Source organism: Mytilus californianus, unplaced genomic scaffold (assembly GCF_021869535.1).
Source record: "Mytilus californianus isolate M0D057914Y unplaced genomic scaffold, xbMytCali1.0.p SCAF_20, whole genome shotgun sequence".
In the NCBI taxonomy this organism is placed as follows: domain Eukaryota; kingdom Metazoa; phylum Mollusca; class Bivalvia; order Mytilida; family Mytilidae; genus Mytilus; species Mytilus californianus.
The window spans coordinates 9,475,211-9,547,299 of NW_026262669.1; the positions used below are offsets into that span (position 1 = coordinate 9,475,211).

General features: G+C 31.0%; 1 long non-coding RNA gene across 1 annotated transcript; it reads right to left on the reverse strand.

Annotated features, from left to right (window-relative positions):
* Window positions 1–11,446: 11,446 nt before the first annotated feature.
* On the reverse strand, window positions 11,447–38,193 carry LOC127731774 (uncharacterized). The gene is made up of 4 exons (XR_007995750.1): window positions 38,041–38,193; window positions 14,386–14,409; window positions 12,974–13,060; window positions 11,447–11,546 (listed from the first exon to the last, which is right to left on the reverse strand). It is a non-coding gene; the product is annotated as an uncharacterized LOC127731774 (long non-coding RNA).
* Window positions 38,194–72,089: the final 33,896 nt, after the last annotated feature.

Genomic DNA, 72,089 nt, shown 5'->3' on the forward strand with positions numbered 1-72,089 from the left:
TCGAGGAGACAAATCCTAATACAAATATTTTGTAACAAGTATTTGTTCTTTATTTTTTTTTCTTCAAAATATATTTAACAGTGGATCTGTTTAAATAATAATATCTGACTTAGAAGATTTACAATGAGAATAGAACAAATTCATGACGATTTGTAGTTAGTGGTGCGTGAGTTTTTAATGATTTTTCAAAAGTTTATGAATACTGATAAATTCATAAACTATTGATGTATCATTAATGAAATTCTTTCAGTGGTTTGTGAAATCCAAAAGGTTTCACAATCACTTGTGCGTCAATTAAAAAGGCATCATCAGTATCGGAGTGTTAAGAAGATTACTTATCAGTGATGTGTATATCATAGGACTTTACCAATAGAGGGTCAGTCGATTGCAATGGGTATTTCACCCTGATGGTGTATCAATGTATCAATCAATGATGTTCCGGATCACGATGCCTCAGTATTTGTGTATGAATTAATCAAAATTAATAATCAGTGAAGTGGAACTTGATTATAATTCATCATCAGTTCAGTTTGAATTTATGAGGATTGATAATACAAAATCTATTAAGCTATCAGCATGCATCATTAATTTTGTGTGAATGTAACATGATACATCAGTGGTGTTATTGAGGTTCACCATCAGTATGACCATTGGTGTGTTAGGTTAATGAGGTTCACCATCAATGACCAATAGTTTGATGGTTTGTTGGGGTTCACCATCAGCATGACAAATGGTGTGTTAATTTATGAGGATTGATCATCAATGATGTTGAATTGCTGAGGATGCATCACCAATAAGTGTCAATATATGATGATACAAAACTTAATGAAATGATCAGTCACAATTGAATTTAATATTCTATGTAAACAACACAAACAACATGTTTTGTTTTCACATATCAAAACTTTATTCAGAACTGGCGTTTATTAAAAAAATATGTTTGAAAAATATATAAAATTAGCAATAGATTTGTTTTTCAATGAGACAAATCTAAATAACAGGATTAAAGTTACAAGCATTTTTTTTATCGTGTTAAACCTGTATTACAAACAACATGGTTTTGTGTTGATTCATTTTTAAGAAGAGAAGCAGATAAGTATCATTACCTTTTGTTTTGTCTCTTTATCACAGCCGACCGTGACTAGATATTGGACGATCTCCAGGTGTCCAGAGTAGGCAGCACGCAACAGTGGTGTAGATCCTTTCTATATCAACATATAACAGACATCAACACTTAAGTCATAAACTGAACAATTATGTTAATTACGTATCAATAATATATATATCACATGATTCCGGGGTCAGCACTGATAAAAAATAACAGTAACACTGGTGTATATATTCTACGATTAACAACGAATACATAGTATTTGTTGAAGGGTTTTCCTTGTTAAAACAACTTTAATTGAGAAATGCATAACACGTATTAACATCAAACGGATTCTTTCAGATGAGGCAACCTGAAGTAAAATATAACCTCCATTTTATATAATTGAAACCAGTATATCTTTTTCTTAAGTCACGTTTTATATTATATCTGTATCACAAATATTATCTGCCTTGTTCTCGTCAACCTTTTTTTGAAACACGAAACATCAAAACAGAATTCGTGATTTAATTCAATAAGACTGTGAATAAAGACCCACTTTGCATGATCAATATCGAACTAATTATATATAAGGAAATATCCTTCCCGGGCAGCAATCAATGATGGTGTCCTCTCAATCTGTAATATTAACATATAACAAACATCAAAACTTAAGTGTCTGCAACTGAGAACGTTGAGTAAAAAATATATAGATGCAATATATATCAAATAATATATCAATGAACTAGTACATATTTTTGTTTAGGGGCAAGCTGAAGCGCGCCTCCGAGTGCGGGATTTTCTCGCTGTGTTTGGTGGCTTTTCGTCTGTTTTCTACTCTTTGGTCGGGTTGTTGTCTCTTTGACACATTCCCTATTTCCATTCTAAATTTTATGTATCAGTGGTCAAACTTAAAAAAAAGTTTTGTGTGAATTTAAGAGATCTTCAAAGTACGGTTTAATTGAAATTAAAGCGGTACAGGTTAAATAATATGTAAATAATCATCAAAGTGTTTGCACATAGGGTATGAGTGCCAATGAGGCAACTCTTCATCCAAGTCACAATTTGTAAAAGTAAACCATTATAGGTCAAAGTACGGTATTCAACACGGAGCCTTGGCTCACACCGAACAGCAAGCTATAAAAGATCCCAACAAATGACTAGTGTAAAACTATGCAAACGGGAAAACCAACAGTCTAATCTATATATAAAAAACGAAAAACACTTATGAATCACATCAACAAACGACAACCACTGAACATCAGGTTCCTGACTTAAGACAGTTGCAAACAAATGCAGCGGGTTTAAACGTTTTAATAGGTACCAACTTTCACCCTTACCTGAAACAATAGTGTTACATCACAACACAGAAAAACACACTATAACATATCAATTGAAAAGGCTTAACTCAATCAAAAGACATATTAACACACACTAGTGAACATACACTGACCAAATACATTTGATCTATGACACAATGTAAATACAAAATCGATAAAATAAGGTGTGAGAACTTTAACAATTTCAGAAAGACAACCATAACCTTGAACAAAATGCCGCCAGATAGAATAATGTACACAGGTAAATGAATATACGTTGACAATACCAAACACTTATCAAAGCTGGTATATATTAAAAAGAGAGAGAATCCAGATATAACACTAAATAAGTAAACATTAAATAACACAAAGGAAATAAAATTGTGTATCAACAGTTCAAATTAACACGAAAGTGTGATATGAGAGTACTCACAGTTACTGAAAATAATAAATAATAATACCAACATCATTATATCTGCATTTATAATCAGTGTTGCGTGAATTTGTATGGATCATTGTCAGTAATTTGTGAATTGGTGATAATTCATCATCAGAGAAGTGTGCATTTATCATAAAAAAAGTGAAAGGTCATGTTGATTCATCATCATTGCAGTGTGAAAGAATAAATATGCATATCAGTGAAAGTTGAATATATGAGGATTCATCATCACTGATGTGTAAGTTCATCAAGATTTGCCATTTTCGAATTGTGAATTAACGATTTTGCATAATAAGCGATGTGTGCGTTTATCATCAAAATAGTAGAAATTTATGACAGTGTGTAGTTAGTGGTGCGTGAGTTTATCAGGATTCATAAGTAGTTTATGGGGGATTGATCAGGATTGATCAGTAGTTTATGGGGGATTGATCAGGATTCATCAGTAGTGTATGGGGGATTGATCAGGATTCATCAGTAGTGTATGGGGGATTGATCAGGATTCATCAGTAGTGTATGGGGGATTGATCAGGATTCATCAGTAGTGTATGGGGGATTGATCAGGATTCATCAGTAGTGTATGGGGGATTGATCAGGATTCATCAGTAGTGTATGGGGGATTGATCAGGATTCATCAGTAGTGTATGGGGGATTGATCAGGATTCATCAGTAGTGTATGGGGGATTGATCAGGATTCATCAGTAGTTTATGGGGGATTGATCAGGATTCATAATTAGTTTATGGGGGATTGATCAGGATTCATCAGTAGTTTATGGGGGATTGATCAGGATTCATAATTAGTAATAACATTCCTTGACATTAGTCGGGATTCACAGTCGGTTGTCTGTGAAATCAAAAAGGCCTAACAATCAGTGGTGCGTGAGTTTAAGAGAAATCATAAGTATTGATGAGTTAAGAGTATATTATCACAGTGGTGTGTATATCATAGGACTTTACCAATCTGATACATCAGTGACGTTAGTTTATTGAAGTCACCATCAACGACCAATAGTTTGTTGGTTTATTGAGGTTCACCATCACCATGACCAATGGTGTGTCATGTTATTGAGGTTTACCATCACCATGACCAAAGGTGTGTTAATTTATGATGATTTATCATCAATGATATTGAATTGCTGAGGATGTATCACCAGTAAGTGTCTATATATGAGGATTTATTGTAAGTGAAGTATGAATTAACGAGGATTGTTCATCAGTGAAGTGTGAATGTTGATTTCAAATTCAGTTGTGTGTGAATGTATTATACTTTACCAGAAGAGTATAGTGAATGTTAGTATGCTTTACCCAGAGTTGTGTGTGAATGTATGTGGAATTCATTAGCAGTGAGGTGTGATGTTATGAGGATGCATACAGTGGAATGTACATGTAAAGAGATTTATTATCAGTTGTGTGTATATTTATGAGGATTCATCTACAGTGAATTTTGATTGAACTTTTCATAATTCTAAAATGTCTTTAATATTATTAACATATTATTGACATACGATATCTTGTATTAATATTATCTTCATTAAGTTGTTAATAGAACATGTCATCATCAAATGTTTATTAGCAAGTAAAATCAGATGCTTACAAAATAATGTTGATGTTAGAAACTTTAAGAGGTATTTCCAGAGAAAACCAGGCAGAACTTGAAAATCTTGTTCAACCAACATTTTTTTGGAAAAATGTCTTGTTGCCTTGTTTGCTCTCTGTGGTGTAGGGAGATGTCATTGTTAGCAGTCACCTTGTGTTATTATGGTTATAAAATAGATTTTGATGTTTCAGTAAACTTGACTGCTTATATAGTGAATTACGGTATTATTTTCTCAACAAAAGCAGTCTACAATAAAAAAGAAATTTACATATTCTAAAAGATGACGATGAGTGCATCAGGAAATGATAGTAGCATATCTGGTATATGTTCATATATACATTCACTTATGCATTAAATTGTCTGGAAATGGTAATTTGTTTTGAACTTTTTGGTATTTAGACATACTAAAAATGATGCTCTTCAATTTGAAGACCGGTAAAGGTTGTAATGTTTTGATGTAAACATGGTAAAAATGAGCTGTTGTTGCTCATTTTGATACATATTTAAACATCCTGATATGATTAAACATTGTGTGATGTTGGTAAATGCTTTTTTTTCCACAAGTAGATTATAGAAAGAGATTGTAGCAGGCCTACAGATGATAATGAAATCGTAGAAACTTTGACAAAAGTATAGCATTTATAACTGAGTGATTAATAGTCATACCTTCATGATTTTTTATGATAAAGTGGGAAATCTAACAGTCTGCACAACCTTAAAACAATACTTGGGTTTATCATGGACTGTTGACACCAAAGAAAGATGTGAATACCATAATCCTGGACATTACGAAAACTAGAAAAGAGAATCACTTTGAATTAATTAGAACAGAAACATATGGTTCTAATTTATAATCGGCTGTAAATGAGAGATCCGTTCCTGCAAACAAGAAGTTCTAAAGTTTAAAATTATTTCTGAGATAAATTTATCCAAAAAGAAATCATACATTTGCATTTTGACCTCACTGACCACGTTACGGTTTCAAATATAATCATGAAATTTGGTTTGCAATGCAATTATGTTTAGGTAGCTAAAATTAATATACATTGCCGCCTTCAAAATGTGTTTTATGAACATCAAGACTGTTTTATGTATGTTTGTAACAGTAGTTTCTGTATTTCTATATCCATACCAGACAAAGGACCAACACTTATTGTAAAGGTTACAAACATTTCTTTTCAAACAAACTTTTCCATTAATTTTTATATAAAAATGAGTTGAACAGCATCTGGTTTTTATTTGATCACATGATGGATAAATGTCTGGTTCCAGAAAGGTACAAATTGTACATGTACAATATAACTCATCATGATCATATTACAATTTTGAAAAAAAATAAGGAAACATGTGCCATTTTCATGTCCCTGTGTATTGGCATTGAACACATTATACAGAATACACATGTAGTACTGGTGTAACTATTGGAAATCGAATCTAGCAATGTCTAGGCTTTGCATGAAGATACTGATGTGATAGTTAAACATGTTACACTGTATGACACAAACATTGTGAGAAAGCGAATTAATTAAAATTATGAGGGTCAATTTTATTTTTGTCCGCAATTGTGTAATTCTACATGTACATATTGCTTCTTAGAAAGCACATAAATTGTACATATATTGATATTTAGATAATCCATCCATTACTGAGGGAAAGTCTTATCATACACCTTTTTCCTTTTTATCAATTTTAAGTCTACTTTAAACATGTTAAAAGAACTAATTATGTGAAAAATATCATGTAGACACATTGAAACAGGAAAGATTAAAATGCTATGAAAATGAATGATGCTCAAGTTTCATTGAATGAGTTAAGCCCCTTCATGACCAATAGTGCTGACACGGGTCTTAATCATTATCAATCGATCAATCCCTTCAGGCTTGCGGAAATTGTCGCTACAATCCCCCTTTCTATGAATAAATTCCCTATTCTCCAAAATGTTAAATCAAAATGTTTTATATAAAAAGGAACGTATGTCAATATATGTATATATATATATATATATATATATATAAACAATTTACCAAAGTTTCATGAAAATTGCTCAAAGCATTTTTAGTTTATAGTCAGAAAACTGGAAAATCCCCCATTTTGTTATTAATGCAATGGCAAAACTTAGAAACAGAAAATCTTAAATTGATCAAAAGCAAAAAGAAGCCTACGTCAATAAATATGTACCATTCACTAAAGTTTCATGCACATTGAAGAAAGCGTCTTTATTGTTATTGTCCGAATTGTTGACGACAGACGGACAGACAGTCGGACAATGGTATACCAAAATACGTTCTGTAAATGGGAGTATACAAATCACAGATATCACACACACAAAAACACAAAACAGAATGAGAATGTGTATGCCAGACAAGCAAGAAGGGTTTCAATATCCTCCGATATGAGTCCTGCACAAATAAAATCGAACTTGGAATACATGTGTATTGTAATCATGTATTACATTAAATTTAAATTGATCTGATTCAAAATTCCTGAAATGGTCTTTCAGCAAAATTTCTTTTATTTCAGTTGACTGAAAAGGATGAAAAAAACGCATGAAACTGTAACCAATTTAAGACCCTCAAAGTGACCAATGGAACATTTTAATATTTGTCAAGTAATGTTGTGTATAACTGGACTTGTGTCATAAGTTTTATGTACATGTATCTATGATAATATTTCATTTTAATTGTGTACATGTTTGTCCCTTACAGTAATACGTTTATTGAGGGCAAAAAAAAAAACAGGAATGATCAAAATATCATTTGCCGGTAAGTATTTGTTTCATTAGAAACTTTATTGTTGATGCAAATTAAAATGCAAAAGTTTGAAGCAGGTTTTATATTTTATAAAATATAAAAGTTTGTAATTTCCAAAATCAAATTGTTAAAGGGTATGGGAAAATGGAACAATTTATATTTAAAATCTAATAAAAGAAAAGACAAATTGACAAAATTTTATAAATATGTCCATAAAAAAGCAAGCTATATATCAATGTGATGTGTCCTTGGTATTTTTAATAGTACTTTATTTTCTTTTTTCCAAATTCTATTGATCAAATAAATAAGTAGTTTTTATGTTCAGACTGAATCTAAATATTTGTTACATTTTATGTTGCCAAGTTATCCATCAGTTATGAAATAAGGAGGTGTGAAATGATTGCCAGTGAAACAGCCATCTGCCCGACAACAGTAACTTTTTAGAGTGAATCCGGGTCATTGTGACAAATGACAACAATCTGATGTAGTCACACTCTGATTTGTATATGACCAAAGTGTTGAAGAGACACAGAGCTTCTGGTTCCAAAGCTTTAGAAAAACTTGTTATAATGACAGAGATTAAAATGAAAAAAAAAATGTGACTGCAATGAGAATATTCTCCACAAACAAAGACGTTAACAACGTTGTGTCACCGTACGGCCTTCAAAAATGTTAAATACCCATATTGCATATAATGGTGTTGTCAAGGAGAGTAATGGCTAGATAATTTTTAGAATGTGTCGCAAGTAAATCATTGTTTGCCCTCTGCATAGGATTGAGATGCAATATCCCACCCATGCACTTGAATGATATAAAGGACCAGGAAATGATTTTTATTTAGACCACATGTGAAGTTCATCAAAATCTACTATAAAAAAATAACAAATGTGTAAAGAGTTAAACACAAAGTATGCATTATACATGTTTTTTTGGAAAATCTGTGATTCAACAATGTATCCTTATTAGGCCTTATTCATAACAATGCAGTAGAAAGTTATAATGTTCCACGATGTGTATCAATCTGTCTAATAATTAGGTAGACACTGGTTTATAAATGAACACATTGGTGTCAGTGCTCTTCACTAAAGTTGCCCTTGGTTAAAGGGTCTGAAATTTCCATCTCCCTCCAAGAATGGACCACAAGGGTTAATATCGTGGGTGTTGTTAGAATGGAAATATATACCAGTCGACTGGTATGCGTATAACATTGTGTTTATAGCGGACAATGTATAACGCATACCATTCGACTTGCATATAGTTCCATCCCAAAAACATCTATGACACGAACCCATGTGAATGCACAATATCTATGGTCATGACACATGTCAGTTCAAAATATACCATGTTAAATGGTGGGTATCTAAACAAATGTCCATATAATTAAGGAGATGAGGGGCAGGGGTTTGACACCAAGCGAACGAAATTAATTGCAGACTGAAACAGAATAGTCATTGCAAATAAGAATGTATACAGTTTAAAATTGAGGATGAGAATAGTTTTCAAGATCTTTTATGTTTAACAGTTAATGATATACCTGGAGCGAGGGATGTCACTGAGGGACAACACTACGATGAACTAGAAAGGTTTTATCAAGGCAAATCAGACTATGGATGGTTTAGGAAGGAGATTTGTACCATTTTTGAGATATTTACTGATTTATTTCATTAGGGGTCGGGACATGATCTGAAGGTACACATTTGTGTTTGCATTGGAATGATCTTGTCTTGTCATGGCTAGCAAGAACAGTATATTTGTCTGCAGCATTTCCTGAAATGGCAAAAATTAAACTTGTATATTTGTGGATTGTTCAACAATCACAATGATTAATGGATGCAATAATTTCTGAAATCAATGTTGACCTTGAATGATCAAGGTCAAAAGTTTTATTCTATGGAACCCAACACATTAGCTTGAGGTTCTACATCCATAAGCCAAATATTAAAAGTTGATGTCAAAAGATGAACAAGCTGCCTTCCAGATACAAACCTGTAAGACTAATGACCAACTGGCCCATTAAATGAGAATCTTTGTCCATTGTGTAACATGATTGAGTACTATCATGGTAAAGATATGCGCAACCAACAGAAACACACTGTTTTGTGAGCAAGATACACAGTCTTGGGTGCTACGGCAACCAAATAATTATATTGGAGAAGTGACAACATTTTTTTTATTAGGATATATACAATAAAAATTCAAAATAAATGGTGTCATGCAATTTAATTTACATACTATCATTGCAGTTTGCCTAAGCAAAGTTTTTCTCATATCGTACAATTTTCACGATTTTTTGCATTATTTAACCTTCTATTTTTGCACAAATGTTTGAACACTAACATAGATCTACACTGATATCTAGGTAGTGTACTTCACAAATTATTGCATGCATTTATTATTGAATGTTTTGAAGAATTGACATAAATGCGAGACTTATTATTGCAATTTCTGGAAAATATACATACAGATATATGTATCAGATATCCGAATGCGAGTTCTTAATATTGCAATACTCACCCAAGTCGCATTATTTGCCATAATAAAAACCTCGCAATAATTTCTGAATGTAAAGTAGTCATAAGTGATGTTTTCTTCCGGTGATAGACAATTTAAAACTGATACAAACTGGCTTTGTTGCCATATATTTCATTAGAAATTCGCCGTTTGAGCTTTTATATTGAGTTTCATAAATGTCAAATTCACAAACAAATTGTAAAAACAATATTATATATTCCAAGTCAGTTTTTTCTTCGGAAAAATTTGGTTGATTATATGAAGCATCCCCTCTTATGGCAGTCAGTTCCCCCAACCCCCCTTATAAAAAGTTCCGGATCCGCCACTGACGATGAGATACGTAAAAATAAGATCCAACTTAATATAATACCAATACATATCGCATGTGTATATTTTCCTTTAAACCTGTTTGATAAACAATTTAATGCTGTATTGATTCAGAATCAGAAAACCGTTACTTAATGAATATGATAAAGTGTGATTTTATCTTCAGTCGTGTTAGAATTCATCAGGTGTCATCATCAGCGATGTTTGAACTAAAAGGGGTTCACTTTCAGAGATGAGTAAATATGTGAGGCTTCAAAATGAATATTGTATGAACTTATGAGGAATCGTCATCCTTGGAGTGTAAATAAATGGGATTTTATGATGCAATGTTATCATCAGTGATTTGTGAATTTGTGAAAAATCATCATTAATGAATTTGAATTGATTAGGATTCAGAATCAGTGAATTGTAAATATATGATGATTCATCATTTATCAACAATGAATCTAAGAGAATTAGTCATAGGTGAATAACATTAAATAATAATATTAGTGAAGTGTGCGGGTTTAATGATTCATCGTAGGGATGTTGGTAATGTATATCAATTGTAAATGAACTATGAGGGTTTCACCATCAAAGGCGTGTGAACTTATGAAGATTCGTAATCTGAATGTGTGTGGATTCATGATCAGTGGAGGGTATATCAATGATGTTTTGTCATTTTTGAAGTGCAAATGTATTAGAAACCTTTAACAGCGAAGTGTAAAGTTATGACGATGCACCATCAGTGAAGTGTTAATTGATGATGAGTAGTGGATGATCAGTGGCATTTGTATGCATATATCATCGTCTTTAGTTGTGAGTGAAATAATAAACATTCATCATAGGTTGGGTGTGGTTTTCAACATAAGTGGAATATAAGATAATGATTCGATGTTGTGAAAACTGATCTAAGATACCATTCTTATAATTTACTACGCCACACACAAACGTTATCTATAGTATGTGACACTTTTATTTCAGAAAAGGTTTGTTATTCTGTTTTTTTATCAGAAAACACAACCAGTGACGGGTTGGGTTAGGTTTTCTATGAATTTAGTTTTCAAATAAGTGTCTATTTGTCTTTCTTTTTTGTTGTTATTTGGGTGATAGTTGTACAATTTATATCCAGTGGTGTGTAAACCAATGAGGATTAATCATCACTGAAATGAAAATTAATGAAGATATACCAGAATATATCATCAGTGGTGTGCGAATTTATTATTATCAGTACATGTCGAATTAGTGATAATTAATAATTTATGAGGCGTATAGTAATGAGGTTTCTTCATCTGTAAAGTGTAACGTTATGAGGATTCATCTTTCATGGTGATTTAAAGTCTAACAAGTATTTTCTGTTGCCCATTAAACAACAATACTATATGTTAATTCATTATGCAGATTATAAGCATCAGACTTAGGAGATACTATATATTATTACCTTATTTCTTGCTTCTCTAACACAGCCTGCGGAAACAAGGAATTGGACGGTATCTAGGTGTCTATAGTAGGCAGCATTTAATAATGGAGTATCTCCATCCTGAAATATCAACATAAAACCGACATCAAAACTTGGAACATTAACTGGACAACCGTGTGTAATAAGCATGAATACAATAATCATCAGATCAAACATTGGTCAAAGATGACCAGTCACACTTTTATCTGTATTCTACCGAAACCACAAAAAAAACAAAAGGAACATCACAACTCTCATCATAAAAAAAGAATTGAAAGAAATGTATAACATGTTCATATCAATGAATACATTACGATAAGAAAAGTAACATGAGAACCAACTTTATATTATTCTATCAAGTTTTTGATGTTTTGTTGAAACTTGTCTAATTCGTATCATGCTTACATACTTATTAAGTATAAAAATCAATGTTTAAAAAACTAATTTTAAAAGATGTGTTCAAACCACTGCATTTAAGTATGAATTGATAAGGATGCATTATCAGTGAAGTGTATGAATTTATAAGGATGCATTATCAGTGAAATGTGTGAATTTATAAGGATGCATTATCAGTGAAGTGTGTGAATTTATAAGTATGCATTATCAGTGAAGTGTGTCGATTTATAGGGATCCATTATCAGTGAAGTGTGTGAATTTATAAGGATGCATTATCAGTGAAGTGTTAATTTATAAGGATATATTATCAGTGAAGCGTGTGAATTTATAACTATGCATTATCAGTGAAGTGTGTGAATTCATTAGTATGCGTTATCAGGGAAGTGTGTGAATTTATAATTTTGCATTATCGGTGAAGTGTATGAATCTATAATGACGCATTTTCAGTGAAGTGCGTGAATTTATAAGGATGCATTATCAGTGAAGTGTAAAATTATGAAGATTTATAATCAGTGTGGTGTGATTTTTTTTTATTTGAAATATGTGGTGTTTGATTTCAAAGGGGTTCACTATCAGTAGTGTGTGATTTTTTGAGGATTTATCATCAGTGGCGTACGATAATGATAAGTTCTCATCAGTAAAGTGTGAGTTGTATCAGAATTCAACATCAGTAGTGTTTACATATATCAGGAGTCACCATCAGTGGTGTGTGAATTTAATAGGTGATGATTCTTCATGAGTGAAGTGTGCAGGATTGAGGTTTCATCATAAGAGCTGTGTGATTATATCAGGATGCATCACCAAGAAGTTGAAAATGATGTAGAAATATACTCAGTAGTTTGTAAATTTACACAGGGATTTATCAACAGCGATGTGTTAATTATTGAGGAAAAATCATCAGTGAATTGTGAAATAATGTGAACTCATAGTCATTCTCGACTGGTGAGTGTGAATGTCCTTTTCGCCTCTCTTTTAATGACAAGATTGAAATTTCTTGTATCTATTTATTTAAATTAAACCTATTTGTGGATGAGATGACCAGCATGTTATGAGTTCCCATCTCAAATGTATAATAATATCTTTGTTTATATATTATTTGTATCGTCACTTACTTCATCTCTATATTCCAAATCAGCTCCCTTTGCAATGGAAAGTTTCAAATCTGTTAAAATTCCTTCACGAGCAGCTTTAATTAGTTTCTATAAGAAAAGCTACTGTTGATTACTATATTATATGATCTACATTATGCATGATGCACAGTGCATGAATGATTTTATCTACTTTTGCCTACAAGACGAAAACATTATTTTACTATATGTTGTATAACAAAACAAAGTGATTGTAAAATATATTTAAATTAGGTATCAACAATATTATCAAAATATATTCATGTACTAGAGTCAGACGCATAACTTTAAAACATTGCCGATCTTATCTAATGCGTGTCGATATCTTACACTGCATATACGAAATATATAGAAGATATAAAACATTCTATAATGTATGGTAGTTATTTGAATCTTAGTTGATATTTAAAACGTATCTGCTTAGTTCTGAAAAAAAGACATCCATATTATGAAAGTTCATTTTTATGACATTGATTGCACATGGAAGAGTAACGATTTGATAATACCAATACACCTCTGCAGTTGTTTTGCTTAAACTTTCAAGATTAAAAATGTTAATAACTTATACTTTTAGTTTTGCCAAACAAAAGAATTGAAGGGGTTTTTTTTTCGTCATTTTTTGGACATTAAAAAGCAAGTGACGAATCTCATTCTTAGAAAGAATTAAAACAAAGAAGCATTCAACTCCTAAGGTAGATTCATGGTATACCGCCATCTTGGATTGTACAATCGCAGTACACAATCGGTCTAGTTCTTTGCCCGAATCTGCAAATTTGGAGACAGATTCGCAATGTATTGGTTAGACTGTTTATTTATATAGAGAAAACTTAGTGAGTTATTGCATTATCCAAAATGTTTAAGCAAATACAAAGTATTTGTGGGTTTTAGGATCAATTTTTCAACTTAGCCATTTAAGGGGAGATAACTCTTTTAGTAAAAAAAATATACTGGACTGATTGGGAAATGTTATTTGTTTATTTGTAGCAAGAAAACAAGTTTGGTGACACCATATTTTCTTTTAATTTTCTTAAAACATATTATAAAACCTATCTTCTCATATTTTATTTCAAAATTCTATCTCATAGATTCTTTTATGCACAAAAATGTTTTTTCATGAACAATCTAAGCAAATTTGGGCAATTTTGAAGGACTCGTAGCTTGACAAATAGCACGGTTACCCATACTTTTTATTATATTTTTGAAGAAGCATAGTAAATTCTTCATTTTGGCAAAGTATAAACAAAATTCTATTTGAGGAAATATATACCGATTATCTACCTTAAGTGAATCTGCCTAATTGTGATTATTTATATATTATTGATTTTATTAATGTATCTCTCTGTGTAGAAAAAAAACAAGGCCACAAGGCAACTGGACAATTTAAGGGAAAATCTTACCTTATTCCAACTTTCCATTATATCCTGCAATTAGAAAACAAATTACTTTATTTGTTTTTAATCAATTTTATATACATTATTTAACTTATAGTTGTGAACAATGTCCCTTAGAGCTTCACCAATGACATTAAGGTTCCATCCTGTGTTGTTAATTTCTAATGAAAACAGAGGATTTTATTAGCAATATTATCAAATATTAATGTTCTGTGTTGCATTTTACAAAGTATTTTTACGAGCACATATATACACATATTTGATGACACTTAAAAGGTGTTTTGGTTGTTATTTTGTGAATCCCTGTGTAAATCGAAAGTAAAGTTAATCGAACAAACATGGTTTACTACATGGCTTGAAATAAATGTCATAAAAAGGTTAGTAGTTTTTACATTCATAATGAATGTCTTTACAATGATATATCATTATTCATACAGTACAAACATGAAAGAAATGTGCCAATTTGTAAACATAATATGATCGACCATTTCTGGTAAGAACATAAAAGAAATCAAGGATAAACTTATTGATCCACTTTCACTGATTGGTTAGTTGATTGTTTGTTGCTTAAAGTCATATGAAACTTCAAATTAAAAAAAAATGTGTATGTTTTATATACATGAATGGATTAGTTTCACTCTAAAAGAAGTGAACGTGAACTTTAAAAAAAGGGAATCCTTTACATTATCAAAATCTTCATAAATGTACCGACATTAAATTATTGACTTTCAAGACACTATTGCGCCGATATTTTCCCATTTGTATTGACCTTTACTACTTGAACTCTCGAAATAACTTCGGCCACCGCAAAACGCAAGTGCCAGGGGAAAACCGTGATGAAAGAATTAAACAAACGTGCAGTTGAAGATAAATAGTAATAACAAATTCATAATGAACAAATTTAATACAACAAATCATTTAAGAGCCAATCCGCCAGAAAACCATGCAATATTCAGAAAATCGTCCAAATCGACAATCACAACTTGACAAATTTTTATACATCATCTTAATCCTTGACATAAAATAAAAGAAATTTACCACTTAATTTTTCCCAGAATCGTATCTATTTTTAGTAACAGCCTCATCTGCATAATTCTGTAAATTCATAATGAAACCAAGGAAAAATCCAACTTTTTTATGCCTTTTAAGAATGACCCAGAAGCATATTAAATGGGGTAGTTGAGTTTTGAGAGTAATGTCAGCTGAAACTCATCCATTTACTATGTTATGATCAATACAAATGAAAATTTAAACGATTTGGCACATTGCCAGGAGCAGGGACACAAAGGCGGGGTTTTTCTTACATGAATTTACGTGGTTTTCATTCGCTTCTATCTTGCAAGACCCATTCCGGATTTGTTTGCAACTTATATCGGTTTTAAATATAGGGTATGTTTTATATCAAAACAAAATATTAAGCTTGGCAAATGACTATTATATGTTAATTTATGCCTTGGAAGAATGGTGATTTTAGTCCCAAATTGACACATTTTGATTTTGATTTTAATTAAATTCTAAACACAGTTGGTACTAAAATGGCTCATAAAATCATTCGAACAAGTAAAATCAATTTGTCTGAAAAATGAAATAAAACGTATTTGTACTGCAAGTCCAAAAATCAATATATTGTCTGAAACCAGGGAGTCCATCTTTTATGCTCTTCCATTGACTTATCTCCCTTGGGTTAGATCTCAAACATGTTAGCTCCCAGTGGTTTGGCAGACAAATGTTTACAGTGAAGTTTGTGACTTTAATAATCTAGGATGAGCATGTGGGCTATCCCAGCCTTATACATCTACATATTACAAACTATTTAAGATATCTGAATGCACTAAAGACCAAAATAGCATTTCCCAAGAAAATAATTACTGCCAAGAAATTTGACAATCATGACAATAATTTAGTGAATAAACATGATAAATATTGATTGGAAAAATAAGTCCATGAACAGCAAAAAGTGTTTTTAGATTTCAACGAGCAAAACAAAAGTATTCTAAATCATTCTTCATAAAAAAAAAGTGAGCGAGTGGAACCACCTTGCTCGCACCAAAATTGAGATTGAGAGTGTCAAAACTGCTCTGGCGCACCATCAATAAATCAACGACACTCTCTCTCTACCGTGGTATTGAAAACAGCATTGGTAACCAAACATATTCATACAGATACAGACTACCATTCATCTACATTTAGGAAGTCCGAATAATACTGAAAACTATGGTGTAGAATTTCCAACAGGACTCCTTATTTTATATAAGACAAGGAGTGGTTTATTTTCCCATGGTTGTTGCATCATCTTGTCTTTGAATATGCTCGAAGTACAGGAACTTTTATGGAATTCATTGACATGATAGTCAAGCAAGATGTCAACATCTCGTCCAACCCTCTTCCAGCAAAGCCAAAGCTGACCAAGGAGCTTCACCCTTTCAAAACAGGCTGTATACAGGACGAGTTATTCCAGTAGGAACAGGTACAAATCTTACAATCAATTTTCATTTGTTCCATATAGTCAATCTGACATTAGGGGACCAACAATTGATACATTAGCTAGATTAAAAAAAGGGGGGGTGGGTGTTGAAGGGCCATGTGAATATTCTTTGACACCTGACCTGTTTCTAAGACATCTTATTTATTTCCTATGGCAAAGTGCAAGCAAATAATATATATCCATTTATACATTGTTCTGTCTTGGGACCATTTGATTAAAAAAGCAAGGGGGAGGGTTAGAATGGTCAAAATATTTATGTCCTTGTCAGCTTAGGACAGAATTTTAATTTTCAAGCTATTAACCAGGGTACAATATATCTTTATTTTCTGCTTTAAAAAATCAATTTATAGACCAGAATCATGATAATAATCAAAATTTATTTCAACATATTCAACGTTTAGCAGGTCAGGTTTTTATTCTCTTCCCCTAAGTTATATTTTCAGTTCTTACTGGAAGTTGTTCAGCTCTTTGTCTACTAAAGACACTTTTATCTCATGGAAAAGCCTCCTACAAATACATGTTTTACATACAACATAGTCATACTGTACATGTAACACTAGACAACTTTATCCAGAGAATAATATTTTTTTAATGAACTAATAGGCCATGGAGACTAAAAAAATCAAAAGCATTGCAAACTTTTGTAAAGTTCAATTTTAGGACCCTACATGTACATGTATGTAGATTACTTATAGAGCCCTTTTTAAAAGAAAAAACATACATTTAAACTACATGCACAGTGATGCTACACTACCCTACATTTCCTGTCTGATATATTTTATTTCGTGTAAAACAAAATTGAAGAATTATTTTATAGTTTAACACTTTGTATTTGTAGGGCTATATATATGCAAGCAATGCTCAATTAAGATGAATTTTTGTAAAAGTGACAATAGCCAGGTCAAACTAAATACGTGTATAGAAGAATATATTGGTAAGTTATTATTAACTTATATATTATTTTAACTGTTTGTATAACATGGTAATCATACAAAGTATATGTAATCACTTATATAATAACATAATTATACAATTACATGTTATACATTTGTACATCAGTTTTATTAAACAGGTGTTTGTTAACTTGGTTTTCCCATTGAAACATCACTTTGCTAATTTTAATTTGTAGTACTATATTGGGCGACTCCTATAGTTTCCATTCAATAACTAACAATGACTAATGAACTGTTCATACATTCCATTTCAATTATTTTATTTATTAATACGTATTACTTTTACTGTTAAGTCTGTTTTTTGTGATATCCATTTTACGTGACTCTGTATTTATGTATTCCGTCATACTTTGAACGACAAAATTATTTTATGTCTACCTGTGCGAATTTCAATCGCGCGATTTTACGCCAGTACTTAAAACCTTCCATCCTTTATGGGTGGATTTTACATAGATATATAAAATCGTATAATATAAGCAAAATGAGGATGTTAAATTTGATGTATGCCTTTTTGTGCTTCTTCGTTACATTTGTTTGTTTTTATAGTGATTAAGATGATAACACAATGTTGACTGCTGTACCCCTATTTTTGACAATTTTACCTATTGTGTCTGTTTGCTTTGTTCACGCATCGTTGTCAATATAATGGAATTTGATGCGACTGTCATACAAGTGAGAGGTTTATTATCTAGCTATAAAACCAGGTTCAATCCACCATTTTCTACATAAGAAAATGCCTGTACCAAGTCAGGAATATGACAGTTGTTATCCATTCGTTTGATGTGTTTGAACTTTTGATTTTGCCATTTGATTGGGGACTTTCCTTTTTGAATTTTCCTCGGAGTTCAGTATTTTTGTGATTTTACTTTTTATACGACCGCAAACAATTTTTTGGGATCGTATAATGGTATGATTATGATGTCGTTGTCTGTGTCGTCGTCCGAAGACACATTGGTTTCCGGACAATAACTTTAGTTTTAGTGAATGGATCTCTATGAAATTTTTTAAGAAGGTTTAATACCACAAAAGGAAGGTTGGGATTGATTTTGGGGATGCTGGTCCCATCCGTTTAGGAAAAAGGGGCCCAAAAAAAGCATTTTTCTAGTTTCAGGATAATAACTTGTGTATAAGTATTTCGATTGCTCTGAAATTATACCACAATGTTTAATACCACAAGTAGAAGGTTGGGATTCATCTTAGGGGTTATGGGGCTAACAGTTTAGGAATTAAGGGCCAAAAAGGGGCCAAAAACAAGCATTTTTCTAGTTTGCAGACAATAACTTGTGTGTAAGTGTATGGATCTCTCTGACATTGTAACACAAGGTTCCATATCACAAAGGAAAGTCTGGGATTGAGTTTGGGGTCAATTGCCCAAAACATGTAGGAATTAGGGGCCAAAAAGGGCCAAAAACAAGCATTTTTCTAGTTTCCAGGCAATAACTTGTGTTTAAGTGTATGGATCTCTCTGAAATTGTACTACAAGGTTCCATACTACAAAGGAAAGGCTGGGATTGAGTAATGGGGTTATTGCTACAAGGAGGGTTTCAAAAAGTTGGGGGTGGGGGGATTTTTTTTCCAATTTTTTAAGGTGGATTCATATTTTTTTTTCAAAATTTTTCATATTTTGAATTTTTGAAAATTTTCAAGAAGAAATCTTCCATTGCACAGTATTGCGCAATAGATTTGAAAGATCTTTGACCACATTTATTTTGTGTCAGAAACCTATGTTATGTCAAAAATTTGATCACAATCCAAATTCAGACAGTATCAAGCTTGAATATTGTTTCCAAATTTGCCCCAACTGTTCAGGGTTCGACCTCTGCGGTCATATCAGGCTGCGCTCAGCGAATCATTTTATTCAAATATAAAAGGGGGAGATTTTTATTGGTACTTTAGAAGATATTTCACCTGTTCGATTAATTGATTGGTTGTTGGTAATGCTAATGTCCAATGGCAAATAGCTCATGCATGTTTAGGACAAGAACAAATTAAAATAAATACATTATTTGGGTTCTTAAGGTAGATAGGGTGTCTTCCTCCATCTTGGATTTTGAAATACCAGAAAGCAATCGGTCTAGATCTTTAATAGAATGTGCAAATTTTGAGAGTAGTAGGTAATTCATGTATAAGAATTTTCATTTCAATATAGAAAATGACATGTTTTATCATATTTATGGTTGTATTTTACAAAAAACAGAAAACTTTTGTTTGATTCAATTTTTTCCAACTTTGCCACATAAGGGGAGGCAACTCAAATGTAAGGGCAGATAATTCAGATAAAGGTACTTTTATAATAGAATGTGTTAGGAATTTACCTATTTTATTATGTAGCAAGAAAACGGGTCCGGTGACCCCATTTTTTCTTTTTCTTATCAGAAAGCATATTTTCAAAGCTATCTTCTCATATTTTATCTCAAAATTCTATGGTGTAGTTTTCATTTTATGGCTGAAAATTTGGTTTTCCATGCATAATCTATACAAAATCGGTCAATTTTGAACAACCTGTAGCGTGAAAATAAGCCCCGTGACCCATTCTTTTTATTCTTTTTTTTTAAAAAGCATGATATAAACTACATTTTGGCAAATTATTAAAAAAATCTATGGATTATAATTTAGACACCCCATCTACCTTAATATGCTAAATCTAACAATGTATTTAAATAATTTAAGATGTTGCAATTGGGCCCCATTTTGAATTGGTTCACATTGATTTCAAAATGGTCCAAATTTTTTTTTCTTATTTCTACACAACTTGAATTCTTGAGGTTCTTTTGATATACAAAATGCAAATGTTTTATATTTAGATTTTTAGTTTTGGTCTGGTTTTCAAATTTGTCCACATTTTAAAGTCCAAAGGGTCCAAATTTTAACTTAGTTTAATTTTAACAAAACTTGAACTCTAATTACAATGAATTAGGGTTCTTTGAATGATAAATAGAAATAATCAGATATCCTGAATATAAATATGTTCTTAGATTTATGATTTTGGTCCCAGTTTTCAAGTTGGTTCAAACGGGGTCCATAATTTAACTGTGTTTGATTTCAACAATAATTTTAAAGATGCTGATTCAGCCTGTATTTAGTTTTTGGGCCCTATTATGAAATTGGTTTACATTGAGGTCCAAAGGGTCCAAAATTAAACTAAATTTTAAATCTTAATTTGATCTTGGGGTTCTCTGATATGCTGAATCTATTAAACTTTATCTTTATACCATATTTATTCCATGTTAGAAACCTATTCTTTGTCAAATATTTAATCCCATTACAAATTTAGAGCTGTTATAGCTTGAATGTTCTGTCCAAACTTGCATTTTTTCTTCATCTTCCACAAAATTTGTCCTTTTCTGAGATAACTGGTGTTATTTTTTTAAATGAAACTTTAGTGAAAAGAAAAGCGCAATATGTGGATGATTATCTGATGTCAAACATTTTCAAGATGGCCACCAAGGATGGCACAAATTTCAACACTGGTTAATTTAATGAAAATTGTTAAGTAGGGATAGTCGTGGTAGTTTGACTTGCTAAACAAAGTCAGGTTGTTTTTTCTTCCAAAATGGCAAACATTTTCAAGATGGCCTGATATGAAAATTGACATTAAGGAATTATAGCACTTTTGACATGCCAACAAAACAATGAATTTTTTTTTTTAAAGATGGACACAGCAAATAAAGGGTAAAATTTCCAATTTTGTTGAGTTTAATTTTAAAGAATATTGATATTTAGCTGTACTTTGACACAGAGAACAGATATAAAGATGGCCACCATTTCAAAGATTGTCACTAAAAGCGGTCAAATTATCACCATTGTCTGTTTTCAATGTAAAATTATATTGAGAGGTAATTTGACATGCCAAACCAAATGGAGGCAATTTTTATTGTTGTAAAGATGTTAAGGGCTATTTGGACATGCTTAAAAGGAGTGGATAATAACTATTCTGCAAAAATGATTTGGCTTTAGTTGGGAGAATTTTGTAACTGCATCCACTTACAGTAAAAGTTGTCAATTTTATTTCCTGTCAGTGGTATATATGAAATTAAAAAAAAATGAGGTATGATTGCCAATGAGAACAAATGACATAGAAGTAAAGCTATAGGTCTTCATACGCCATATGTTCTTCAACAATAAGCAAGACCTATACTGCATATATATTCAGCCATAAAAGGCCCCAAAATAAGAAAATGAAAAAATATGAAAACTAACAGCCTGATTTATGTATGTATGTTTTGTGGTTTTCAGATCTAGACTCGCAGCTAACCTTTCTGTCAGTGTCAACAACAACTGAACTTTCACAGCAGTCAACATCAGATTGGGAGACTGATAATGCTTCTAACAGAAACAATTTCAACAAACCAAACAAGCAACAGAAACTTTCCAACTTTAAAACATCAGTTAAATCTTCCATGGGATGATGTCTCAAAAAATAACAGTTCATCATTTATGGAGATTTTAATGTTATGGTTTTTCTTTTACAAGAAAGTTAATGTACACTTGTTTTATAGTAAAACCTATAGCCTTTTAAGTATAAAAAAAAAACATTCAGCTTTATTGAAATTTGAAGATTCATATGACTTATTTTAATTCTGTTATCTCCAAGGATGTGATGTAGAGCATTATAGGTACAGTAATCTTAACAGCTATCCAATTTCATTCAAAATTCTTTATAAATTTTGCACTGGTAAATATAGACTAAGTAATTTGTTTTTCGTCTAGTTATGGGATTTTTTTTAGAAGCATTTATGATTTTCATGTTTGTATTGACCACATTGCAGCAACATAGATATAGGTACCTGGCAAATCTTGCCTTGTTAGTATACTAGGCTCAAAGGGTCATAAAAAAATATACAAAATTTAAAAACTTTTCAATATATATATATATATATATATTGATAAAAACTATCAACATGACAAGATCTAAATACCAAAATTTTTTCTGAAAAATTGGACATAACATCTATGAGCTATTGTCCCTGAAATGTGTAAATTTACAAATTTTCAGTTTTCTGCTACTATCCAACAACTATATCAATTTATTATAAGAATAAATTGCAAAAGTGGTCAGAAGAAACTTTTTTTTTACAGTCTGAACTTATTCTGAATTGTTTAACTTCTAATTTAAATTGATTGCGTTTGAAATATGTGTTTTTTATCGTTTTAGGTGCACAATTTGTCAATACGATCTATTTCGGCTCCTGGGAGCCTCTAGATTAATAATGAATAATTTGTATTTATGTATGATTGTTTTCTTAATGTATTAAATGAAACATTAATTATTCTTTTCCATTTGTTATTATACTTATTTATAAGTCCAGATCCTATCATATGTCAGTAGTTGCAAATTAGACGGCAAAATTGAGAAAATTTGAATATGCAGGTTACCCCATTTTGTTGTGGCATATACCAGACACCAACATTATTTGCCGAGCTTGATATTTTTTTTGATTGGGTATATATAGTTATACTTTGCAAGTAGATATGTTGTTTTACAATAATAAACGGGTCTTGGAGTATTTTGGCTCTGAAAGATGACCAAAATCAGCCATTTTGGACATGTAGCTAAATAAGACATATTGAAACAGTTAGATTATAAATACACTTAATAGACAGCATTGTTAATTCTATGCATTCTAACTCTTAAAGTGATGTATTACTAGGATCAACTATCAAAAAATTATAAATGTTACCATATTTTTTTATTTAAACCAGCGAAATATGCAAAAAAAAGCTTATTTTTGCTGTTTTCGAGCAATTTCATCTGTTAAAACATGGCGCTCAAAAAATATCCAGATCGGTTCAATATTTTCCACAAACAATTTGTGTGGTTATTTACATTACTAAGGTGCACCAATATGCCAAATATGAACTCATTTGGAAAAAGTGACATTCGGACGGTTTTGCATGGTTTTCTGGCAGATTGGCTCTTGACAACTGTTCAGGAATAGTTTTATTAACAAATGGGAACGCATGGAAAATATAAAAAAAAACTAATGTTATGGCTCTTTCAATTCACTGATCTGTCATGTTGTTCACGTGCTCTGGTTTTACTGTTTATCAATATCACGATCCGATAAACTTTGGCAATAAAATCGAAAGTTATTTATATTGCGATCAACAACCACTGATTAAAATAGTATTTGTCGATAATACATTATAGATGTGTAATAGATAAAAAAAAACAAGCATGTAAGTTTAGATAAGTTTAGTCTATATGCAAGCATTTGTTCAATACATTCTATAAAATTAAAATTTCAAGAAACTCGTTTCATATGACTTTTAGAATATATTTCAAGTATAATTCCTATTCAGAAGAGAAGTATAAACCAAGCCCAAATAAAATATAATGACAATTTGTCAAACATGGACTATTTGGGTGATATTCAATTCAATTTGTATGACTGTTATAGTTATCACATTTGAACTAATATCATATTATTAGATTTTTTACAACGATATAAATGATGATTACTTAGTAAAATTTTATACAGTAGTTTTCATCTAAACATGTTCATTCTATTATCTTCTGATTTTATTGATTGACTGATGTTTAATGCCACATTCAACACTAGCGTGCTATTTCGTGGCGATAAGTTTTAATTGATGGAGGGAACCGGAGTGCCCGCAGGGAACCGGAGTGGCCGGAGGGAACCACCGATCATCTGTAGGCAAATTGTTAATCCTAGTCAATTAAGATATGAGTCGATTGCACCTGTCATGTGCGTGAATCGAACTCACTAGCTTAGTGTTGACTTGCTAGTGATACAGTTGATCGACTGCTTCGACAACTCCACCACCGAGTCCCCCTTTTGTTATCGTTTGAAAAATGGAATGTAAAAGAAAGGTTCTTCTTTATAAAATAGGTACAATTTTCCAAAAAAATAAATGATTAAACAGAAACCTACTGGATGCTCTTTATTAGACCAAGTTATAGTATCATATTATTTTTTTTAATGTAAGTGTGTCCGGATTGTAAAACTATCCATGGCAACTCATCTTTATATCTTTTCGAATATATACAAATGGTGGCAAAGAAATCCTAATTGGCGAGAAATAGAGAAAGATTATAATGACGGCATTGTCTATTTGTTTATTTTGAAAGGGTTTAACTTAAGTCATACTTGGTTGAACGAAGTCAACAAGTTAAGGTCAATGACGTCATGTCTGATACTAAATGCATAAAAAAACTGGTGTACCACAAGGCTTTATCCTTGGCCCTCTGTTATTTATTTTATATATCAATGATTTAACATTGAACATAACAAAATCAGTAATAGATTTGTATGCAGATGATTCTACTTTACATAGTAAAGGTATCATGCACTTGAGTTAAATGCTAAACTTCAAAATGATATTTATAAAATTGAAAACTGGTGTTCGCAAAGTTGTATGAAACTAAATGCCAAAAAAAATGTAAATCAATGATTATTGGTTCAAAACAGAGGCTTTATTCAACTGGGAACAGTTTATATATCAATATTTCAAAATAACAAATAGAGAATGTAGATTGTGAAAAACTTTTTGGTTTATATATCGACAAAAACCTAAATTGGAATGAGCAAATAGATAAAATGTCATTTACAATATCAAATATAATCAACTAATTACAAAAGATGAGAACGTATTTACTGATGCATATACGTATTATTTATATTAGTGCTTATATTCTGCCATTGTTTGATTATTGTTACAATATATGAGGTAGTTGTTATGAACATGGAACAAATAGACTTAATAAGTTATTAAAGAAATCTGCTAGGGTTATAGTAGAAGCTGACATAATGACATCCTCCAGTTTATTGTTTAATAATTTAAACAGATTAAATGTGAAAAAAAGGAATTCAATATCGAAATGTAAAACTTGTATTTAAATCATTAAAGGATATGGTTCCTAACTAATTACAAGAAAACTTTCATTTTACTGATGAACAAAATTATAATTTGTGTTCAGCTGATGAAAAACTAAAAAATCTTCCAAAGCCAAAAACTGTTTTTTTTTAAGAAAACATTTACATATTCTGGTTCTCAAATATAGAACAGTTTACCAAATGAAATACAGATGAGTAAAAAAAAAATAATAAATTGCACAAATTAATATGCTTTTTCATTTATATCTATATACAATTGCATATTGTGTATAACTTATCATTAAAATATTGTATATACTTTATAAATATGTTATTACTATTTTGTGGACTCTCAGGCAGATTAGTTTTAACTAATAGGATTATCCTCTTGAAAGAAAGATTATTTATTTATTTATTTTATTTATTTATTTTATTTATTCGTGTTGAAGTGACATGAAGCTTAAATACAAACAGTCGAAATGTTAAAAATCAGAAGTTGCTATCTGTAAAAGTAACAGCTTAATAATTAGATTATTCGACAAAAAAATTATATACATCGTTTATTTGTTTCAAAATCCGATTTGATCATATCATATAGTAAACCGCCATTTTTGTAGGAGAGTTATTTCCAGCAAACTTTTATAATTAAAAAGGGAAATCCCTTCTAACAACCATCGATGGCTACGTACATATATTAAATGTTAACAACGAGTTAGAATAGTACTATGAGTTTTAATCTTAATTAATGATTTTTTTTAGTATACATTTGTATTCACCTGGAACCGATATTCGTTTTAAATGTTTCACTAGGATTTCATCAAATTTTGAGTAATAGAAAACATCTGCAAAGTTGGTCGACTGGCATGATGGGCTGGAAATTTAAGCAATGTTTGTATGCTGATGTGTTACCAAAATAGTGCTCTTTCATAATGCATAGAGAATATGGCACAGAAATCCGACGTGATACGAAGCATTACAGGCTACAACGCATCGTGAAATTAAAGACATACACAGAATTTGTCTGCACTGCTTGTGTTCACCTTGAAATAAGGCGAATATTCAATTTGTTTAATACTTTGTTATATAGATAGACTGGGACACCTGACATAAAACTGTCCTTTTGTTGTCGTTTGGTTATTTAGTCGTTAAGATGTTGTCTCATTGACATATATGCAACACCTGCTTCAATTCATATACGTGTATGTATTGTAAAAGTTAAGGAAAATAACTACGCGCAAAAAAAACAAAAAAAACCAAACATGCGCTTTAATTGTTGCAATTCATTTCAAAGTCACATTTGGGCCTTTGTTATTTTTTATTGAATATTAATTATTCGTGCTTGATTATTTGATGCATTCGGCTATTTGTTAAAGTTCCCTTTCAGTTATATATAGTTTGCTTCTAATCGTTTGGTGGCAGCGTTTCCGATGAAGGTAAGTACAGAAAAGAACTTCGGACGCACCACACTTGACAGACATCTTAAAGAGAGGACATATGGGGTATACAAGAAAAAGAAATTAAAAAAAAAAGAGCAAACCACTAAGCAATACAAAACACTTAAACAAAAGACAGTTGTCTACTTTATATGAATGTGCATTCTAATTATAAGATATCTGATGTTTTCTCAATGTCATCTTCTTGCTGAGTTTTTCTTAGAAAAATGTCAAGGTTTCTGTTTTCCTTGGAGTTCGGTATTTTTGTTATTTTGCTTTTTATAGTATATGATAAATTTGAGGAAGTTTTTGTTCTAAGTTTTTAAAACAATATATAAATAGTATATGATAAATTTGAGGAAGTTTTTGTTCTAAGTTTTTAAAACAATATATAAATAGTATATGATAAATTTGAGGAAGTTTTTGTTCTAGAAATTTAAAACAATGTACAAATATAAATTTTCAAGTGGTCAACTATACGAACTGTGTAAACTACAATTACTTCCGTGTAGATATTTGTTTAGGTTTTGACCATATCTTATTTGTTAATATCTTCTCAGATAGCAATGTTCTTATCTACATGTCTTATCTTTCTCAGAAAATGTCATTGAATTTACCTATAGTGGTCCAAACATAAAAGATGATTGATAATAGTGTCCCCCTTTTGTTCAACATGTTGGAAAAGGATTGTGTTTTAGTAAAAACCATACTTTTATGTAAAACATGGATCAACAAGAGCAATGTATGTATCTCCCAGTTAGACAACTTGCTAAACTGGTGATCATAGCATTATAAGTGAGATTTTGGAATTCCTTTATGGGTGGTGTCAATAAAAATGAAGATTCTTGATAATCCAGGAATATATTTTATTTTAGAAGGTATGCAACACAGTAAAGAGTGCCAAGAGAAGAACCATACTGACAACATTTTATGTGATTTCAGGTTCCGTGTTGATATCTCTCGCCGTTTGGAAGATTTTCTCCAAAAACATGCCCAAATTGTTAGGAGTGTGACGCTTTAAGTGTGACGTTTAAAATTAAAAAAATGTTCAATGTTGTGTAAAATCAATGATAATGAATGAATTCAAAAATAGATGATTTTTATTTAATTTAAACATCCATTAAAAAAATGTAGCTTTGATATCCTATTTTTTTCACTTTATACGATGTACAATTATTTAACACATATGCTAGTTTTGAAGCTATGTACCAACAAATATAAACGCTAAACAATTTCAAATGATTAATTTCATGTTTATTGTGTTTTTTAAAAGGATCAATGTATGCAAACATGTTTAAATTTTTTGGAGTTATATATTGGCTGTCTCAATAGGGCTACATTAACTACCTTAAACATAACTTACATAACATGTATGAACTTAAGTTAAAAATGTCAGGAGTGTGACATTTGAGTTTGAATTGGTATCAGTCTATAATTTATCATAAGATGGAAGATTTCCGTGTCTTTTCAATAAGTTATGATGCCAAAAAGAAGAATACAGACATAAATGAGTGGAATGTGCAACAAAATTTGTTAGAAATTTTAAATAATTGATGACAGGAGTGTGACATTGTTTTAAAGACAAACTTTTAACATTATATAATTTCAAAGTACATGGTTCATTAGTTATCTTATGTATAAAATATCAATGCATATGCATTTTACTTTATTTGCATACACAATAGTATAACTGTTAATTGTTTTAATTAGATTTTTGAGGTATTTTACTGAAATAAATTAAAAAAACTGTTCTATAAAGTTGCATGTCTAGACAATCAACATCAGAGTGTTCAACTGTAAACTGTTACAGTTAGTTAGACATAGTAATGATCCATTTACCATGTCTTTTTTTCTAGTTAAATTCTGCATATTTAAAGTTTTTCACTAAAATATCAATGCATGTGCAATTTTCACACTCCTGACATGTATTGGTAAAGAATGCATAGGAATGGTAATAAATTGCTTATCTTGTAGGTCAACATTCATGTTGATGCTGAATAAACTTTCTGATAATACCAGGCTAAAGAAAACCATCCTGATATTTATGTTCTTATTTCTCTTAGGTGACCTGTACTTATTTTCAATCATATGACTATGTTTTCATTATTGACAATTGTAGGCTATTGTCATATTATATGATAGTTTGTGTGGTAATAATCTTTAAATATGAAGTTTTACTTGCTAATGGTATAATAACTATAAAGAATAATTGAAATCCAAGTTAAATTTGTTAACAAAAGTGAAACGTTGGATTTTTGTATGTTTCCTTTCACAACAGCGTCAGGAGTGTGAAAATCACATTATTTTAATATGTCTACCCATACTTTGACAACAGCATGTTTAGGATTCATATAAAAATGCAGTAAGAGCTGATAGTTCTGCCTAGTTAAACAATGTTATATATTGTCATTGTAAACATATGCTATGGTTATATGTGTTTTTGTTTTGCTTAACACATGTATTAAATATTAGTGTACAATTAGACAAATTGGTTTTAACATAACAAAACTATCTGCCCAGAAGATACTTTCTGATTTCAACAGAGATGTCACACTCCAGACATTTTATGCCACACTCACTTCCGTAATTCTGGTAGACAGAGTACTTTTTTTACTTAAACATCCAGTATTTCGTCAGACCAAACACGAAAGTTAAGAAAAAGGCCTTTTATTCTGTTCTTATTGTAATTAAAAGTATTCATGTCAGGAGTGTGACATTTCACCGAAATTTGGCTGGTTATAATTGCAGGGGCTTTCTACTGTATTTGGCTATCAACTTCTTAAATTCTTTTTGAATATCTCTTCAGATGCATACATCTTTGGAAAAAAGTTACATGATGAACAAAAACGTGTGTTTATTGTTTTAACAAAACTTCAAGTATTAGTTGCAGAAAAAAACCTTGAAAATAAGCTATAAATTTAATATTTTGCAAATATTTTGACACAAATTAAAGTAAAGTTGGTACCAAAATGTTCCTCTCCGCCTTCTCGTTAATTAAGAATTACTTTTTGTATCCAATAAAAGGTACACAAAGTTCTCTTTACCTTACAGGATTTCTACATGTTTACCTAAATTTCTTAATTAGTTTCTTAAATATTTTTCTGATACTGTTATTAGTGCTTTCTAGGCTTTTGTTTCATAAACTAATGGGTATCTGTAATTTGGTGGACCATTATTTATTTCAATTTAAACGTGTTGAAATTTTACTCTCCGTCACACTTTTGCTTCATTGCTATTGATTCCAACCATATACGTACTTTCCAATGTCCTTAGAAATTAATTATGCATTAAGAATAATGCTGTTTTTTTAATTTTCCAGCGGCAATACTATCACAAATATCCATTAACGATGCGATATTTGATGTGACGTCAATCATGTCCTACAATGTTCTATTGGAGTTATGACATGGCATTGTTTACAAAGCAAACTAATATTTAAATCTAGAATGAATAATGGAAGCACACATGTGGTCAACTAACAACAACATGTACAAACAAGTTCCGTGTATATAATTCAAATATATTTAAGGTATATTAGTTCATATTTTTAACCCTCAATAAATAAAGGCAACAGTAGTATACCGCTGTTCGAAACTATTGTATCTTTTTAACCATGGTAACGTTTTAACAAAATATGCATCAATTGCACAAGGTTGCAATTGTAAACAAAAACTCACAATAGAATATACTTCACACATACAATATTGAATACTAAATGTTTCCCTTGATCATATATTTTGCAAGACAAAGTATACATATGGCTAGTGTTATTTGATGCCATTAGAACCACGGTATAAGCTTATAGCTGTACATTGTTTGCTACATTTTACTATAGACCAATACTGGACCTATGATAAAAAAAACATGATATGAGGAATTTAATCTGCATGAAAAGAGGGACAAAAGATACCAGAGGGACAGTCAAATTCATAGATCGATAACAAACTGACAACGCCATGGCCAAAAATAAAAAGACAAACAGACAAATAATAGTACAGATGACACAACATAGAAACCTAAAGACTACACAACACGAAACCCACCAAAAACTGGGGGTGATCTCAGGTGCTCCGGAAGGGTAAGCAGATCATGCTCCACATGCGGAACCCATCGTGTTGCTTATGTTATTACAAATCTGGTTAATAGTCTAATTCGGTAAGGCACATTCGTGAAAAAGGAAGGGTAATGTAGTTACGACATAAGGAACATATCCGATATCATCTGTGAAACGGTTATTCCATAACGGTCAACCAACTCGTGATGGCGTCCGTAAAATTTTCGAAGGGATGACTTCAACTTCACCATTTGGAACTCTTGGTTTAATAGCTTCCTTGCGAGCAACAATCCTCTATCAAGAAAATCATGATAGGAAACACAAGCCCGGGAATATCGTATCAATTGGGAGATATATACTCCGTATGCAGGCGCTACTGGAATGTTGCTACATAGAAATGGAAAGTTCACAATTGGGAAGCTGAAATCATCTCTTTTGTCGTAAAGTTGTGTTTTCAACCGACCTTCATTGTCAATTTTTAGATGTAAGTCAAGATATGAGACAGACTTAACTGTATCTGTAGTATCCTTTATCTCTAGTTCGATGGGATAGATTCGTTCAACATAGTCACCAATTTTTGTATTATTTAGTGAGAGAACATCATCTATATAGCGGAACGTAGAGTTAAAGGATATTGCTAACTTTAAGATTATCAATGTCTGTCACATGGTTGTCTGAGTAGTGTAACCAATACTTGTTTATAATGTTTATCAAACGGCAGATTATAATTTATGATACCCCAAGCAATGTTTTATGCATATTGTTTATTTTGATATACACATTTCATCGATCGATTTGCAGCGGGTCAGGTCGAAATTCGCTTTTTTGCAGTACTAGTTTAGAGGATTAGTCTAAAGTTAACTTTGTCAGCAGTCACATGAACAGTCCAACGACCAATTATTGAGACACAAAATTTGTTATCCATTCGTTTGATGTTTTTTGAGCTTTTGATTTTGCCATTTGATTATGGACTTTCCGTTTTGAATTATCCTAGAACTTCGGTATTTTTGTTATTTTACTTTTTGTCTTTTTAACTTCTGTAAATCACTCCTCTATCAGGATAACCTTCATTTCTTACAGTAGTTGTTTTATATCTATGTTACATTTTAGTACACTATTTATCAGGTCTGTTTTCTTCCACCTTATTACCACTATAAATTTGGGTTAATTAGTTAAACAATTGAATTCGGTTGATAATAAGTTTATTGTAATATGAAAACCGAAAGATTTTGAAAGCAGAGAAAAATGTGCACCTTTAAATCAGCATGACTTGAACAGATGACAAAAAACGAATACCAAACAAAGGCAAAGGTACTTTAATTCAGCCACGGACCCGCGATGTCGCTGGTTGTTCGCGTTCTTATACATATATAATATATATATAATATGAGAAACAATATCATTATACCTATTTTTACTTGTTTCCAAATCTAATGTGATCGTATCATTAATAAACGATCTGTCATTTTGTCACAAACTTGTCTTCAGGAAACTTATACTTCAACACCGGACATGTTTACTTACATAGCGATAAGGTTGTTTTAAACATTTAGGTTGAAGGTTAAAACTTTTACTATCATTTATATACAATGTATATTGGCAACCTTCTTTTCCATTTAATGTTGAATGCCGTACATTATCATATAATTGATTTTAGCTTATATTACATTAAAAAATAAAGTGGAATCACCAGAATATTATTTCTTGTTTAAATATCCGATTGATTGTTTTACTGTTACCTGCTTCAGTTATTTGTTAGAATTTGTTAGACAATTGTGTTGTATATCTGTGATGTAAGTTTACACAGTCTCGGCTGCTGAATTATACTTATTGTATCATTAACCGTATATGCTCATTATATGGCTCATCCAATTCTGTCAATATAACTGACCTATAAACAACTGTCACACAAGTGGGAGGTTTACTTAGTTATAAAACCTAGTTTAGCCCACCAATTTCCTCGAAAAATGCCGGTTCCAAGTCCGCCATGTGATAGTTGTTTTTTTCACTCATTCCGTAGGTTGATAACTTTTGGTTTTGTAAGTTTTTTGTGGTCTTTTTCCTTCTTGAATTAACTTTGGAGACCGGTATTTTGTTTAACTTTTTTGTAAATATAATTAAATTATGAATAACTAAAACGAATCGAGCACACTAGTTTTAACGGTGCCTATATTACTGCATCAGATGCGAATGTCCCTTCAATGAACTCTAGACGATAAAATATGAAAATACAAAACTCATTCAAACATTTAGAGGTGTACACAAACAAAATATTAAGTATAGCCAAAGTAGTACAAGGAATCGGAGTTTTGCAAGAGAGATATATATTTATTAATTCAAAATAAATTGTAGATAGGATCGGCAAAATAGCACGATATGGAGACAGGGTGGCATTGTTTCTGCAAAATAATGTGTTGTACTTGATTTGTTGATGAATAGAAATGTGTTTAAGATTCGTTTTATCATATATACTTGGCTTCCAAATGGTTTGGTTTCTGAGTTTCAAATGAAAGTCGATAAAAAAACGCGTATGTAAATATGTTTATACAATTTTGTTTTCCGGAAACAAACCAAAAGTATTTAATACTGATATAAAACAAAACCAACATAAAACTCATGATATTATATAATGGTCGAGCATTTTAAATTAAAAAAAAGTAATGATATCACTATGAATAAAGCAGACCATAAGCTTATAATAAAGTGGAGTAACTGAATACCATATATTTAAAATGTATCATGTTCATATAATGCCATATATCTTGAGGTGCCATATTTAAAATGTTATCTCACAAATATTGCCATGTAAAGTACATATGTAACCAGGTCAGTGTTAAAAGATGATTATATAAGCTATTAAGCTTAGTGTGTAGAAGAACAGACCAAGAGTTAACTTTACAACAGGTCTAGCCCCAACGCAGTTGTCAGGGTCGAAATAAACGTTTTGCATGATTGGGTTTGAAGTAAAATCAGTAGCTGTCGGCAATCGTAAAACAGTTTTTAGGAGCTGTCTTTTAACTTGCTAAATTTCATCAGTCAAAATATCTGGTAAACACATTTACTTGCTGGACAGATTAAATAACATCGCACTTATATGTAAGGTGGCTTGAGGCTTTTAGAACTTTATAAAAGGAACACCTATTGTTTTTCGTATTTTGCACTTGAAAGTAAGTGTAGAACAAGAGGTCATTAATAATCTAAGCTCAAAGACGCCAGCATAAAAACATGTGTAACAAGGTGCTTTAATTGGCATCTAAATTATCCATGACATATTAAATCGAAAGAACGAAAGAAATCTATGTTATTTTTTTTTTTTTTTTTCAATTAACACAATGTATACAGTTTAGTAGAATAACATAATATATATATAGGTCATCGATGAGTAATGATAATTATTTCACCTTAAAGACACACCTATATGAAATTATATCGGGAAAGGGATAACATTTGGTTCGATAGGGAATGAAAGATTAATTTCCACCAAATCTAAGATGCATTGTTTTATCTTCATTATACATGCAATACCTTATGTACCCTCTTTTTTTAAATTTCATGATTTTTTTTTTACTATTCAAAGTTATGTCAAAAAGTGTTCTACAATGATCACTAGTCATTCAGCCTTCACTTGATAGCATCATTACAGATCTACATACATTACATGATCTAAGCTTTACTGCAAACACTATTTTACTGAAAGTAAGCTCAAATTGGATTGGTAGTAATATATGATCTATGCAAAGAAAGCACCAAAAGAATATTACCAATGACTTATATGATTTTTGTTTTAAATGTCAGCAGTTATAATTTGTTAATTTCTACTAGAAAAACGATAGTAAAACATATAAATATTTCTATTCATTCAATAGAAACTGATTAGTTCAAATCTCAGACATAATTTTAATTCTTTACCTCAGACACAATCGAGAATATTGTCCCCCTCTTTCTTATAATTTGAAAAGGGACATTTTTGCATAAACCATACGCCTGTGGTATTACACAGATTACTGGGAGCTATTTAAATATCCATCAGTTCAATAACTTGCTAAACTGGTTCAAATTGCATCTAAAGTGAGATTTTAGAATTTGTATATGAGTATATAACAGTTGCTTAAATTATGAAATACTACCATAAGAAAACCAAATAAAATCGTAGCTTATTTGACCAAGAGCTATATTTTTTACTATAGAAATAGTCATAACATACATCATGTACATGTTCCAGTGTTTTCAATAAAAAAAATAATAAACAGGTTCTGTCTGTTAGGTCTTAACTGTAGGCATATTGTATGACCAAAAAAGGCCAAAATACATTATTGTGGCAATTAAGGACCTGAAATGTTCGATAAACAGAATTGTATATCTAAAAAAGGTTGATAAAACATGATAACTGACATCTGAAATATGATTGATTTGCATTGGAAACGGCGCAACTTCTAAACTTGAATGTCTGATGATTTTTTGTTACAACAGAACCAAACTTTCTATGTTGACTTCTGCATTACTTAATTTCATTATATTATCTATTTCTAACAATAAAAACAAACAAATACAGCTTTATTCCAAACACCATTAAATTGATTTTAAGCTCAAATTGGCCTGGTAGCAACATATGGGTTATGCAAAGAAAACTGCATATAATTATAACCAATGACATCTATGATTTTTTTTATATCTGCAGTTATAATTTGTTAATTTCTACTAGGTAAGCAATATTCTTACCTATGTTCATATTTTTATCAGAAATTGTTTATTAAATAAAAAAATATTAATCTAAACCAAAGACACAATCGAGAATACTGTCTCCCTTTTTTCTTATAATTTGAAAAGGGCCATTTTTGCATAAACTATACGTCTGCGGTATTACACAGATTACTGGGAGCTATTAAACAGAAGTGTATATAAAGAATAATTGATAAAACATGATAACTGACATTAAATATGATTGAGTTTCATTGGAATGGGTCCCAAATTCTAAATAGTGAATTCTGATAATTTTCTGTTGAACCAACTTTTCTATAATATTGACTTCTGCATTACTTAATTTTGTTCAATGATCTTTTACTCGTACAAGTGAAAGGTTTAGCGCTATAAAACCAGGTTCAATCCACCATTTTCTACATTTGAAAATGCCTGTACCAAGTCAGGAATATGACAGTTGTTGTCCATTCGTTTGATGTGTTTTGTCATTTGATTTTGCCATGTGATTAGGGACTTTCCGATTGAATTTTCATCGGAGTTCGGTATTTTTGTGATTTTACTTTTTACTAGCATTATAAAAAATAAGCTTGATTCAAAACGTTATTTTGCTGATTTTAAGCTCAAATTGGACTGGAAGTAACATATGGGTTATGCAAAGAAAACTGCAAATTGATGATTAATGACTTATATGATTTTTTTTTATATATCAGCAGTTATAAATTGTACATTTTTTTTTAGCAAAACAATGTTCTTACCAATAGTCATATTTTATCAGAGATTTTCATTAAATAAGAAATATTAATCAAATCTTAGACATAATTGAGAACATTGTGCCCCATTTTTTCTTCAGATTGGAAAAGGGACGTTTTTGTATAAACCATACTTCTGTAGTTTTTCTTTTTTCTACATTGGCTAGAGGTATAGGGGGAGGGTTGAGATCTCACAAAACATGTGTTACCCTGCTTTATTTTTGCGCCTGTCCCAAGTCAGGAGCCTCTGGCCTTTGTTAGTCTTGTACGTTTTTAATTTTAGTTCATTTATAGTGTGGAGTTTGGAGTTTGGAGTTTAGTATGACGTCCATTTTCACTGAACTAGTACACATTCTTATTTAGGGGCCAGCTGAGGCCCGCCTCTGGGTACGGAATTTTGTTCGCTGCGTTGAAGACCCATCGGTGGCCTTCGGTTGTTTTCTGCTCTTTGGGCGGGTTGTTGTCTTTTTGCCATATTCCCCATTTCCATTCTCAATCTTATTCTGTGGTATAATACAGATTATTAAGAGCTACATGTATTTATAAATCTATCAGCTAGATAATTTGCTAAACTGTTTCAAAGTTGCATATACAGTAAAATTCTGGAATTCTTATATGAGTATATACCAATTGCCTCAATTATGAAATACTACCATACGAAAACCAATGAAACTTGAAAAATCATAGGATTATTTCACCAAGAGCTATCTTTTTACTATAAATAAGTCATAACATAAAATTGATAGGCTCCTGACTTGGGACAAAAATGCGGCGGGGTTAAACATGTTTTGTGAGATCTCAACCCTCCACCTTTACCTCTAGCTGATGTAGAATAAACAAACACACAGCAATGCGCACAGTAAACCTCCGTTTAAAAAAAGTCAGAGTCCGATGTCAGAATAGGTAACAAAAGAAATTAATCAAAATGACAATGCTAAATTAATTAACAAAGGACAACTAGCAGTTACAGACATGTCGGCTCCAGACCTCAATTCAACTGATTGAATGATTATGTCTTCATCATATGAAAAACATAGCACAATGAATCCCGTTAGGTGTATAGTGTCATACCATCAAAAAATATATGAGTAGAACATAACTTGTACCATGCCAACAACTGGTTTTAGAATACATGTGTTTATTTTCGATGCAAAGACCCTATGAGTAAATCAATATTAATACCAAAATATGCCATCTTTAATGACCTGACAACAGTATCGTTACTATATCCCTTCTGAATAAGTCTGTTTAAAGGTTTGGTTAGCTTTTGAGGTGATATATGTTTCAATGATTTCAATCAATCATAAAGCAAAAACTGGAACTTTATCCTTAGTGTGACAATTTAAGAGCTGAAATTTCCCATTTACAGAATTGTTTATATAAAAAAAGGTTATAAAACATGATAACTGACATCAAATATGACAATTTTATATTCACTACGTTACACTTACATGATAGGTTTACTAAATTGGATATTCTTTCCGGTATTTGGTCATATCTCGCTCAAGCGCTTAGCTGATCTTTTGAAAATCATCTACATCTATATCAGTTAAGCGCTTGGAACCTCAGTCTTCTTTCTGGAGAAAATCCAGCCGGTCGTGTTTTCGCTCTGAGAAAATACATTGAATTTATTTAGTTTATGATGTAGAAGTCTTTAATATTTTGCGTTTTGGCAGAAGCCGCTATGAACGGTTCGAATAGCAAAGACGACGTTTTGCAGGAGCGTCCAAGTTTGTCAACTGACGCGAACGGAGCAACAAAGATGGCTGCACGTACTCATTCTTCTAAAACTTTATAAAAAACTATAGTATTATTTGGCCAAAAGCTGTATTTTTACCATAAAAAAGTCTTAAGATACATAACAGACGTTTAAATCCGCTGCATTTTTATGCACCTGTTCTAAGTCAGGAGCCTGTTGTTCAGTGGTTGTCGTTTGTTGGTGTGATTCATAAGTGTTTCTCGTTTCTCGTTTTTTATATAGATTAGACCGTTGGTTTTCCTGTTTTAATTGTTTTACACTAGTCTTTTTGGAGCCCTTTATAGCTTGCTGTTCGGTGTGAGCCAAGACTCCGTGTTGAAGGCAGTACTTTGACCTATGCTTGTTTACATTTTACACATAGTGACTTGGATAGATAGTTGTCTCATTGGCACTCATACCACATCTTTTTATTTATATGTTTCATTTATTTCAATAAAAAATAATGAAACAAATGTAAACTTATGTTAAGTCTTATTTGTATGCCTGTTGTATGACAACAAAAGGCTGAATTACTTTATTGTAGCAATTTAAGAGCTGAAATGTCCAATAAACAGAATTGTACATAAAAAAAAGATAAATTATGATAAGTGACATCAAATAGGATCAATTGTTATTGTAATTGGTGCAATTTCTGATGATTTTCTGTTATAACAATTTGCTATATTGACTTTTGCATTACTTAAATTCGTTCTATGATCTATTTCTAGCAACAACAAAAAATGTACAGCTTCAGTCCAAACACTTCTTCCTGATTTTGAGCCTAAACTGGATTGGCAGTAACATATGGGTTATTCAAAGAAAACTGCATATGCATATTACCAATGACTTATATCTGTTTTTTTTCAATATCAGCAGTTAGATTTTTTAAATTTTTGCTAGGAAAATGATGGTCTTATCTAGTGTCATATTTTTATCAGAGTTTATTCATTAAATATAATTTGATTAGTTCAAACCGAAGACATAATTGAGTATATTGTCCTCCCCTTTTTTCATCTAAATTTGAAAAGGGACACTTTTGGTATAAACCATACGTCTGTGGTAAAACAAAGATTAGTAAGAGGTACTTATATATCCATCAGCTAGATAACTTGCTAAACTGGTTCAAAATTGCATATGAAGTGAGATTTTGGAATTCTTATATGAGTATATACCAATTGCATAATTATAAAATACTTCCATAAGAAAACCTTTTAAACTTTTAAAAAACTCTAGTATTATTTGACCAACAGCTATATTTTTCCATAAAAAAGTCATAACATAGTGGTAGGAAACGATGTTCTTACCAATAGTCATATTTGTATCAGAGATTGTTCATTTGATGAAAATATATTAGTCCTAACCTAAAGACATAGTTGAAAATAGTGTCCTTCCTTTTTCTTCAAATTGGAAAAAAGACGTATTTGGTATAAACTATACTACTGCCGTATAACACAGATTACTAAGAGCAATTTATATATCAATCAGCTGGATAATTTGCTAAACTTGTTTACAATTGCATAGTGAGATTTTTTAATTCGTATATGAGTACACAGTAATTGCCTAAATTATAAGATACTACCATAAGAAAACCAATAAAACTTAAAAAATTAAAGGATTATTTGACCATGACATATCTTTTTACTGTAAAAAAAAGTCATAACAAACATGTTTCATTAATTTCAATAAAAAAGTGCAAAAATTGGAACTTGATGTTAAGTCTTAACTGTGTGCATGTTGTCTGGTCACAAAACGCTGACATACTTTTCGGTGGCAATTTAAGAGCTGAAATTTCCCATAAAAAGAATTTCACATTAAAAAAAGATGATAAAAGATGATAACTGATATCAAATATGACCATTTTTTATTGGAATAGGTGCAGCTTCTACCCATTGAATTTCTGAAGATTTTCTGTTATAACACAACCAAACTTGCTATATTGACTTCTATATTACTTAATTTCATTATATGATTTATATCTAGCAATAAAAAGCAAATAATGTTTTAATCCAACCACTGTTTACAGAAATTGTTAAATGAAAATATATTGGTCCAAACCTAAGACATAGTTGGAAATATTGCCCTTACCCCCCGCCCCCCCTTTCTTTTCTTCAAATTAGAAAAAGAGAAAACTTTTACATAAACTATACGTCTGTGGTATAACACAGATAGTAAGGTATACCACAGATTATTAGGAGCAATTTATCATGTTTATATATCCATCATCTGGATACCTTGCTAAATTTGTTTAAACTTGCATAGTGGTTTTTTGGAATTCTTATATGAGTATATATTAATTGCCTAACTTATAAAATACCAACATAAAAAGAAAACAATTAAACTTGAAAAATCATAGGATTATTTTACCAAGAACTATCTTTTAACTATACACATTTTGAAGAAAACCCTTATGTTACTACCAGTCCAATTTGAGCTTAAAATCAGTTAAATCATGCTTACACTAAAGCTTTATTTGTTTTTACTGCTAAAAATAGATCATAGAATGAAATTAAGTAAAGCAGATTTCAATATAGGAAGTTTGGTTCTGTTACAACAATATGCACACTGTTAAGACATTTGTCTGTTATAACAGAACCAAACTTGCTATATTGACTTTTGCATTACTTAATTTCATTCCTTGATCTATTTCTAGCCACAACAAAACAAGTTCAATTAAAGCCTTAGTCTAAACACTACTTTACTGATTTTATGCTCAAAAAGGACTGATATTAACATGTGGGTTTCAGGAGGAAAACTGCAGATTGGTACTATCAAAGACTGATGTGCTTTTTTAATGTCAGCAGATATAATTAGTTAATTTCCTTTAGAAAAGCAATATTTTTACCAATATTCATGTTTGAATCAGAGATCGTTCAGTAGATAAAAATATATTAGTCCGAACCTAAGACATAATATGGAATAATGTCCCCCCCCCCCTTTCTTCAAATTGAAAAGGGATTGTTTGGTATAAACAATTCTTCTGTGGTACAATTCAGATCATTAAGAGCTATTTATATATCCACCAGCTGGTTAACTGGCTAAACTTGTTCCAAGTTGCATATAAAATGAGATTTTGGAATTTTTATATGAGTATATACCAATTGCCTAAATTATAAAACACTACCATAAGAAAACAAATAAAACTTGCATATTCACCAAGAGCTATCTTTTTACTATAAAAAAGTCATATTATACATGTTTCATTGATTTCAATAAAAAAAAATGCCAAAATAAGCACTTTATGTTAAAATGTTGCGCACTATGTTGATACTAGGGAGTGTTACACGACCTTCCCTATATTAAGACGATCTTGACGTTGTCCAAAGAACGTTTCAAGCGGTCAAGCTTATATTTGATAAGCTTAATTAACTATAATGAATTTGTTAACCTGAATTTTGGTTTGCCAAAAAATGCATAGTTTTTACAAATGAAACTCAAAGTGGTCGAACACAATTTTCTATAATGAATATTTTGTGCAACTTTCAGGTCCATATATAAATAAAAATTTTCTTTTGGGCAGCAGTTCGAATATATGAATGTATACAGCAATTTCAAAATTTACACATATTTTTTTTAATATAAACTATGTATTGAATTCATTTCCCCTACTTTTTTTTTGTATTATACAATTATAGCCTTTGTATGAGGTCGATACAAGGATATATTGACCTGAAAGAAGTATATTGACTGAGGACGAAGTCCGAGGTCGATATACTTCTTTGGGTCGATATATCCTGTATTGACCTCATACATAGGCTATAATTGTTATATTATTAATTTCCGACCATATTTGTATCAAAATCGTCATTTGATTTTGTTGGAATTTTATAGATATCATATTTTCTCATAGACAATAACAACATATTATTTAGCTGTTATTTCATTTACTTTTTATGTTGGTTTTTTTTTTACATCTTATGTATTTGAAGATTTTTTTTCTTCAAATAATCGATCAGATATTTTTTTTATAAATCTTTTAACAATATCATGAAATTCATTACATGACGTCACAAAGTATATCGGTTTTTAAATATTCTAAAAATAACCGTGCAATATGCTTTTTGCTATGCAATATGCTTTTTGCTATCCGCCGTTTTCTAAATACCTTCGAAAATATAGTTTAACATGTGACTATCCCTGAACGAATCAAATTAGTTAAAATATACGAATTAATAATATTATACAAATATAGCCTTTGTATGAGGTCGATACAAGGATATATTGACCTGAAAGAAGTATATTGACTGAGGACGAAGTCCGAGGTCGATATATCCTGTATTGACCTCATACAAAGGCTATATTTGTTATATTATTAATTTTCGACCATATTTGTATCAAAATCGACATTTGATTTTGTTGGAATTTTATAGATATTATATTGTCTCCTTGACAATAACAACATATTAGTTGTTATTTCATTTACTTTTTTTTTTGTTTGTTTGACATCTTATGTATTTGAAAAATTTTTTGTCAAATAATCGATCACAGGTGTCATTTGTTTCAAAACGTTGAACAATATCCTGAAATTCATTACATGACGTCACAAAGTATATCGGTTTTTAGATATTCTAAAAATAACCGTGCAATATGCATTTTGCTGTGCAATATGCTTTTTGCTATCCGCCGTTTTCTCTCTACCTTCGAAAATATAGTTTAACATGTGACTATCCCTAAACGAATCAAATTTGTTAAAATATACGAATTAATAATATATATATATACTCCTTTCATTGCATTTCTTTCAGTTTACCTGCATTTCTATGTTTTATCATTAGCCGATGTTTTCTTTTTCGTAAAAGATCTAGGCTATTTCAATATTTGGGAGTCATGTTTTTTCTCATTGCCGTATGTGTGTGGCATAATGTGTGTTTTATTTGTTATAATTCGCGGCAATGGTTTTTCTCTATTTTCTTTTTTTTTAATAACGATAATATTATTCTTTTTTTCTGTTGACGATTGAAACCTGTAGATAGACAACGTTCCTTAAGAAAAACAAATTTACTAAAAAACGATGATCCCGATATGTTTTTATATATTCATCTCACGTGATCAACATTTAATTTTTTTAACTCAAAATTCTCTCTTTTCTGTTTTTTATAACATGACATTTGCAGGTTTACTGTTTCAGTGATATTGATTTTGCTTTGATATGAAAATAACTGTAACAAAAGCAATATTCAAAAGTCATAAATCGATTGAGCTTGTTGAGAGAAAACAAATCCGGGTTACAAACTAAAACTGAGGGAAACACATCAACTTTAAGAGGAAAACAAAGGAACAACAGGAACACTGAAGTGCAACAAAAAAAAAAACGCCAACATATATAGAAACGAACTATTTGATAACAACAGCCATATTTCTGACTTCGTACAGGACTTTTTAAGAAAAAATGGTAGGTTGAACCTGGTTTAATCGCTAGCCAAACCTCCAGTTTTATGATAATGTTAAAAAATGTATCGTTAAAACTGACAACACTACGTTTCAGAAATACAGCTTAAACACACGCAAGAATAGTCATCCCAGTGAAACGCACAAAAAAATAATATAATAGTTGACACAAAATGCAAACCGCAGAACAACAACGAACAGATTCGTCATATTTGATAAAAATATGACCAATTTTTATTGGAATGGGTGCAACTTGATTTCATTCTATGATCTAATTTTGCAAAAGAACACAACTTTAGCTTTTGTCCAAACACATTTTACTGATTGTAAGCTCAAATTTGACTGGTAGTTACACTAGGGTTATGTAAAGAAAACTGCAAATGGATATTACTAATGACTTGTATGTTTTTTTGTTCAATATCAGCAGTTTTAATTTGTGAATTTCTACTAGGAAATCAATGTTCGTACCAATAGTCATGTTTTTTTTATCAGATATTGTTCATTAACTAAAACTATATTAGTCCAAGTCTAAGACATAATTGAGAATATTGCCCCATCCCCTCTTTTCAAATTGGAAAAGGAACATATTTGGTATAAACCATTCTTCTGTGGTATAACACAGATTATTAAGAGCTATTTATATATCAGTCAGATGGATAATTTGCTAAACTTGTTCAAAATGTCATTTGAAGTGAGATTTTGGAATTCTTATGGGAGTATATACCAATTGCATAAATTATGAAATACTACCATATGAAAACCAATAAAACTTGAAAAATCATAGGATTAATTGACCAAGAGTTATCTTTTTTACTATATAAAAGTCATAACATAAATATTTAATTGACTTCAATAAAAAAAAAGCAACAATTGGCACTTAATGCTAAGTCTTTACTGTATCCATGTTGTATGACCATAAACGGCTGAAATACCTTAGTGTGACATTTTAAGAGCTGAAATTGCCCATACACGGAATTGTACATCCCTAACATTTGATAAAACATGATAACTGACATAAAATATGACAAATTTACATTTGAATAGGTGTAACTTCTTTACATTAAATGTCTGATGAATTTCTGTTATAACAGAACAACACTTGGTATATTGACTTCTGCATTACTTAATTTCATTCTATGATCATTTTCTAGCAATAAAATAAACCAAATTTATTTTTTGTCCATAACACTATCATAGTGAGTTTAAGCTCGACTTGGACGGATAGCAGCATATGGGTTATGCGAACAAAACTGCATATGGATATTACAAATGATTTATATGATTTTTGTTTTCGATATCAGTTATAATTTGTTAATTTTTTACTAGGAAAACAATGACCTTACCAATAGTCATATTTTTTTTTCAGAGATTGTTTATGAAATAAAGATAGATTGTTCCAAACCTAAGACATAATTGAGAATATTGTCTCCCTTTTTTCTTCAAATTACAATAGGGACATTTTTGGTATTAACCATACTTTAGGGGTATAACACAGATTATTAAGAGCTATGTATGTATCCATCAGCTTGATAACTTGCTAAACTGGTTCATAATTGCCTGTAAAGACTAAAAAGAAATTCAAAACATACATGTTTCATTGACTTCAATAAAAATAGTTCAAACATTGACGCGTTGTGATAAGTCTTAACTGTATGCATGTTGTATGACCAAAAAAGGCTCAAATACCTTATTGTGGCAATTAAAGAACTGAATGGAGTAAGTGAACGATGGGGTAAAATTAACCCTAAACATTTATATAATACAAATTTCGCATAGAAATAATTGTGATCTCACTACTAATACAAAATAAATTTAGTTTGACACATCACATTAAAAATGATGAAGAAATGATCCATCAAGTGTGCATTACTTGTGTTTTAACGCCAGTTTTCGTCAAAGTTTTAATAATTCTCAACAGTTTTTAACATAATTTATTTTGGCCACCACTTACGTTCCAGAACGTCCTCGTGTCTAGGGATTTAATATCATCAGTGGCAACATTTTGCTACATACCATTTTGGATACTAGGTTGCGGCCAAGAGTTTTTCTCAAGCTTTTAGGTCCAACAAAATACACAAAATTATCGTCTTTTGAACATATTTCCCCAATGTGCTGACTTTGAAGCCTAGAATGTACTCAAATGAAAGTATTTCCACAATGTGCTGACTTTCAACACTAGGTTGTACTCAAATGAAAATATTTCCACAACGTGCTGACTTTGAACACTATATTGTACTCTAATGAAAATATTTCCACAATGTGCTGACTTTGAACCCTAGAATGTACTCAAATAAAAATATTTCCACACTGCGCTGACTTTGAAGCCTAGAATGTACTCAAATGAAAATATGTCTACAATGTGCTGACTTTGAACTTTAGAATGTACTCAAAATGAAATAATTCTACAACGTGCTTACTTTGAACCCTAGAATGTACTCAAATGAAAATATTTCCACACTGCGCTGACTTTGAACCCTAGAATGTACTTATATGAAAATATTTCCACAACGTGCTGACTTTGAAGCCTAGCATGTATTTTAATGAGAAGATTCGCTTGACCTAGTGGTAAGACTTTTGAAATAGATCCATTTAAAAACCAAGTTATAGGCATTATGATATTTTTATGATGCAATAGAATTTCAAGGCCATATTTGGCCTAAAGTGAACATTGTCCTTTTCCATAAACAGACGTTACACCCATGCGACAGAAGAATTTTGTTGCTTCATCTTTAGTTTTCTATTTTGTTTTTTGTGGTTCCAGTTGTTCAATCTTTAGTTTTCTATGTTGTTTGGTGGGGTTCGTGTTGCTCAGTCTTTAGTGTTCTATGTTGTTTTGTGATCTGTCTATTGATCGCTTGGTTTTTGCCATGGCATTGTCTCTTTGTTATCGGCTAACTAGTTTGAATATCCATGTGGTATAATGCTGCCTCTCTTTTCTAAATCACACCTTGAGATTTATTAATAGACAGACGTGAAAACTTAAAGACGAAATTACGTATATATTACTAGGCGACAATATGGATCCAGACGGACAAACTCTTGGGCTGGGAAGCGTACAAATAATAACTTGTCCACAAAATTATGTCTCTAGGCATATATGGCTGTAATATATGATAAACATGATAGAGGGCCCTACCTTGACTTGTTTCAAAATCCACTTTAATCAAGTTATAAAATCATCCGCCATTTTGTCACTAGCTTGTGTTCAGGAAACACTTATACGCAAATAACGGAAATCTGTTCGAACATAACGTGAAGTTTGGTTTTAACGATGCGTGCGAATTTCAATGTCTACATTATTTTAACTTATTGTTTGTATTCATTTTAATTCCCAACATATAACCTTCTTTTACTTTAAATGTTATCTACTATGAATTATGTTATTGTTTTTATTGTCTGTTAATACACTGATGCTAAGTCTTAGTTTATACTACATAGCAGGATTAACAGGAACAACATTTGTTTAGGTTATCAAACAACCTGGTTAAAATGCTAAGGTTGTAAATATTAAATGCATATTCTGAACGGGAATAAATCAAAAATACAGTTTGCAGAATTGGGATGGTGGAAAGGAAGATAATATTTGGACAACAGCCAGACATACTGCTCATGTAAAAATTCATAAATGAGTGTTATCATAATAATTGATTGTTGCTTTGTTTATCGTCCAGGGGCAAGTATGATGTCCATAGAACATGACCGAGTTAACAATATACCAAATTGGCAAAATTTTCGCATTGGGTCGATCATGTTGAGGTTCGGTTATGTTAACTGCGACTTGATAAGCGTGTAGGTTAATATCTTTTATCATGTATCACGGCTATTCAAAATTTACATTTACATACTACAGTTTTGGGTGTTATACATATTATAATTTAATGACTGAATAGATCTAAATACAGAGAAGATCGATTTAAATTTATTTTCGAACATCACGCTTGCAGCTATATCTGGGAACACTTCACAAAGCTATCTAGAGTGCAATAGTTTCAACAGTTAAAGTATGTATAGTCTAATACACAGATAAACATTGTTTTGTGTTTTTGAAAATAATGTATGTCATTGATTTGTTTATTGTATCTATGGAGGATGTTAAGGATTCGAAAATAGTATTTGATGAATTAGAGTAAGTTTGTATTTAAGGAAATTATCCTTCCTGCTATAGCATTGTAGTTTTCAATGACATTACACCAAGTGTTGGTTAGGTTTATAATATTGACAGAAATAATGCATACCAATGTTTAAATGAGCATAGGCGATGACATGATATAATTAGATCTCATAACAACATTTATTACTTCAAAGTGTACATATAAGACGTTCGGAAGTCAACTGTTTTGGTATGCTGAAGACACACCATTTTTAAAAACCAACCGCTACACGATTTGCAAAATGTACAGATAAATATTAACTTGCTTTCATAATGATTTTTTTTTTTCATTTTCCAATGTCAATACCATCATACATATCCATTGTCAAACTACGACAGACGATTCTATTTTTGATGTGACGTCAATCGTGTCCATCCAATAATATATTGAAATTAGAACATATTATTGTTTACAAAGCGAAAGAAAATCGTCTTATGAAAATCTAGAAAGAACAATGTACATGTCGCCAACTAAACGCATTTTGCCACCTACTTTCGTCTGTTAGATGATTCAACTAATTTTAGGCATGTTCATACACATATTTAACCCTAAATAATATTATATCTTTTTAACCGTGATAACGTTTTCACGTTACATGCATCAATTGTACAATGTTAAAAAGTATTTGATCTTTGATATTACATAAACGTGAATTGAGGAATTCGATCTGTATTAAGATGAGCAATATCTGTCACATGATTGTCTGAATAGTGTAACCAATATTTGTGTTTTTTAAACGACAGATTTCAACATATTTATATCTAAAATACAGATATATGCAGATTGTAATTTTTTTATAAATACAAACATATAAAAGATATGTCATCAATAGATACAAATCGGTCACGTGAACAATTTTTCTTAGAGTAGAGCAGACAAGATCCTAAGATAACTTCAAACCACTTCTTGTTTAGCGAGAGCTGTTTAGGTCAAAATTCCTGTTTTGCAGTACTTATTTAGCGGGTCTATCTAAAGGTCATATGCAAGTCTTCAGAACAGTCATAGGACCAATTATTGACAGTCAAAATGTATTGTTATCAAGACGACTTGCTGTACAAGTTACATGAGTTATGTGTGCACCCTTCTGTATTGTCAATCTGTGCAGACTTTATTACTACACAAGGACAGGTCGAAGGCATCGGATCGAATCCAAGGTCTGTCATCGTTTGATGTCATCATTACATATAGATGTGTGAATTTGTTAAGACGAAATTACCAAACCAACAAAAAGGATTGATGCGGAAGAATTTTGAATTTTAAATACACTAATTTAAAGGTTTATTGAAAATGCTTTGAAGCGTAAAAGGATACTGTATCTACTAAATTAATTCTTTCAATACTTATAAAATAAGACAAACTATATCATTACATTGTATACCTATCTATACTTGTTTCAAAATCTAAGTTAATTACACTGTTAACATGGTTGATAAACAATTTGTCATTTTGTCACAAACTGGTCTTCAGGATACTAATAATTCAAACCGGACATGTTTTCGTTCATGGCGATAAGGTTGTTTTAAACAATATGTTCAGATTGTTAGGTTTTCATTATTATTTACAATTTATACTGGCAAATTTCTTTTGCATTCAATGTTGTATGCCGTAGATTATCAAATTATTAGTTTTGGCTTATATTACATTTAAAGATTAAGAGGAATCACCAGAATATTATATATCAAATATCCGATTGATTGATTTATAGTTACTTGCTTAAGTTATTTGTTAGAATTTGTCAGTCAGTTGTGTTGTATGTCTGTGATGTATGTCTACACAGTCTTGGCTGCTGAATTTGTCAGTCAGTTGTGTTGTATGTCTGTGATGTTTATTTACACACTCTTGGCTGCTGAATTATAGTCACCTTAACCTATTCTGCCTATTTAAGTTGCTCACCCAACTTTGTCGATACAAGGACCTATAAACAACTATCACACAAGTGGGAGTTTAACCTAGCTATCAAACCAGGTTTTTTCGGAAAACTCCGTTACCATGTCGGGAATTTCATAGTTGTTTTTTTTACTTATTCTTTTTTTATTTGATAGCGTTTGATTTTGTCAGTTTTTGTGGGCTTTCCCCTTCTTGCATGTATCTGTGTTTTGTTTTACTTTTTTGCAAATATAATTAAATTATGAATAAATAAAACTTGTTTTAACGGAACCAAATTCACTATTACAGATGTGAATGGCTCTTCAGTGATGCCTCAAACGAAAATATTTGAAAATACAAAACTTATTCAAAAAATTAAGAGGTGTAAACAAAAAAAAAAACAATAAGTATAGCCAAAGTAGCGCAAGGAATCGGAGCTTTGCATGAAGGATATATATTCTTTAAATAAAAAATAAATTGTAAAGATAGGATCTGCCAAATAGTACGACATGGTTCTGTTTTAATGGTTTTACACTAGTCATTTTTGGGGCCTTTCATAGCTAGCTGTTCGGTGTGAGCTAATGCTCCGTGTTAAAGGCCGTACTTTTACCTATAATGGTTTACTTTTACAAATTGTGACTTGGATGGAGAGTTGTCTCATTGGCACTCATACCGCATCTTCTTATATCTATATGGAGAAAGGGCAAGCATTTTTACTGCAAATTAATGAGTCGTACTTGATTTGTTGATGAATACAGAAATTTATTTAAGGTTCATTTTATTATATGTAAAGGCAACAGTAGTATACCGCTGTTCAATAGTCAGTAATCGATTAAGCAAAAACAAATCCTGGTCACAAACAAAAACCGAGGGAAACACATCAACTATAAGAAGAAAACAACGAAACACTGAACTGCTACAAAAACAAATGCCAACATACATAGAAACGGACTAGTTGATAACAACTGCCATATTGCTGACTTGGTACAGGATATTTTAAGAAAAAAATGGTGGGTTGAACCTGTTTTTATGGCTAGCCAAACCTCCCGCGTATATGGCAATGTTAAAAATATCGCTAAAATGACAACATTACGTGACAAAAATACAGTACAAACTAACGCAAGAACACTCAGGACAGATGAATACATAAATATAAAATAATATATAGTACATCAAAACATGTAAACCACGGAATAACAACGGACACCTGCCATTGATTTACGACAGTACACCCGAACACCATAATATAATTATGAACGGTGCTTCACACGAATGTATCATCGCCACAACAAGTGACGTCACAGGTAAATTTCCAAAAATATAATATAAAATTGGGATTAAGTTTGTAATGGTGTTATGCATTTTATATATAGAATTGTGTTAGTAATGGTTATTATATATAGAATTGTGTTAGTAATGGTAAGTATATATACAATTGTGTTAGTTATGGTTATTATATATACAATTGTGATAGTAATGGTCAGTATATATATATAATTGTGTTAGTAATGGTTATTATATATAGAGTTGTGTAAGTAATGGTTTTTATATATAGAATTGTGTTAGTAATGGTTATTATATATAGAATTGTGTTAGTAATGGTAAGTATATATAACATTTTAGTAATGGTTATTATATATATAATTGTGTTATAAATTGTTATTATATATATTTGGCTTCCAAATGTTTTGGTTTCAGAGTTTCAAAAGAAAGTACGTAAAAAAACCCGTATGCTAATATGTTAGAAAAATTTTGTTTCATGGGAAAAAAAAGTATTTAGCACTTATATAAAAATAAATCTAACAAAACTAACATGAGTACCGATTTTTTATAAGGTCGAGTATTTTGAATAAAAAGAAGAAATGTTGGTACTATGAATAAAGCAGATCATAAACAACTGAAAAATTGTAGTAACAGTACACCATATATTTAAAATGTATCAGGTGAATATTATACAATATATCCTGAGTTATCAAATTTAAATGCATCCATTCAAAGTAAATATGTGACCAGGTCATTGTTAAAACATTATTTTATTAGTTTGTTAAGCTTAGTGTGTAGCAGAACAGATCAAGAGTTAACTTAAGAACAGGTCTAGTCCCATTGAAGTTTTCTGGGTCGAAATAAACTTTTTTGCATGATTGGTTTTGAAGTGACTTCAGTAACTGACCTGTCGGCAATCATAAAACAGTTTCTAGGAGCTGTATGCTAACCTGTCACAGTTTAACTTTCACAAGTCAAAATATCTGGTAAACAAGTTTAGTTGCTGAACAGGTTATGTAACATCGCACCCATATATAAGGTGGCTTGAGGCTTTTAGTACTTTATAAATGAAACACCTATTGTTTTACATATTTTGCACTTGAAAGTAATGCTTGAAATTGTTGAAAAGGAGGTTCATTATTAGAGTAAGCTAACAAATACCAGAAAAAAAAAACTGTGGAAGGTGCTTTAATGTACATTTAAATTATCCATCACATAATAAATCGAAATTACGAAAGAAGTCTATGTTAGATTTTTCCTCTTTTTTTCAATAAACAAAATGAATCAGAGTTTAGTAAAATAACATAACAAAATATATATATATATATAAAGTTAATCGATGAGTTAAGATAATTATTTCATTTTAAAGACACAAATATATGAAATTATGTCGGGAAAGGGGAAATATTTAGTTCAATATGGAATAAAATAATCTTATCGATTACACCTTACATGAATTGCTTTATTGTCATTATATATGTATTACCTGAAGGCAAAATAAAACATTTTTATTTAAAAATGGTTGCTTCTCTACCGTGTTGTCTTTGGTGAACAAGTTTACTTCACAAGCTTTAAAGAATAAACTATACAATGATATGGCATAAGGAAGTAAACCACTTAATTATGGTTCATTTCTTTGTATGTTAAATTTCGATATTTCAAGCAGGCACTGCTTTATTGTCTTAAGTACAAATAAAGTGACACTCATTGCATGTCAAAGCAACACCTTATGGTGTCTTGAACTGAAAAAATCAAAATACCTTTAATTGCATATAAGAGAGACCTGGTTTTCGGAATTTCGGATGTACCAAAAACAGGTACTTCAGATCTGACAAACAGGCAAAATCTACCCTCCTTTTTTAATTTAATGATTTATTGCCATTATTCAAAGCAAAAGTCAAAAAGTGTTCTCGATGATCGCAAGTCATACAGCTTTCACTTGATACCAACATAACTAAAATATTCTGCATTTTTTTAAAGCAACACCTTTGCGTAGGAACTATTTTGTGTTAAATATGTACTTTTAGACCGGGCTTGAATTAGTGGTGTTACACCTATAAGAGAACCAAACTTGCTTTATTGACTTCTGCATTACTTAATTACATTTAACGATATATTTCCAGCAATAAAAAAAAAATTAACCATGAGACCAAACACCATTTTATTCAATTTAAACTCACATTGGTAGTAACATATTGGTTATGCAAAGAAAACAGCAAACAGGTTTTAAAAATTATAACTGCTGATATTGAAAAAAAATCATATGAGTCTTTAAATATCCATATGCAGTTTTCTTTCCATAACTCATATGTTACTATTAGTCCAATTTGAGCTTGAAAACAGTAAAATAGTGGCATATATTTCATCATGATCATTTAAGAAAATTAGCGAGAAGAAAAAAATAACCACTAGGTGTTCGGTCATCATTTACCCCGATTATTAACAAAACTTCAGTTTGTTAAATTATCATGTGATAGCAATTGTGGGTTGTTGCTTTTTTGGGGGGTTTTCAATCCAATTTTCAAGCTTGAATATTACTTAAAAGTATTTTGAAGAAAAATTCATTCACTCTATTTATTATATCGAAATACCAGTACAAGAAGACGTCTTAAAGGAACAATTATGTGAGATAAAATTACAGAATATTTTATCTGGATTCTCCAATTTTTTAGAAGTATTGTATTGCAAGACAAAAAGAGAAAACAGTTATTCTGAATAATTAGAAATAAGATGATTTGGTATTAGTGCCAATGAGACAACTTAGTGGCTTTTAATAAAAATAATAATTTCCTTTTTCGCGTTAAAAATGTTATTAAAGCATTGAGAAAGGAACACAACTTTAATAAATAACTTACCAAGACAATCCAATAGTCTTATGTTTTACTTCATGCAATGACGGTAACATTTTGATTTGATAAACATTGCTACAATTGTCTGCAAATCTTTTTAGAAATAATAATTTTGACCGTACATAAGTCAGATAATGCATATTATAAAGTTTTTCTTGCCGTGGAACACACCTTGGGGTTTCAGGATTGCTCACTGAAAGACCTCCGTACTGTCGGTCTTTAATTTTAACATCCTTACACTCCCTCAATGTGTTATAGGCAAGACGGACCTAACAATATACATCATCTTTAACAGAAAAAAATATAGCACATCACACTTTTGTATGTTTAGTCTTCCTTAGCTATGACCTTGAAGCTTGATCTTAAATCATTAGGGGGTTTCCCCATATGCTTTACTTTTCTTCTATATAAGTTTAGTTTTAAATCCAACAACTTGACAGATCTCTTAATAAAAGTACATATGGGGTATACAGACAGGTGTCTATTTTATATGAATGTTTATGCTAATCATAAAATGTCTGATGTCAGTTCAATGTCATCTTCCTGCAAATTGTTTCTAAGAAAGATTTCTAGGATTCGGAAATAGTATATGATACATTTGAGGAAGTTTTTGTTCTAGAATTTTTAAACAATATATAATAAAAAATTCCCAAGTGGTCAACTATACGAACTGTGTAAATTACAATTACGTCCGTGTAGATATTTAAAATATGTAATATATTCTCTGATGAATGTTAATGTAAATTTCTAAAATGATATGATATGTATTTAACCATGTTAAAATTTCACAACACATACATACTTTTAGATCAGTATAGTATTACTAAAGACTATAGACTCATTGCATCAAATTCATGATCAATTAATGAGGACTCGGATGTGTTTACTTTTCACACTTGTATAATATTAATGTTAAGGACAAACTGACCTAGCCAGTACTACGTCTACGCAATTTAGTCATGTGGACATGTCATGAAGCCTAATTACAAACAGTCGAAATGCTAAAATCAGACGTTACGACCGGTAAATATAACAGCTTATCTTTCGAATCATAAAATAATTTCATAAACATTGAAATGCGTCGTTCTTAATCCAATTTAATAACATCATATAGTCAACCGCCATTTTTGTAGGAGAGCTATTCACAGGAAACTTTTAAATGACCAATGTAAGACGACATTTTTGATTTGTGCAAAAAGCCTTCGAACAATTCAAATCCCGCCGCATCATAATATAATTTAGTGTGAATAAAAAATTTCACCGATAAATGATAAAATATTCACCTCGTCTCCTTCAAACCATTTGAATATGATACAAAAGATGAGAAATACATACAAGTACCTCTTTGTCTTCATTATAAGGTCCCTTTAGTGCTTTAAGAGTAATAAATCAAAATCTTATGGTAACTATCACACATTTATGTAAGAAATGTGATAATAAATGAGTAATTGAAGTTTTCAAGATGAATCAACAATATATATAAAAGTTTACTGACTCCATGAAGGTTTCAATAATTCCTTACGAAAAACTTAAGTTTACGCGCTTTCCACAGAGGGACATACAATGGTTCCCTTTATTAAGTAATGTGTTGTTACAGCTTCAAAGGTCAGTTTATTTACTTGTAAATGTATATTTGTTAAATAATTACTTTCTAGGAAAAATGTTTTCTTGTATAGCCCAATATAGAAAATAAGGAAACAAGGTAAAAAAAGCTCCCTACAACACAGAGTATGGCTTGCTCTGCCTACTAATATTCATGGTAGAGGTCTATTTCAAGGTAATTTTCCCTTGAATATGTTTTTATACTCATTCTACACTTATCATTTTAGGTTTGCAATATTTAAGGGAATCGGCAAAAAATAAGAGTTAATACAATGTCAAAACAAAAGAAAGACGAAAGATACCAAAGGGACATTCAAACTCAAATGTCTACAATAGACTGCCAACATACAAAGTGAAAGACAAACAGATAAAAAGCAGTACACAAAACACAATATAGAAAATTAAAGACTGAACAGCACGATCAAGAGTCAAATGTTTATAAAATGATAAATATCACCAGAAGGAAACCAATCAAATGTGCATCCCTTTTTACAGTTGACAAGCTTCAATAAACAATTCACCTGAAGTTTAAAAAAATAATTCATAGAAGCACCAAATAAAAAAAAGGGTGATTTGAAACACCAAAAAATATATGCTTATGATTCAGAGTTTTATTCTGTAATAAAATGCAGGTTAATAGTTCTTGCCACTGTCAAATTCAATGGAATATTTGTGTCGACCCTTTTTCGTATGAATATGAAGCCTGATGTGACGTACTATGTTTTGTTGGTATTACACCATTAAACAGATCAAAAGCAAATGATACAATCTAGTAACTGTATGCTATATTTTTTAAATTTATCAGGTTCATTTTATACATATATACTGAGTTACCAAATTGAAAATGTCATATCACAAATATTTCATTTTAAAATACATGCATGTGTGGCCTGTTCATTGTTTTAAGATGTGTTTAAGCTTAGTGTATAGCAAACAGACTAACAGTTATAACAGGTTTGATTCCATCGGTGATGGCCGGGTCGTAGTTAACTTGTTGCATAAATGGTTTTGAAATAACTTTATTAGCTGACCTGTTGGCAGTAATACAAACATTTCATTAGAAATGTCTTTAACCTGTCACACATGTTAACTTTCACCAGTCAGAAAACGTATGCAGGCGCTGTTGCAATATTGCTACATAGAAATGGAAAGTTCACAGTTGGGAAGCTACAGTCATAACTTTTGTCGTAAAGCTTTGATTTGAACAGACCCTCACTGTCAATTTCTAGATGTAAGTCTAGATATGTGGTAGACTTAACTGTATCTGTTGTATCCTTTATCCCAAGGTATTATCAAGATGAGCAATGTCTGTCACTGTTATTTTCTTTTCGTTTGATGTGTTCGAGCTTTTGGTTTGCTATTTATTAAGGGACTTTCCGTTTTCAATTTTCCTTGGAGTTCTTATGTTTATGATACTATTTGATGATTATTGTAAAAGCTATTTTACCATGCTTTTAACATATTCGAAGCAACCTATCAAAATATATCAGTTTTAGAAAGCAGTTAAAAGTTAAATCAGTTAAATTAAGGATTGCTCCTGTCTATGCATAGCTCTGATTTGACTATACTGTTTTGTCTTTTGGGTTTAACAGCTTCGTGTTTCTATTCGGTTTTGCATTTTTACATATTCATATACAAATAAGGAGATGAGGTCTGATGGCCAATGAGACAACTATCCACCAAAGTTCAAATTAAGTTAATGTAAGCAATTATAGAAAACCTATACCGTAAAGTCAGCTATTGAAGTCACCGACATGAATAATATGAATACGTTTAATTGAAAATATCTTTTGAACATCTTTGAAGAGACATGAATCATATGCATGTGTTACAATAAAAATGGTAAAGATAATAAATAAAGTCTGCCTGGTCTGGTCTGGTCTGGCTGTATGTCGCACATGTTTTTGACTTTTTCTTCTCTTATAACAAAAAATGTGCAGTATATAGAATGCACACATAATTTGAACTTAAACAGATGTATGAATTATTGTAACAACAACCCACTTAAACAAATGCATACACAAGGTAGAATATATATATTTTTCCGAAATGTAGATGATCAAATTAGAAAAAAATATTAGTTTTATATTTTCAGTTCTATTTCCGAATAAATTGTTTTCCAACACCATATGCAAAAATGGGTAATCAGTATTCGAACGATTAGGTGGAGATCAAATTTGTAACCTAACACAAATAAGGAGAAAGAAAACTTACCAATGGCATACTGGGTTAGGGAACATTTTATTTGATAAAAAATGATATTTTCATCGAATATTTGAGTGAAATTATTCCTTCTACCTAACAACCAAATTAACACAAATACATCTAGCGGATACATGCATTCATGAACGATAGGACGATGTCAATACAATATCACCCGGTTGATACTACGCATTTTTGAACAAAAACCATTATCATATAAGTTTGCTCTGAAAATCAATAGGTGGTTTTCCCATTCTGTTGACCTTCCTTCTTTATTAGTTTGATCTGAAAATCAATAGGTGGTTTCCCCATTCGCTTTATCTTCCTTCTATATACGTTAGAACAATAGGAACACTGAAGTGCAAGAAAAACAAACGCCAACATACATAGAAATGAACTATTTGATAACAACTGCCATATTCCTGACTTGGTACAGGATGTTTAAGAAAAAATGGTATGTTGAACCTGGTTTAACGGCTCTTTGATCTGAAAATCAATAGGTGGTTTCCCCATTCGCTCTACCTTCCTTCTATATCAGTTTGATCTGAAAATCAATAGATGGTTTCTCAATACTCTTTACCTTCCTTTTATATATGTTTAATCTGTAAATCAAAAGGGGGTTTCCCCATTGTGTTGGCCTTTCTTCTATATACGTTTAGTTTTAATCTAACAAATGAACACAAACTAGTGAACATTTTATTTCCCAAAACATTTCTATTTTTTTGAAGCAGCTTCCCTATATCATCTATCCTTATATGTTACAGCACAAGCTTGCAGGAGAACTTATAGTTTTCAACATGGAAAACAGTTGTTAAAACAATATCAAAATCTAGTAACATAACACCAACAATGAACTTTGACCTTTTGAAAGAAACATCGATAGTTCATTTCCATTCAAGTATCTTCGAATGGTTCTGAATCCTTATAGATAAATGACGATATGAACGATTACTGTATATTTATTTAACGGGGATTGAACGCACAATCGTGTTACTTCAGGTCACAAGTAGCTTGACATATATCTTAGCGAAAAGACATATGGAGTATACAACAAGGAGAAAAAAAAAACAAAATCAAAACCACTAGGTAACACAAAAACTTAAAACAAAACAGGTGTCTATATTATATGAATGTTTATTCTAATTATAAGATGTCTGATATTTGTGCAATGTCATCTTCCAGCTAATTGTTTTCTCAGAAAGATGTCAAGATTGGGAAATAGTATATGATAAATTTGAGGAAGTTTTAGTTCTAAAATTTTTAAAACAAAATATGAATAGAGACTTTCAGGTGGTCAACTATACAAACTATGTAAACTACAATTACGTCCGTGTAGATATTTATCATATGTACTATGTTTTCTTGTTGATATTAATGTGCATCTCAAATTAAAATAAATCAGTTTCACTAAGACAGATCATAAGAATCGAATCAAATTCCTGATCAATAAATGAGCTGCTGATCAGTCGTGATAAGGAGCTATGTAAACTGCGACTAAAAAAGTGTTTTAAATGAAGAGCATTTTCCAATTGTTCACATGGTTTTATCCTAGGTTGTGAATAATGGCAAATACCAATAGAAATCATATAAACTGAAAGCATTATGTTCATTTCTGTAAGTATGTAATATGTTCCATACAGCATTTAAGTGATGTAGACAAAAACGTAACCTTACACATGACCTGTGTTTCCATCTTAACTATTAACTAGAACTTACAAAAAAACACGTAAGATCCTCTCTAAACTTACAAGTGATTTTAGCAATATTGCTTATAGTTGAACATTATTAAAATGCGAATATGGTTTTAATGAATACAGTAATTGATTGGTATTGCTTAGAACTAGTCCGGTAAACGTGACATAATTGAAGTGCCCAAACTGTATCGAATAACTGGAAAACATCTGTTTAAAAATGGCTACATCTTTTAAGAGCAATACTGACCTTTGACTTTCTGATCCTTATATCAATAGTATATTTCTCTTCTTCATATCTTCGAATGGTTTGAGTTTCATTGTAATTTGGCAACATAATCACAAGATTTCATCTAACAAACATTTGTGTTGGACCAACGAACAGACGCACGAACAAACATACAGCCGACTATATAGCCAAAAAAAAAAGAATGTGTTCGGAAACCGTAAGAAAGTAATGATGGTATGCATAGGTAGCTATGAATTAACATATAAAATATCACTTTTGATTCGTTTGGTTGGATGGACCGCACAATCTTGTATCTTCAACAAACACGTTTGTTGGCGGATATTTACACGAAAAGAGATATGGATATACTTTTCTATATATAAGCTTTAATATAATAAAAGGTTTGCTGATGTTTCTATAATGTCATTTTCCTGCTTTTTATTTCTGAGAAGGATATCAACGTATCGGAAATAGTATCTGACAAAATTGAGGAAGGTTTTTTTTTCTAATTTTTTAACTATTTATATTATTCAGACATTTCATATTTATACTAATATATACAATTATACCAGTGGTCAGCAATATGAATTGTTTAGAAAACAAAATAAAAATGAAAGAATTACCGAACTCCAAGGAGAATTGAAAACGGACAGATCATTTCATATGGCAAAATCAAAAGCTCAAACAAATCAAACGAATCGACATTATCATAATTTTCAACTTATGAGTATGCAATACTCTTCGAGATCTTCCGCCTCTCTTGTGCAGCTAATTCCAAATTGTTTTTAGGCTCCATTTTAAAGTTTAAGCAATCAAATTAGTCTATATCTTAATCTAGTTACATGAGAGAATGTGGGATAATATATATTCCAAACACAAACAGTATATTTACAACTAATTTCAAATCAGATAACACGGCTAACGTACATGCTAATTACTTTCAACATTTTCTGTGTATATGATATATAGATACTCTAATGGATAAGATATAAGTAAGTTCTTTTTTAAGATATTCACCAAATCCACTGTACGTTGTAGGACAAGTATTAATTGTTCTATTACAGTAAATGCCCTTTGCTTTTGTATAGCCTTAACAATAAAAAATATGAACTAAGCCTAAGAAGATAGGATGTATGATACAATAGCAAACCTAGTGTCAAATAATGCTTGATGTTACTTCATGACGACCTATATACAAATATTTACAGACAGACCTATTATGTCTGTTTTTTTTTGCTCTTGATAATGGAATTGTTTACAACATGGAAAACATTTGTTTGAAAAATATCTGATTTAGTTACATTACAGCATCAATGAGCTTTGACAGAAACATCAATAGGTTATTTCCTTTCAAAATATATTCCAATAGTTCTTAACCATTATATTTAAATGAGGATATGACCCAATGCTGTATATTTATTTAATGGAGATGTAACGCACAATCGTGTAACTTCAGGTCACACGTGACTTGGCAGATCTCTTAATGAAAGTACATATGGGGTATACAGACAGGTATCTATTTTGTATGAATGTTTATGCTAATTATAAGATGTCTCATGTCAGTTCACTGTCATCTTCCTGTAAATTGTTTCTAAGAAAGATGTCTAGGATTCGGAAATAGTATTTGATAAATTTGAGGAAGATTTTGTTCTAGAATTTTAAAACAATATATAATAGAAATTCTCAAGTGGTCAACTATACAATTAAGTCCGAAGAAATGTGATAATAAATAATTAATTGAAGTTTTCAAGATTAATCAACAATATATATAAAAGTGTACTGACTCCATGGAGGTTTCAATAAGTCCATACGAAAAACTTAAGTTTACGCGCGTTCCACAGAGTGACATATAATGGTTCCCTCTATTAAATAATTTGTTGTTACAGCTTCAAAGATCAGTTTATTTATTTGTTTCTGTATATTTCTTAAATAATTACTTTCTAGGAAAAAGGTTTTTTTGTGTAGCCAAATATAGGAAATAACGAAAAAAAGTAAAAAAATCTCCCCAAAACACAGAGTATGGCATGCTCTGCCTACTAATATTCATGGTAGAGGTCTATTTTAATGTAATTTCCCCTTAAATGTGTTTTATACTCATTCTACTCTTACCATTTTATGTTTGCAATATTTAACTGAATCAGATGTATGAATTATTGGAAAAGCAACCCAACTAAACAAATGCATACACAATGTAGAATATATATTTTTTTCAAAAATGTAAATGATCAAATTAGAAAAATCATTAGTTATTATATTCTCAGTTTTATTTCCGAACAATTTGTTTTCCAACACCATATGCAAAAAAGGGTAACCAGCATTCGAACAATTAGGTGGAGATCAAATTGGAAATCTAACACAAATAAGGAGAAAGCAAACTGACTAATGACATAATGGGTTAGGGAACATTTTATGTTATAAAAATATCTTCATCGACGATTTGAGAGAAACAATTCCACTATATGGTTGGTATTGAGAATTCCTTCTATCTAACGACCAAATTAGCAAACATACATCTAGCGGATACATGTATTCCTCTGAAAATCAATAGGTGGTTCCCTCATTCGCTTTATCTTCCTTCTTTATAAGTCTGCTCTGAAAATCAATAGGTGGTTTCCCCATTCTGTTGACCTTCCTTCTTTTTTAGTTTGATCTGAAAATCAATAGGTGATTTCCCCATTCGCTTTACCTTCCTTCTATATAAGTTTGATCTGTAAATCGATAGATGGTTTCTCCATTCCCTTTATCTTCCTTCTATATAAGTTAGATCCGAAAATCAATAGGTGATTTCCTCATTCGCTTAACCGTCTTTCTATATAAGTTTGAACTGAAAATCAGTAGGTGGTTTCCCCATTCACTTTACCTTCCTTCTGTATAAGTTTGATCTGTAAATCAATAGGGGGTTTCTTCATTCTGTTGGCCTTTCTTTTATATAAGTCTAACAAATGAAACACAAGCTAGTGAACATTTTTTTTCAAAAACATTTCTATTTGTAGAAGCAGCTTCCGTATATCATATACCGTTATATGTTGCAGCCCAAGCTTGCAGGACAACTTATAGTTTTCAACATGGAAAACAGTTGTTAAAAAAATATCAAAATCTAGTAACATAACACCAACAATGAACTTTTACCATTTGATAGAAACATCGATAGTTTATTTACCTTCCAATATCTTCGATGGTTCTGAACCCTTATAGATAATTGAGGATATAAAAATTAGTGTATAATTATTTAACGGGGATTGAACGCACAATCGTGTTACTTCAGGTCACAAGTGACTTGACATATATCTTAGCGAAAGGACATATGGAGTATACAACAAGGAGAAACAAAAACAAAAGCAGTAGGTAATACAAAAACTTAAAAAAACAGGTGTCTATTTTATATGAATGTTTATTCTAATTATAAGAGGTCTGATATTTGTTCAAAGTCATCTTCCAGCTAATTTTTTATCTCATAAAGATGTCAAGGATTGGGAAATAGTATATGATAAATTTGAGGAAGTTTTTGTTCTAAAATTGTTAGAACGAAATATGAATAGAAACTTTCAAGTGGTCAATTATACAAACTGTGTAAACTACAATTACGTCCGTGTAGATATTTATCATATGTACTATGTTTTCTTGTAAATATTAATTTGCATTTCAAATAAAAATAAATCAGTTTAGAATACACCAAGACAGATTATAAGAATCTAATCAAATTCTTGATCAATAAATGAGCTGCTGATCAGTCGTGATAAAGAGCTATGTAAACTAAAAAAAGTGGGTATATTGTAAATGAAGAGCATTTTCCAATTGTACAAATGGTTTTATCCTATTTTGTGAATAATGACAAATATCAATATAAGTCCTATAAACTGAAAGCATTATGTTCATTTCTGCAAGTATGTAATATGTTCAATACAGCATATAAGTGCTGTAGACAAAAACGTAACCTTACACATGACCTGTGTTTCCATCTTAACTATTAACTAGAACTTACAAAGTAACACGTAGGATCCTCTCTAAACTTACAAGTGATTTAGTAATATTGCTACAAGATGAACATTATCAAAATGCGAATATGGTTTTTAATGAATACAGTAATTGATTGGTATTGCTTAGAACTAGTCCGGTAACAGTGACATAATTGAAGTGCCCAAACTGTATCGAATAACTGGAAAACATCTGTTTAAAAATGGTTACATCTTTTAAGAGCAATACTGACCTTTGACTTTATGATCCTAACATCAATAGTTTATTTCTCTTCTCCATATCTTTAAATGGTTTGAGTTTCATTGTAATTTGGCAACATAATCTCAAAATTTCATCTAACAAACATGTGTTTCTGACCAACGAACAAACGCACAAACGAACATACAGACGGCTATATTGCCAAAAATAAAAAATGTGTTCGGGAACCGTAATAAATTAATGATGGTATGTATATGTAGCTATGCATTAACATATACAATATCGCTTTAGATTCGTTCGGTTGGATGGAGAGTACAATCTTATTTTTTTCAACAAACACGTTCGTTGGCGGATATTTACACGAAAAGAGATATGGGTATACCATTCTATATATAAGTTTTAATATAATAAAAGGTTTGCTGATGTTTCTTCAATGTCATCTTCCTGATTTTTTATTTACGAGAAGGATATCAACGAATCGGAAATAGTATCTGACAAATTTGAGGAAGTTATTTTTTTCTTATTGTTGAAATATATATATCATTCAGACATTTTACATGTATACTAATATATACAAGTTTACCAGGGGTCAGCAATATGAATTGTTTAGAAAACAAAATAAAATAAAAGAAATACCGAACTCCAAGGATAATTGAAAACGGACAGATCAATTCATATGGCAAAAGTAAAAGCTCAAACAAATCAAAGGAATCGAAATGATCATAATGTTTGACTTATGAGTATGCAATACCCTTCAAAATCTTCCACCTCTCTTGTGCAGCTAATTCCAATTTGTTTTTAGGCTCCGTTTTAAGTTTAAGCATTCAAATTAGTCCATATCTTAATCTAGTTGCATGAGAAGATGTGGGATAGTATATATTCCAAACAAAATAAGTACATTTACAACTAATTTCAAATCAGATAAAAGTTAACACGGCTAACGTACATGCTAATTACTTTCAACATTGTCTGTGTATATGACATATAGATACTCTAATGGATAAGATTTAAGTAAGTTCTTTTTTAAGATATTCACCAAATCCACTGTACGTTGTAGGACAAGTGTTAATTGTCCTATTACAGTAGATCGTTTAAATATTTGCCATGGCATTGCTACTTTGTTATATACTTATTTGTTTGAATATCCCATTGGTATATGTTGCCTCTCTTTTCGAAATCACATGATGACATTTAGTAATAGACAGACGTGAAAAATTAAAGACGAAATGCAGTAGACATTACTAGGCGACAAAATGGATTCAGTCGGAAGTTTCGTCAATGTTAAAACAACAAGGACAAACTATGGGACGTGTACAAATCATAACTTGTCTATCAGATTATGTCTCTAGTCATATATAATTATAATGTTTTATAAACAATGATACTCGTCCCTACCTTAACTTGTTTAAAAATCCACTGTAATCACATTATAAAAATAATCCGCCATTTTGCCACAAGCTTGTCTTCATGAAACACTTAACCTAAATAACGGAAATGTGTTCGTACATAACGTGAACTTTGGTGTTCACAATGAGTTCAAATTTCAATGGCTACCTTAGTTTTCTCTTTAATTGTGTGTATACATTTTAATTCCAAACATATAACCTTCAATTACTTTTAATGTTAGTGACCATGAATCATTATATTGTTTTTACTGTTTGGTAATACACTGAAGATACGTTTAAGTTTATATTACATACACGGATTGACAGGAACAACATACGTTTAGGTTATCAAACAACTTGGGTAACTGGTCTATGCTTAAGTTTTAAATATAAGATGCATATTCTGGACGGGAATACATCTAAAATACATTTTACAGATTGGGGAAGGTGAAAAGCAGGTTAGAAATTTGACTGCAGCTAGAAATAATGTCCATGTCTCAAACTATATATGAGGGATATCATAATAATAGATTATTGCTTTATGTATCGTCCAGGTGTAAGTGGGATGTCCATAGAACATGACCAAGTTAACAGACCACCACATAAGCAACATTGTGGGTTGATCACGTTGAGGTTCAGTTGTGTTGATTGCGACTTGATTAGCGTGAATGTTTGATAGGGTGATAAGGTTTGTATTGTAAGTTACTGGAATGATCGGGCAACATTGCTAAGAATAAGCCTGATTGAAGGGTGATAATCATATTGATCAAAATGTTCCGCATTCAAATACAAGAACTCGATATAAATCACCGTAAAAGGTAAAACTTTCTAATAGGAAGAGATAACATTGTGCTTGACATATTTACAAATTGAACAGCCATTGTTCATGTAATGGAAAGGATCCATTCTGGTAGTTGTTGATCACTAGAATTAATATAACTCAGAGCCCACTTATACATGTTTACCATCGGCCGAAATAATTTTACAGTATTTGACATCATTGGTTTGATTATCCAATATTGGCCAGCATTGTTCTCTGCTATGAAAGTTTTTTTTGTATGTCGAAAGATCCAAAACCCTTGTATAATTATGAACACGTGATAGTATAATTTTTGTGTTAAACAGATTGAAATGTACCAAATATGTATGAGAACCTGGTATAGCTGTTATTTGAATTACACTAAGTGCAATAATGTGTTGTTTAATGTTTATTCACTTTCTGCGTTAAGGTTGGGGTTCAAACAAAACAATTGACGCATACACATACATACTTGACACATTAGTTAGTGAATATACAGAGCAGTGATTGCAGTTCACCGTCTTTTGTATTTTTTATCCTTTATCATGTAATATGGCTAATTAACAATAACGTTTACACACTACTATTTTTTTTATGTTATGAGTAATATCAATAAATACATAATGTGATGACTTCTTAGATTATTTAAGAAAATAGTTCGTTCCTGCCATTATATTGTAGTTGTTAATGACATTATACCAATGTAGTATGGTATTATATACATGATCTAAGCATGACATGAGGAAACTGATCTTGTCTGTCTAAAGTTACCTATGCCAGTCTTTAGAACAGTCTTAAGACCAATTGTTGACAGTGAAAATCTCTTTTTATTAAGATGACTTGTACAAGTTTTATGAGCAATATTTGGCACCCTTCTGTATTGTTAAACAGTAAAGATTTTACTACACAAGGACATGTCGAATGCATTTGATCGAATTACACATCAATCCATGGTCTGTCATCGTTTGGTATCATCATTACCTATAGATGTATCTATTTGTTAAGACAAAATGACCAAATCAGTACCAAGCCAACAGAAAGGATTCATACGGAAGAGTTTTGAATTCGCTCATTTCAAGGTTTATTGGAAATACTTTGAAGCGTAAAATGATACTTTATCTACTAAATTAAGTCGCAATTCTTAAAGTATGACAATAATATCATTATATATAGCTGTTACCCCTGCATCAAGTGTGATACGATATTTATCCATTCGAGACATTCAAATTTAAAACGCGAGGCTTGTCGAGCGTTTTAAATATTTAACATGTAACTGTCGAAAGTGCATAAATATCGTATTGCACGAGATTTGGTGGTGGAATATGGTTCTCTAATGATTTATAGACGATATACAGACAATTTTAATCCTTCTTTTCGAATGATGTGCAAACAAATGTGTTCTTTCTATGTGACGCATGGTTGCTTTTTTTCTGACGTCAAAATATGAAATTCAGAGGAAAGCAAGAAAGTTTGACGTCATAATTGAATTTTGACCAATGAAGAAATGAGATCAAACGAACCACACGTTGATAACATAGAACTAGTCAACAGGTCAAGAAAAGGATAAATCGGGTAAGAAATAGAGAAACCTATTTATAATTGTCGCTAAATACCAGAAAAAAAGCCTGAGGAAGGTGCTTTAATGTACATCTACATTATCCATGACATAATAAATCGAAATTACGAAAGAAGTCTATGCAAGATGTTTCTTTTTTTTTTTCAATTAACAAAATGAATTAGAGTTTAGTAGAATAGCATAATAAAATATGTCTATGTAGGTCATCGATGATTAAGATAATTATTTCATTTTAAAGACAAAAATGTATGGAATTATGTCGGGAAAGGGGAAATACTTTGTTCAATATTGAATGAAACAATCGTTTCGATCACACTAACATGAATTGCTGTATAATCAGTATACATGTACTACCTGAAGGTAAAATGAAACATTTTAATTGTTGTCTTTGGTTAACAAGTTTACTTTACAATCTTTAGAGAATATATTATACAATGAAAGGGTATAAGGAAGTAAACCACTAGTGCATGGCCCATTGCTTTTTATGTTACATTTCGCAATTTTAAGCTGATACAACTTTTTTGTCTTTAGTTCAAATAAAGTGTCAATCATTGCATGTCAAAGCAGCACATTATGGTGTCATGTACTGAAAAAATCGACATACTTTTAATTGCATATAAAAGAGACATGGTTTTTCGGAATTTCGGATGTATCACAACAAGTACTTCAGATCAGACAAACAGGCAAAATGTTCCCTCCTTTTTTTATATAATGATTTTTTGTTATTATTCGAAAGTAAAAGTCAAAAAAAGTTCTACAATTATTGCAAGTCATTCAGCTTTCACTTGATACCAACATTATTAAAATATTCTACATTTATTTTGTAAAGTAACAACTTTGCGAAGTAACTATTTTGTATCAAATATGTACTACGTACTGGTATGTGCTTTTAGACCGGGTTTGAATTAATGTTGTTACACTGATAACAGAACCAAACTTGCTTTATTGAATTCTGCATTACTCAATTACATTCTATGATCTATTTCTAGCAATAAAAAACAAATTAAGGTTTCGACCAAACACCATTTTACTAAATTTATACTCAAATTGGTAGTAACATATTGGTTATGCAAAGAAAACAGCAAACGAATGTTAAGAATTATAACTGCTGATATTGAAAAAAAAATCATATGAGTCTTTAACTATTCACTTGCATATATATATAAAAAAAAAAGAAGATGTGGTGTGATTGCCAATGAGACAACTCTTCACAAGAGACCAAATGACACAGAAATTAACAACTATAGGTCACCGTACGGCCTTCAACAATGAGCAAAGCCCATACCGCATGGTCAACTATAAAAGACCTCGGAATCACAAATGTAAAACAATTAAAAGGAGAAAACTAACGGCCTAATTTATGTACAAACAATGAACGAAAAACAAATATGTAACACAGCAACAAACAACAACCACTGAATTACAGGCTCCTGACTTGGGACAGGCATATGCATACAGAATGTGGCAGGGGTTAAACATGTTAACGGGATCCCAACCCCTCGGCCAACCTGGGACAGTGGTTTAACATTACAACATAAGAACAAACTTTACAAATCATTTGAGCCTAACTCATCAGATAGATACAAATAGAAATACATCTCACAAAAACACAAAGTGGACGTGGCCGGGTACTTGTACATCCAAACAACAAAAAGACACTCAGTTCAGATCTGAGAGGACTCGCAGTTACTGACGGCTAGTTCAAAGCCACTAACAACTTATAAAAAAATCATGCATCTAAGACTAAATTATCAATCAGTACACATCCAACACCCAATGAATTTAGTGTAAAGACGTCATAAACAGTCAAGAGAAAAACATGACTTTGTGCAATGCCAATATACAGGTATTGACAGATTGTAGATCCATGAATGTGATATGTAAATAACACTAATATTTAGTTTGCTTTTAATTTATTGATAACAAAAATCAATATTAATATCAATAAAAACAATATTCAAAGATGTAATTACAGTGTTGAATTGGTAACCTTTTAGAATAAGTTTATTTAAAGGATCGATAAGTTAACCAGGATCGTTTTCTAAATTTCCGGGAACGGTAAACAACATCTCCGTTTTCTTTGCATAACTCATATGCTGCTATAGGTCCAATTTGAACTTGAGCTTGAAAACAGTTAAATAGTGGTATATATATCATTTAAGAAAGAAAGAAGACAAAAAATAACCAATATGTGTCACGTAATCATTTCCCCCGATTATAATGCAAACTTCAGTTCGTTAAAACATCTTCTTGCCATTTGGGGATTTTCTATCCAATTTTCAAACTTGAATATCACTTAAAAGTATTTGGAAAAAAAAATATTTCACTTTATTTATTATATTGAAATACTAGTACAAGAACACGTCTTTGGCGTCATCTTCCTGCAAATTGTTTCTAAAAAAAATTGATAAAGATTCGGAAATAGTAAATGATAAAATTGAGAAAGTTTTTGTTCTTGGATTTTAAATCGATATATAAATAGAAATTCTCAAGTGGTCAACTATACGACCTGTGCAAACTACAATTACGTCCGTGTAGATATTTAAACTATGTAGTATATTCTCTTATAAATGTTACTCTAAATTTCTAAAATAATATGATATGTATTTAACCATGTTATAATTTCACAACACAAACATACTTTTAGATCAGTATATCATTACTACAGACAGACAGGATAGGATCAATCAATGAGGACTCGGGTGTGTTTACTATTTAAACTTAAAAATGTTCATGTTAAGGACAAACTCGCCTAGCTAGTACTAAATATACACACTTTATTCATTTGGAAATATCATGAAGCCTGAATACAAACAGTCGAACTGTTAAAATCATAAGTTACGACCGGTTAAAATATCAGCTTATCTTCCGAAAATAAGCATATTAGACAAACACTATATACGTCGTTACTACCTTAACTTGTTTGACAGTCCAATAAGATCACATCATATAAGCAATCGCCATTTTTGTCGGAGAGTTATATCAAGTGAACTTCAAATGACCCTAACAGCTACCGATGGCCTTCTATATACATTAAATGTAGACAACGAGTTAGAATAATACTGTTCTTATTTTGATTAAAGATTTTTTGTGGTATCCATTTGCATTCACATGAAACAGCTATTCGTTTTGAATATTTCACTTTTAATAAATCATATTTTTCCAGTATATAAGTAGTATATAAGCTCTGGAAAGTTGATTTACTTGTATTTTTAGCTGGAAGTATCAGCAATGTTCGTATGCTTATGTGTTTCAAAACAAAGGCAAATGTACTTTAATTCAGCCACGGACCCGCGATGTCGTTGGTTGTTTGCGTTCTGATACATATATATTTAAAAGTCTAAATTGAAAACAACGTTCAAACCTATGATTGCGTTGGATAAAAACCGCAACTTTTATACGTGTGCATGTATAACAAATTTATTGGTAGAGGGGTCTAAATACAGCACAAACAACAATTTCCAAAAGACCAAAAAAAGTGAAAAAGTCTATTTTAACAAAACGCATTTGACTAACAGGTCGAACAACTGATGTTCTTAAAGCCTGCTGACTGCCATTGGCGATTGACAAATGAATTGATCACCAGATCTAACGAAATGGATCTTAATATTAATTTAATACCAAACAGAAAACAATAAACTTGTGGAAAAGATATATATATATATATACTTATGAAAAATGAGAAACAATCGCATTATACTTATATATACTTGTTTCCAAATTTAATGTGATCGCATTATTAATACACAATCTGTCATTTTGTCACAAACTTGTCTTCAGGAAACTTATACTTCAACACCGGACTTGTTTACGTACATGGCGATAAGGTTGTTTTAAACATTTAGTTTGAAGGTTAAAGCTTTAACTATCATTTATAAACAATTTATTTTGGCAGCCTTCTTTTCCATTTAGTGTTGAATACCGTACATTATCATAACATTGATTTTAGCTTATATTACATTAAAAAATTAAGTGGAATTACCAGAATAATATTTCTTGTTTAAATATCCGATTGATTGATTTACTTGCTTTACTTATTTGATAGAATTAGTTAGTCAGTTGTGTTGTATATCTGTGATGTAAGTTTACATAGTCTCGGCTGCTGAATAACAATCATTGTATCATTAACCTAATATGTTTATTACGTTGCTCATCCAATTTTATTAATATAACTGACCTATAAACAACTGCCACACATATGTGAGCTATACTAAGTTATAAAACCAGAGTTAGCCCATCGTTCTCCTCTGAAAATACCGATACCAAGTCGAGAAGTTGATAGTTGGTTTTTTTTTTACTCATTCTGTTGATTGATAACGTTGATTTTGTCAGATTTTGTGCTCTCTCTCTTGTTTTAATATACTTTGGATATCAGTATTTTGTTTTTATTTTTTGGTGATATAATTAAATTATGAATAACTAGAACGAATCAAGCACTGGTTTTCCCGGTACCAATTTTACTGCACCAGATGCGAATGTCTCTTCAGTAAGCTCTAGACGAAAATATATAAAAATACAAAACGTATTCAAACATTTGGAGATTTACACAAAAAAAAAATAAGTATAGCCAAAGTAGTGTAAGGAATCGGAG